This window comes from Populus euphratica, unplaced genomic scaffold (genome assembly GCF_000495115.2).
Source record: "Populus euphratica unplaced genomic scaffold, PopEup_1.0 scaffold46.1, whole genome shotgun sequence".
NCBI lineage: Eukaryota > Viridiplantae > Streptophyta > Magnoliopsida > Malpighiales > Salicaceae > Populus > Populus euphratica.
The window spans coordinates 3,281,061-3,352,923 of record NW_011499852.1 but is presented as its reverse complement, the minus strand read 5'-3'; the positions used below and the strand labels follow the sequence as shown (position 1 = coordinate 3,352,923).

Genomic DNA, 71,863 nt, shown 5'->3' with positions numbered 1-71,863 from the left:
AATCCGTTGTCATGCGCGTGGATAGTTTGTGCCATCACTTTCTTTTGGTCGTTTCAGCCTCTTTGGTCCGTTTCCAACCTATTCAAAAAACTTGAAAAGATCAATTTTAATCTCATATATAATGTATTTGTGGTTTCAATAATTTTTGCGATTTGTTTTGTTAAATTTCGAAGCACAGACTATGTTGACATGTATAATGTTTTGAACAAATTTAGTGCGTTCATGATTTTCTTTCTTTTTATGTTTGATCATGATTGTTTATATTAGCTGAGTTTGGTGAAACATTTATTGTTATTTATAATGCACATTCTTAGGGTAATAATTAATTTATGCGGGACAATATAAAATGAATAATTAAAATAAACAATTCAAAACTTGAGTCTCCTTTAATTATTTATTTGAATCTTGTTTCCATTAAAAAACTAAAAGAGGAATAAGCTTCATTATCAGGGCAAAATCTCTAACCACTGTCTTAAATTTTTTTACTTATAATAAATATATGTATTTAGTTTAGATGAAATATTAGCATATATTTATAATAGATCTTTTATCATAAAACTAAATAATAATGAAATTTATTTTAGATAAGATGTTTTAAGATGATTTTTATCTTTCATTTAATATAAACATTTCTTTACATAAAAACATTTGAAAATCAGTTAAGATTCCTAATAATCATAAAACTGGATAACAACTTCTTTTTTTATTTTTATCCCTTTTACATAATTAGATCGCTAAGATGTCCCCTGTGATAAGGATTAGCGCATGGAAAAACAATACAAGAATAGTTTCAACCAACCCGTTGTTGAAATATAAAATTTAAAAAAAGTTAATTTAAAAAAAAACAATGAAAAATACATGTCAATTCGAGTTAACTCATCAAATTTACAACATGAGTAATAAAACTAATATAAATTTATAAAAAAACTATATATTTTTTTAGAAAAAACTAAGCAATAAAAAAAATTATCCAACCATATTCTAAAAAAAGTTATTAGTGTAGGATTTTTTTTAAATCTTTTACTTTATTTAAATGAAGTTCAAAAAAATAAAGAGGATTTTTCCAAGAATTTGGTCTTAATGAACCAATTTCTAGACCTAAAAGCAAGGATAGGCTCGTGTGCATGCACATTTTAACTTTTTTTTTGCTTGACAAGTTGGATAACACGTTGTTCGCCCAATCAATTTTATTTTCTTGGAAACTAAGTAAACAATCCAAAAACACATACATAATAATTTAGAGATTTACATAAAAATTTTATGTCTTCAAACAATCCAAAAATCGATTTAAAAATAAACATAAAATTCAAAATCTTATTGAGATTAAATTTACCTAAATGTTGTCATTTAAAAAGAAAAACCAAAGTAGATTTTTCACCCTCTCTCTATTTTGTTTTTTATTTTGATTCTCTATCTTTCAATTTTATTTTCAATTCAAGAAAAAAAAATTTGATACCTAAATTCAAAAAAAAAAAATTGTCGCAATGTACAGTGAATTATGTGGGTGTGAAGTGTAGGTTATACTAATTTGCCCAAGCTTTTTAATGTTAATTAATGATCAGCTCACGGCAACTTTGTGAGCACATTAACTAGTTCTAATTAAAGAGAATATAAAATGTGATTCCAAATATTTTCATAATAATACTCGTCAAAAAAGATAGACACAAAAAAAAAATGAAATTCATGACCCACTAAAATTATAAAAATATCTCTACCTAGAATTTTTTTAATTATATTTATTTTTTATAAAAATAAATAATAAAACATTACTAATTACTTAGTTATAAAATTTCTCAATAAAATTTAATTCTGTTCCCATAGCCAAAAATGAAAAGAATTAATGATGGAGACTAGAGAAAAAAAACACTAGCTTATATATTAAAACAAAAAAGCCCACTGAGTTAATCAAAAGAGCGAAAAGCCCATTATTCTTCTATGATCAGGATGACCAGGGGCGTCAGGTTCTTTAAGAACTTCCAGCATTAAATGTTCAATTAATTAAGATTTGAAATTATTCACTTTATTCCGATCCAATAACCTAAAAGCCCAAAGGAAGTATCCAGAAGGATAAAAAAATCCCATGATGAACATTCAGAGGACTTAAAAGACATTGCCACGAATGATGAAGAAGTAGAAGGCCATCGAAGGTTGTAGATGAAGCATGGCACATCCAGACCTCATTCATATCATTCAAGGGAGACGCGCCCAGAAACTTCAAAGTCCCCACAACCCTCCCTATTTATATGACCATCCCCTTCTTTGGATATCCATCATCGGTAAAACAAAAGGAGTTGGCTTCTCACTTGCAAACCACATTTTATCAAATACTCAAAACAAAAACAAGCTTTCATCATGTCTCTGATTCGATCATTGCTTAGCAACCCACTTTCCACTGACATCTGGTCACCACTTGGTTCAAGTACTAATGAGATATCAAGTTTCGCTAGCGCGCACGTTGATTGGAAGGAGACCCCAGAAGCTCATGTATTCAAGGCTGATCTTCCTGGGCTGAAGAAAGAGGAAGTGAAAGTTGAGATTGAAGAAGGAAGGGTTCTACAGATAAGTGGAGAAAGAAGTGTTGAAAAGGAGGATAAAAACGATAAGTGGCATCGTGTTGAGAGAGGTCGTGGCAAATTCCTTAGGAGGTTCTGGTTGCCTGAGAATGCTAGAGTTGATGAAGTGAAGGCATCAATGGAGAATGGGGTTTTGACTGTTACGATTCCGAAGGCCGAGGAGAAGAAGCCTGAGGTCAAGTCCATTGAGATCAGCGGCTGAGTAAATGTCTCTGTCTTGTCATCCATCGTTTTGTGATTCTGCAAAGTTAATTTTATCAATGTTTGTGATGTTATATTTCTGCGTTTGATCTTTGGTATGTATCCCTTGTCTCTCTCGGAAAATGCATGTTTGTGTAAACGAGATATATTGTGGTAATAAAATCTGTTCTTAATTACACTTAAATTCTTGGTTTGGATTGAATTAAGATCAACAGAGAAATTAAAGCATGCATTCGAACAGAACTATATTATTATATCTTTTATGAGAGAAAAATATTTTCACATTTTGGAAACAATGAGCAAAACTCGATGATATTCCTTTTTTTGATAATGATGATCCCATAATTAACAAAACACCGAGCCGTACGCACTACGAAAATATTTTTAATGTGCCAAGCCAAAAAACCAATAAAGAAAAAAATATCAAAAGGCCTGATCCAGCTTGCTTGGGCACACTGTCGGACAGAGTCCATGAATATCTATATAAGTATTTTCTTATATATATATATATATATAAAAGTATTTTCTCATATATTTTTATTGGAAAAGAAACCTGATGATTGTTCTTTAAACCAACCAAAGTTTGTCATGAATTTTTTTTTTTTGTAATTTTAGAAAAGCACAACCATGACTATCATCTTGGAAAAGATGAGCCTCAAAATTCTCTATAAGAAATAATGTCAAAGATATGTGAGATGGAAGCCATGGCTCAATATCTTAAGATCCACCTGAAAATTTCTTTTATGATTTTTACTTGTTTATTCTTAAATCAACAAACACTCGTGACTGATTTAAAAATCAAAGTGTTCGTTATTACAAGATAAATTTATTTTGTAGGATCAACAAAAATCTAAAGCTCATCAACTGAGAAAATTCATTTCTGTTCGAATTTTCCCATAACATCATCAATTTTCATAAAAGAATATATATAAACAGAGAGCACAATTAATGCGTCAAAAACTTAGTAACATTTTTCTTTCTGCTAAACCATCTTTACCATCTTTATTTTTTTTTTATCAGAATGTAAGTACATAGAAAGATTAAAGCATCCAAACTGGAGGACCAACGTATCCAAATACATGTATAGAACAGACAGAAGACAGAGGGAACAAACCCCCTAGGAAAACAAAACTGGATATAGTAAAGCCATATCAAAAAAGGCAGACTGCCCAGCAAAGCATAATTAAGAATGTACATCTAGACAAGATCAACAAAGGGCATAGGCTCCCTGCAAAAAGGGTTCATGCAAGACCGAAAATGACAAATAGGAACACAGTTTAAGAAAGAAACCAATCCACAATTGATGGTGTCTAAGCTAACCCGTCAGCATCGTTACTATTAGGAGCCGTGGTGGTGATTTTTGGCTCAAGTAGCAAAGAAACAGACGAAACTCCCAGCAAGTTGCGCTGTGAATTTATCACCGTAGGCTTTACGATAGAAATCATATACATCGAAAACCACAAGCTGGACACCTGCGTAGAATGATAACCCTCGACAGAAAAAGACATATGATTATAGGAAAGAGGGGCGCTGATCCTTAAGGGAAAACAAACTCTCCTTTGCAACTGCATATTTTGTCCATTTCACTAGAAAAAGGAACCTGTTTTCGCAATTAATTCACTGTGCGAGGAAACCTCACATTTAGCTTCTTTATCAAAGTCGAGATCGATCAGATCGGCCACAAAACAAAATGTCTTGCAATAAAGGGATGGAAAATGAAAGCATGCATGCCAAGATTGGTATACGACAAGCTTGAAGGCGGTGGGGATTAGATAAGGAAGGAAAAATGGGCACAAGATTCCCCGCAATCAAATATTTCATGTGGGGTTTTTAGCATGATCTTGTTTATTCAAAGGAGGCCACTGCTTTCCTTTGTAGACTGCCTCTTTTTCAAACTAGGATGATCTAATTTACAATGAACATGGAAAATGCTATGACTTTGCTAGCTACCAGCAAATATATATACATAATTTAGTGGCTAATTGACTAGTTAAGTCTTCGTAATTATCTCTACAGCAAGATCAGTAAATAACTTTAATAACTATCTTCCTATAACTGGACAAATCCTAATATGCTGCTACATTTTTTATTGTTATGTTTATTATATCCTTGCAAAATATTCAGCTCTACAATATCTATTCTAGTCAAGGTAATTTATTTAAATTGTCGTAATTATAATGTTTATTCTGAAACACACTGAGATATTTTTTTGTTTAAAGAAGAAAGCTCGAAGAGATTATTACTATTGTGCCATGCAAGATGTAAAAGCAGCTTCTCTACCCTTTTCCATTCTCTGTACGGGGAAAAAAAAGCGTTTTTAACTCGTATTTATAATGTTTTATTGCACTAATTGAAGAGGAAAGTTGTTCAAAATTATACTCAGGGCAACCCCTGAAACTGCCGATAAAACGTAAGTACAGTAAATATATATTTTTATTAAAAAAAAATTAAATAATCACTATAATAATATTAATAACTTTTATATAATTATTTTCCTTCACCTGTTAAAAATCTGAAACGTCTAGAAGCAGAGTTATTATTAGTAGTAAAACAAATAATTAAACACCAACCCCCCCCCAATTAACCTTTGGCTGATCCTTAAACCTCCCCCCAGAGAAACACTAATCCCAAAATGAAAGGAAACAAAAGCGCGGGGGTGTGGCGCTAACGTCACCTCAAGTGTCCCCACAGTTGAGCTTCGGGATTCGCTACAAGGAAAGAAGTCATGCTCGTGGGACCCTACCTCGCCTAAGCCCTGTAGTCTAGTCTAGTGTATTGCCCTATTCTACTCTCTCTGCTTTCCCTCTTTGCTTTTATGCGTCTGACCATTGATAACGAAGCAAAACGCCACTCTGTGTCTCCAAGTCTCCATTCACTGACCACCTCGCTGTTCTCTCTGTCTCCCTCCTTGTTTCTTTACCGTTTCGAATGAATACGAAAAATACCCTCGTCTTGGAGGACTAGAAAAGAAGGAAGACTTCTTATTTTGTTTGTTGATTTCTGCCGGAGGAGTAATTCTTTTCTTTGCATATAATCTACGTTACGCTTGTTTGTTATCAAGGAAGATAAATAATGATAATGATTCCAGTGCCCCATCAGGGCTGAGAGACGACTGCCTGCTTTTTTACGTATCGGATCTTTTTCGGGGCTCGCGATTCTTCTTCTTTTCCGTTTCTTGAACCTGCATTTCCTCCTTTTTTTTGTTTTCTGGTATGTTTTCTAGTCCCGTTTTCATTTTTACTCTTAGCTCTGTTCGGTTTCTGAGAAACTGGAGGGAAATACTGGATGTTGAAATATTCATGTTTCTTTTTGTGATATAATAATTAATCTGTCTTTTCCGCCAAATGATGATTAATGGCAAGACTGGCTTCCATTGTTAGTGGAAAACGCATGATTTTCAGGGTTCTTCCTTTTCTATTAGATTTCTCTGTCGCCAAATTATTGAATGAACCTGCATTTTGTTTAGATCTGTTACTTTTCTGACTTGATTCTAAACATGGAGATCAACAAGAAAGTATGAAAATTGCATCAGTTTAGTGACGAAGATCAACAAGGAGATACCTGACCGCCCATTCTGATTTAATTTCCTTGTTTTTTTCCCCTGATACATGTTCTTTTAATTAACTGTGATATTGATTTTAGCTTGATTAAAATTATTGGAAGTTGAAAATCGATTGTTTTGTTGAAAGATGATTTGGATTTCCCATGTCAAACAGCCAAATAGTATAGATACTATTTCTTTCTGGTTTTTAAACTGAAATGAACTGCCATTGACGAAAACAGTGGATTCTTGAAATGGGATGGGCGATTTGTTGGGATACTATCTGAAGGGATCTCTATTACTTTATCTGAAATTTAGAATAAGGGTTAGTGTTAGGATTCCACGACTGGTGAAGAAACAGTCCCAACAACCAGGAACCTAATTCCATAAATCCCAGTAGCTGTTTCCCCCCTTAGGATTTATCTCTGTTCTTGCTTACGGGCTATTGTCTTTCTAGCAACTTCTCAATTTTTCCATGTTTTACTTGCTTCCATTCTGCTTCGTGAAAAAAACATATGTATGCATATTCTCTTGCAGGCATCAGGTTGAGTTAATTTCAGCTTCCTAACTTGTGAACTTATGAATTATGAGAAACTGAAGTTGCTGGAGAGTGAATCAGAACCCTTTTTGCTTGTGCTTTTGCAGGTAAAATGAGTCAGTGAAGAATGGAAGGGTCCAAAATGTCATCTGATGTGAAATCAAGTCGTACATACTCAGAACCTTCCAGTGAAAGGGGATTCGGTTTGGAGCTCAAGAAGAGTTCTAGATGGCAGCAACATTGGGATACTGCTCTTCCAACCCAAGCAATGCAGAGTCTAAAACATCAAGACAAGTTGAAAGCAAAATATTATGGTAGTCAGCGATGTGTTGATATGCCTCGTGAACTGAAACTTCATGCAAATGATAGGATCTTGGTCCAACCAAAAACTTCAGGGAACAGCCATCAGCTGCACTCTGTCAAGAGAAATTCAATAAAGGATGACGAGCTTGTAAAATATATGTCAGATTTGCCAGGTTTTCTCCAGCGCATGGAGAGAAGTGAAAGTATACAGGATAAGGCGTTGAATGTTGGAGTTTTGGACTGGTCACGTCTAGAGAACTGGAGGATTGCAGCAAGTTATAGCAATAGTACATCATTGACTAGCAGCAATTTGCCAAGTAAAATTACTATGAAGTCTGCTGCCTTTCCAAATGCGGTTCACAATAACACTCTTGCTCACCGAAGCAAGCAGCATCCTTCTCTTTCTTCCAGTCTGAACTCTTCTCACAAAGACCATGTTTCTCGAGCTTCCAAACCTCCTATCCAGAATGCTTTGTGCTTTCAAGATTTTGAAACTTCTTCCAAGAGCAGTGTGAACGGGCAGAAAAAAGTACGAAGGACCAACAAGTCTGTTGGCAGAAATAATTCTGATGTCATTCTTGAACAGGGGAAAAGAAAAGATGTAAATCAGAAGATCACTTCTAAAGTTAGAAGTCGGTCTTCAAACTCAAGATACGACAGTATCTCAATCAGGTCCAAGGTGAATATGAGTGCTTGTGACAGTGCGGCCGAGAAGAGAGCTGGGGAGAAGGAAGGACTGGAAGTAAAGAGAAAACCATTGGATCAGACAATTTCTTCAAGGATCAGAACTCCATCATCACAGATGAGAAGCCATGATGTTTCGCCCAGTTCTAAGGCAAAGAATGTTGCTGATGGTAAAACTAAGAAGGGAATAGAGGAGTTGCAAGAATCTTCTATTGATCTTTCTCCTCAACACCAATCCATGGAGAACAACATAGTTCTCCTTGTACCAAAGAAGTTATCCACAAATTGCTCCCCTCAGGAACCAAGGACACTGCTGGATAAGGATTTGAATGAAACACACCGACGGAGCTTGTCAGATGTCTTTTCTCATGTGGAAGTTCAATCTTCTGAAATTCTGCACTCATGCTCGCTGATTTCTAGAAAGGAAACTGACACAGAACCCCACAAATTGCTGCACGCTGCAATGGTTATGCGGGGTGCAGAGACGTCAGCTGATGCATCCTGCGCATCTGCATGTTCACGTAAGATGCCAATTAGACTGTCTGAGGATAAATTTGCAGGAGAGAGCAGTGGTAGGGCTGCAAAAGGAAGTGTTATTGAAACTTCAAATACTTTGGATCAAGAAACAATGGAAGTGATGGCAAGAAAAGGCAGGCATCCTTCACCAAATCACCGGTTTAGCTTCAGCTTAAGCCGAATGAGTAGGAGTTTCAGCTTCAAGGAGAGTTCAGCTGTCCCACAGTTGAGCTCCACCTACATTTCCACGAAGTCTGGCCCCGTGATATCCGGAGGTTCTGCTTGTTTGGATAATTCAAACAGAGAGAAGGCAAGTGGTCATAACAGAGCTAGATCCAGCCCGTTGAGAAGGATGCTAGATCCTCTGCTGAAGTCCAGGAGCTCGAGGACACTTATTTCAGCTGAAAATGACTCTTTAAAAGATAGCTTGAATTCCTTCAACTTGAAGCGATTTGATGCTACTGAACCACTTAAGGATGAAAAGCATGAGCCACCAAGAATAAAAGCTCACCTGCAGCTTTCAATGAGGAACGGAGTTCCTTTGTTCAGATTTGCGGTTGGCAACAATAGCAACTTTCTTGCAGCCAACATGAACAAGTTATCATCACCTCAGAAGAATGATTCGGGCTGCGACTATACATTCTATACAGTTGATGAAATCAAGAGAAAGAGTGGTAGCTGGATAAATCAAGGTAGTAAAGAGAAGAGCTGTGGCTATATCTACAATGTGATTGGCTGCATGAGGGTTAATAATAGCTCTTCTATCTCTGCTTTGACTGGACCAAGCTCTATTTGCCAGATTAAGGTGAAAGAGTCTGTTTTGTTTATTAGGGACCCAAGTCAGGCAGATCAGGCATCGCCAAGGTTCATGGAAAATACGGAGCTTGCAGCAGTTGTTGTCAAAATGCTTAATGAAATCCCAAGCCTCGACCTGCAGCAGACTGATCAAAATGAAAACTTGGGAAAAACTGAACACTCAAATAGTGTTACTACTGTCATACTTCCCGGTGGTAATCATAGCTTGCCAAACGAGGGAGTTCCTTCTCCATTGATACATCGGTGGAGATCTGGTGGATCATGTGACTGTGGAGGTTGGGATGTTGGTTGTAAACTACGCATACTCTCCAATGGAAGCCAGTGTAGTGAGGTTCCAAGGACATCCAAAAGTTGCCTTATGCCAGATTGTCTTGAACTTTTCAATGAGGTACTGCGTTTGTGTTTTAGCTGAGAATTTATGTTCACCGCTCTCGTGGTGTCACTATATAGGCAGGCATCTTATTTTGTATATCCACTCATGCAGGGAGCAAACCAACAAGATCAGCCTCTCTTCAGTTTGGCACAAGTGGAAAAGGGAATGTATTCGATTGAATTCAGTTCATCAATTTCTTCATTACAGGCATTCTTCATTGGTGTCACGGTTATAAGCTGTCAAAAATCAACTGATCTTCTGGATGTCAGCAATGCTTCCGGTGAAAAGTTTCAACAGGAACCAAGGAACTCCAGTGATGTAACAAAGAAGATCCACACCATGCCCCCAGGGAAGACACATGTGAAATACACTCTAAGCCCCCCTCTTTCCCCTTTTGAAAGGGTGTAGTGGGTTCGTGCCAGGAGACTGTTTGCTGTTGGTGTATAGTTGCTAAAGTTCTTGAAATGGCAAAGAGGGATTAGAGAATGGCGTTCATGATTGATCGCATTGTTTTTCATTGACTTGGGTCGGAATGATTTTTCGTCAGCTGTAATCACCACTAATATCACCCTTGTGTTGAGTGTGAAGAAAACAATGCTATGAAATATACAGCTCTGAAATTCAGAGAGTACAGAGTTTTTAGAAGGCAAAAATTTACGTTATCATCACAGAACAGCGACTATATAGTGCCTTGTGCAAAATTTCTTTTGAAACAGGAAAGGCTGGCGTTCATGTTAAGCTTTACATTTTAGAATGAAATGTTAAATCTGTAGATTGATGTGGTAAATTATGAGGGCTTAAAGTAACGGTGCTTTCCTAAATCATCATGATATTGTTGCTAGTATTCGAAAATCTAATTTCGTACGACACTGAATGAAGGCGGTGTGGCTAGAAAGGGGAAGAACTAGGGATGATCAAGAAAGAAGCTGTATCATCGTACTTAATAGTGGCTGTTTTTAACCAGAAATGTGCCGGTGCTGAGTATATGCTCTACAAAAAGAAAACGTCAACCATATGATTTTGCTCATCTTAGTTTTCACAATATTAGTAGGATATCAAAGCCCATTCTTGACAATGTTACTATGAAATCATAGCAGCTGTTTGAATGTTTGATCCAATCTCCGGAATTGCATCTTGAGCTCAAATAAGTGGATGCCAATTGCCCAGGCTCTGTCAAGAACACCACGCCAAATAAACCATATCCTGCAATCCAATGCCTGGTAAATGATCCTCTTTGTTTAAGAGATACTTTGGGCAAATACCCAAACATAACAGTACCCTTTTAACATACACGATACGCTATAGTTTTAAGATCTAAGCTGATTATAAATGCAATTTTCAGAAACATTTCTCACAATCTACTTTATAGGTAATAGATTTAAGGTGTTAAGATCACTGAGAGGGTTGCTGAAACTTTGTATGCCATGCTGTGCAGTTGTTAAACCAACATTTATTACCAGGACTGAACTGTGATGCAAGTGAATCTACATAATTAAAATAGGGGCAATCATCTTTTGCATGTATTGTGATGTAATTGTGAGGAGCTTACAAGTCAACAGGTGAGGCATGGTGAATGGAGATGAACCACCGACCATCGATCTTCTCAAAAACATTTGTTACAAATTGTGCCCCCCAACTGCGACCTTTTGTTCTCACAAATTCTACACATGTAACATAACCTAAATCTCCCCTGAAATGCACTCTAATATTTTTCAACTCAATATCTAGTGGGAAATCATAGTTCATCCATACAAGCTCCCAGCTTTCCATGACATCATCATAACCTAGAACCCCACTAGCACCTGGGTGCACGCAACATACATTATCTGATTTTTCCCAAAGGGATTGCATGGCAGCCAGATCCCCCTTCCTGAAAGCATTATAAAACCGAGCATTTGTTGCCAGTACTGAAGCCTTGCTATCTTCCTGGAGTACCTTAAGCCTGTCCCTGATTTTTGCAGCTTGGGTATAGTTCTCTTCTTCAATAGCAACCTGAAGCTCACGCATTAAGGTCTGCTGATCCAATACAATGCTTTCACCACTTGATACTTCCTCTGAATCTTCACTTCTTACTTGACATGCTCTTAATGACAATAAGCGGGCAGGCTGTGCAAAGGGTTCTGTGCTATATACAAATATAAAATTAGAGACCTGCTCCAACCTAGCACTAATTTAGACAGGAGGAAAGACAACCGAGAAACGAAAAAAAGGAAGAAATGCAGACCCGCCATAAACAGTGTTCAACTATGGGCGCTTCCGCTTGCTTGCGAGGAGTAAATCATAAGCCAATTAGTTATCTCGCTAGTCTTGGATTTTTTTTTTTTCCTTTTTTTTTCATGGTTAGAAGGGAGGTGACTCCTAGAACCTACTAACCTCATTGACTATGAAATAAAAATGTCTAATCAATCCATCTGAGAATATGTCTAAACGTTTGCCTCCGCAACAATAGACGAGGACAATGCAAGTTGGAACATCAATATGGAAGAGACACTGAAGTGACATAAATATATTCAATCAGATATCATCAAAAACTAAAAAAATAGCAGCTTTAGACTTGCTGTCGTCTGTAAGTGCTGTGGTTCACTTGCCCAATAACAAGGTCAGACTATAAAGAAGAAAAAAGAGATGGAAAAGCAAAGAAACTTACGGATTCCTCCTCCGATGTGCAACTTTTTAAGACAATGATGTCCTTCAGACAAAAATATGTTTGGTTTCAGGGAAGGTGAAGAGAAACTATGGATTCTCATGAAACTATTGATCCATGAACATTGCTGTCTCTTAAACTCTCTTATATCAATAAAATTTACCTACAACAACGTGCAAGCTAATGATCATTAGAATAATCTTACATGAACCTCAATTTAACATAATGAAATTTCAGGATATGCTGGTTCATTAAAATGAACATTCAATTTCATATCTTTTGAAGATAAAAATCAAAAAAGAAATGAAATTTAAAGGGTGGTGATGGACAGATTAACAAGCAGAGTCAGATAACAATACGAGAAAAAAAAGAGTAATAATGAGAATTAAAACTCACCTTGTAGCAAGAGCTAGATCCATGTAGAGCCATGACTCGGGTGGGTTTTTGACAAAACCTAAAATAGTGACAAGAGTTAAGGTAGGGTTTTGAATGTTCAGGTAGAAGGGAATGGAAACAGAGGAGGGGCAAGGTTGTCCTGCACCGTTTAAGGCCATTCTGAGAAAGATGATAGATCTCGACTTTCATATGGGCTTAGCCTTGAAAATCATAGAATGGGCTCATCTGTTTTGTATTCTGATTTCTGCTTAAAAAGCTAACAAAACAATCCTTCATGGGCTGTAGGAGATCGTTTAGAACCACAAGAGAGAAATTACAGGATATTTGCAGTCTTCTTTAAACGTAGAACCCGTGTATTTATATAATTTTTACTTTTTATTTGAATTTAGTTTATGTTTAATGATGTATTTAGACTGTGTTTAGAAGTTTTTTTAAAAAAATATTTTGAATAAAAAAACTAAATTAATTTTGTTAACTATTTTTTATAGTTTTGATATAGGATATCAAAACCATGAAGAAACATTTGGGAATGCATTAGATTTTATATATTCTTGATTCAAACTCACTTTAACCAAAAAAAAAAACATACATCTCATTAGTGAACACATGCTAGATAAATAGTAGTGCAGAAGAGAGCATGTTGCCATCAATCAAGGTGCTTTATAGTTTGAATAACGAAACACCCTTTTTACTTGTAGATCAAGAACATGCGGGGAATTTATGTAGATAAACCATTTGTCAAGAAACTTCTTAGATGGTCCCCAATTAAGTTTTTCTCTATTATTGAAATTGATACTTGTAAAATTAATTTAAAATCTTAGGATCAAATTGAGTTAAAAAAAAATAAAAAATAAACAATTAATATGACTCGATTAACCTGATAAATTAACCTGGTAATAAGGTTAATTTAATAAGACTCGATCAAAAATCTAATTATAATCCATTAAATTTTAATTTTTTAATTAAAACAATGTCGTTTTAATTTAAAAAAATTGACCTGAATGACCCGATCAAAACTCGGAATCCAAGCCTTAAATCAGGCCGGATCTAAAAATTATGGATGAGCGGGGAATTTATGTAGATAAACCATTTGTCTTCTTTACAAGAAACTTCTTAGATGGTCCCCAATTAAGTTTTTCTCTATTATTGAAATTGATACTTGTAAAATTAATTTAAAATCTTACGATTAAATTGAGTTAAAATAAAAATAAAAATAAATAATCAATATGACTCGATTAACTTGATAAATTAACCTGGTAATAAGGTTAATTTGATAAGACTTGATCAAAAATTCAATTATAATCCATTAATTTTTAATTTTTTAATTAAAATGACGTCGTTTTGGTTTAAAAAAATTAACCTGAATGACCCGGTCAAAACTCGGAATCCAGGCCTTAAATCAGGCCGAATCTAAAAATTATAGATGAAATACATCCTATTTATTTTTACATTTTAAAAGTGTTTTTTTAAAAATAATTTTAGTTTTAGTTTATTTTTATTTTAAATTAATTATTTTTTATGTTTTTTGTATTGTTTTAATATAGTGGTATAAAATAGATTTTTAAAAATAAAAAAATATTCTTTTAATTTATTTTTAATTAAAAAAAAATTAAAAATTAATTATCATCACAGACACAGAAACAAAAAATTTAGCTACAATCCATTTCATTGTGCATGCCAACAAGCCAATGACCCCAAATGCCTTGTGAAATTTCCTCTGTACAGTAGCTGTGAAACTTTCAGCTGCAAAATACTTGCAATTTGGTGCCTTTGCTGAGAAGATTTAAAAAAAAATTGCCAGATCACGTGGCCCCTCTAGAAAACGACGGTTGGTGTGGGGCCGGCTTTGAAGTCAAGTCAATATTGTTTTGCAATATTTGACCATATTATGGGCACCAACTGCCAAGTGGTCAGAGGAAAAACTTGGTCAGAAAGTTGTATTCTTATTTCTTACAGACTCCATCTTCTCGAGAGAGAAGAATCACTTGCTTAACCCACGAGCTAACTGACAGCTCCAATGGTGTAATGAAAATTATTATTTTTTCAAAGATTGATAGCAGAGAGAGGGATTTTTTCTTTTTTTTAGATCTAAAGGGAGAACGAGCAATTAACTGTTAACTAATGAGTAGAAAAGCATTCATGTTTTCAATAAATGGATCGATCCCACATAATTAAAAGATTGTTTTCTACCATCAAAACATGTGAGAGGACTTGTTTACGTGAGCAGACGGGTAGTCGAGTACGAGATTTTTCAAAAGCGTGTTAAAGGTTTTTATAGAAAGTATTTTTTATTTAAAAATATATTAAAAAATACTTTTTTATGTAAAAAATGAAAACTGAGGAACCCTAGACGCTGTTTGGGGAATTGAATTGACTAAGAATATCATTCTAAGAGATTGATTTTTTTGTTGTTGTGAAGAATCCGAGTGAAAGCAGTAGCTGCTCATGGCTTCAAATTGGCCGCAGTTGAAACCCAGTCGGAGCACAAATTATGAGACCAACTGGAGTTCTACGTTGTGCACAAAATGTCTTCTTTTCAGAGCATATATGCTAATGCATTTTGAAAGCTATAAATAACAATCTTTTTCAGGAATCCAACACCGTCCCCCTTCTAAAAAGAAAGAAGAGAAACCCAACACTATCCAAGAAAAAAGCGGTGGGGATGGTACAATATTCTTCGTTGATCGAGCTGTGTGTTCTATGGACCACGAGCGTGGGGACCTTCCAATCTGGAGAACTTCTATATGCAGAAAAGGCAGATTTTCTTGAGTCTAAGGGCATCGGGATTTTAAAGTTTAAATTGACTATTCATGGTGCCACCAAGTTGTTTCCTTATTTTGATGGCATCTTGTGGTTCTAAGCCAATAACAAAGATCGTGAAGCTAAGATGCTGCCATTTACGCAAAAACAAAGGTGCTGGCTGGCTCCTCATCGCTCCTCTTTGCCACTGCCGAAAGGGAGCTGATGCAACAAACAAATAGCCAGCAGAGAAAGTCAGGGACCTGAGCTGTGAATTGGGGGGCGGGAGGCGGCTAATGAAGAAGTAAGAAAGGGGAGATGAATTATCCACTGTTTTTTTTTTTTTTTTTGCTTTGATCTTTCCCTTACTTGTATCTTTTTTAAAATGTTTATATTTTATATTATTTAAAATAAATATAAGGGTTACTTGTAGAAAAAAATATTTTTTAAATTAAAAGTAAAATAATTAAAATTTTAAATTCAATTTATTTTGACATGTGTTTTGAATAATATAATTAAATTTAATTATGTGATCGATTTGGTGTTTTATTTAAAATTAATAATTATAATAGATTATGGATTGAATTCAAATTAATTTATAAATTGTTTCCAAATCCAGCATGTTAGTTATAAAGTTCATATAATATATCCAAATCAAAAATTAAAATACCCTAATTAGTACAACAAAAGTAGTAGCAGAGTCGTCGTGCAGGAGTAAGAGAGCCAACCCCTCCTCTAAAATCAAAGAGGCAACCCCTCCTCTAAAATCAAATTCCTTTCTCTTTTTTGTTTTTAATATAGGTTTTTGGGTCAAGAATTCTATGCATGGTTGAGATATATATGGGTATGGAATGAGGTAGCTGATGGGTTTTTAAAAAAAATTGGCTTGTCTAATTGTCATATTTTTTATACTTGACCTGTTAGAGACTTCATCTTTTCCTGTTAGGTCAGCTAGATATGAAAGCTCTAAAAATATTAGGTTTGTATTTTTAAAAATTAGTTATTTAAAATATTAGGATTTATAATAATTTTATAGATTTATTAAATTAATATATATATATAAGTAATATTATATGAGTGAATATAAAATGAAATAAAAATTTTGATGAATTAATAAGTATTTTGTTATAAATTTCATATGAAAAATAATAATAATAAAATTACTAATAATTAAAAATAAAACACAGAACAACTAAAAAAATTAGAGATATAATAAATAAATTAAAAATATTTAATATTTATGTTTTATCCACTTATACAAAAAAACAAGTCAGCAAGAACAATATTAATTTATGATAATTTTTTTAAGTTATGATTTTAGATGTTATGTATTATATATCAGTACAAAATTATTGTTAAGAACTTCCTCGGTTCTTAAAAGATTTAAAAATAAATAAATAAAAATTTGCTATATTAAGAAATATATTTTTAATGAGATTAAAAATCAAATTATTATGAAACAGTTTTAAAATATAAAATTTTAAAAAAAATAATTATAACATAAATTTTTTTATTTTAGGGCTTTGGTTTGTTTTTTTTTTTTTTTTTTAAGGTGGACTCAAAGGCAATTTAGTATTTTGATTACCCTATATATATATATATATATAAAAGTGTCACTAAGAAGTACAACTCAGTTATCATTATTTCAATTCGTCTAAGTGGTGTCCATCTCTTTCGATGGTGCGTGCATAGTTTTTAAACCCGGTTCAGTGGCTGACCCGGTTTAAGGTCTGGGTTCTGGGTTTTGACCGGGTCATTGGGTTTTGATCGAGTCGGCCGGGTCAATTTCTATTTTAAAAAAAATTCAAAACAACGTCGTTTTAATAAAAAAAAATGTCAATGGTTTACCACCGGGTTTTTGACCGGGTTTTGTCGGGTCGTTCGGGTTTCCGGGTCAACCCGCCGGATTGACTGGGTCACGCCGGGTCATGGCTTATCTTATTTTTTTATCAACCCGGCCCGGTTCCAGCCCCGGGTCGGCTAGATCCCGGGTCAACCCGCCGAGCCGGACCGGATTTTAAAACTATGATTTAGTAATTGTTTTTTTTATTGCAATGTTTTTTTTATCTAAATAAATTACTTTAATTTGAAAACTGTTTTTAAATTTATCATCCTTCAATTTTTTTTATATTTCAAACATGGTTCATATTGTTTCGATTGTTGTTTTTTAATTGTTATTATTTTTAAAAATATTTTTTTTACAATCCTCATTTCTTTTTTTTACTATTTTTTAAATTTTGAAATTTTTTTTGATTGATTGACTATTCTAATTTTATTTTTTAACATTAATTTTGTTAGAAATTAGGTTTCTTGATGGAGCAAAAGTTTAGAATTTTATAAATTATAAATTTGGATGATTCGTTTAGATTTAATAGAATCATCTTGGTTTATTTTATTTTTTATATTATTAAATTAAAATTATTTTTTAATATTTTTAAATTTCAAACTTATTATACCCAGTTGACTTAATTGCCGGGGGTCTTAATTTTGTTTTTGCTTGCTTGGAACTCTAGCGTCATTTTAACTTCTTATATTCAAAAAAATTTATCCTAGCCTATTTGAGTTATTTTTATTGAATTTTTTTAAACTGACTTTTTTTCTTTTAACTTTTAATATTTGGTTCAAGTTTTCTAATTTATTTTAATATGAATTCCATGAAATTATCACCGTCTTCAATTTCAAGTTAGAAAAGTGAACCATTACTGATCCTGAATTATAAAAAAAATTATCCGACATGTGGCTCAGCATGAGTGAAAAAAAACCAGTAAGCTCTAATACTTCTTGTTATGAAAAATTGAGATATGGAGAATCGGCGAGTGGTGATGAACCAAACACACCAAGGCCAATAATTTCCTCTCCGATTAAAAAGGAAAAAAAATACTCGAAATATGATTAAATATTATATATAAAAAAAGAAATTGAATTCTTCTACTTATTTATTCCAATTTCGCGGTATCCATTTACGGCAATGGAGTATATAGGAGACTCAGATAAGAGAGAGCGTGGCGACAAATACATGGGGATGCACTGCATGAGCACACGTATACTTGGGGTTAGGTTTGTAATAGTGCAGGACAAACACGTGAATAGTTTGACTGTAAGGCTGCTTGACACGTCTTGATCACGTTTACCGAGCCGCCCATCCCGTTTTCATGCTCCAACATCACCTGTGTATCCATTAATTAACCTTTTCCATCTCATGACTCGGACCTGGCTCGATGGCTCCAAGCCTCCACCCCTGACTGCTAAAAGTCCAAGTTGCGCTGCTTGCTTATTTGGAATTTTTATTTATAATCACGCAATACAATCTCTTCTCCCTTTTTTCTTTTTTATTTTTTTGCTCGCTTGGAGTTGTTTATCATTCTACTCTCAACCGAAGCAAATACTCTTATTTAAAACTTCTATTTTGCATTGGATTCTAAACCGTGTTGGCTAAATTTAAAAAAAGAAATTAAATTAAATTTTTTATATTTTTGAACTGTTTTGGTGCTTTAATATTCAAAATATTTAAAAATATATACTAAAGTTAAATTATCACTTGGTGTTTTAATATTCACTTGGTGTTTTGCTCACATATATATATATATATATATATATATATATTCGTAGAGTTAAAATATCTCATTGCTTGGAAAAAAATAATTCAAAACAGGAATAAAAAAGTACCAATTACAGTGCAATTTGTTGTGTACTTTAATGTTCTGTAGACTTCCAAGAAACAAGAACTAATGATATATTCCAAAAGGTTGCGATGGCTGCTTGTATTTATGGAGTTGCTCGATAACAATAAAATTGAAGAGAAGTATTTTTAATCTTTTTCACAATAATTGTTATATATATAGATTCAATCTTATGTGAATATTTTAATCGTTGCGGTAAATGTTATTATTATAATTGATTGATTTAAATAACATGATTGACTACTGCCTACAGGAGAAATTCCACAAACTCGTATCTGTCGTGACACTCTCTGAGATTATCTACAGAGTGATCATATCACTTAATTAAATTAAAAAAAATATAAAAAATATTATTTTAAATAAATAATTAAGTAAACAGACCCTGAGTTCTTCGGGCACTGCAATTGCTCACTCCATGAGCGGGAGGGGCCGGTAAAGATTAAAGTTCCGATAGCCCTTTCAAATAAACCCGGTGCATTTCATGCCTCCCCAAAAGTCAAGAGAATAATAATAATAATAATAATAGAAGACAAGTTGCTCTTCTGTTTAGTTGCAATTTAGTCAAAAATCTAGACGAATATCACTATGGCCACGGTTGACAATTAAATATTCCATGTCATCAAGAGGGTTAATCAACCGCCAAAATAATGTGTGATGTGATATAAGCTATATAAAAGCTATGAATTGAAATATAAAGACACAAAAACTACACGTCTGTAGCATTATTTTTTAAAATATTTAAAATTAATTTAAAACAGCAAAAAAATTTAATTTTTTTTAAATATATCTATAAAACACAAAAATAAACCGATTCTAAAAGGCTAGGCTGTGATGCTGGCGTGTGCGATCAATCAATCTCTGGTGGAAGCAGTGAGTTAATGTTTGTTGAACGGTTGGGATTGGTGGCTCTAAGAAGATCTCAACCAACATGAGGTTGAGTTACCCAACTTAAAATATGCAAAAGGAGAGGAAGTAGTTTGGGGAATAACCGTCTAAACAGATGGGAGCACGCAGTGATCAGGTGATGACAAGTGGTGGGCGCTTACGTGTCCTCGTTGATTACGAGATAGAGAGCATGAACCTGATTGTACCGGTGAGGAGCAAGCTTTTTCAAATTTTGAAAACAAGGACGTCTCTGTCTCCCTCGTCGGCCGAGCCATGATGCCCGTGACTGGAGCCCCATCAACCTTTTTTTAATTAAACAGTCTCGTTGATCCATCACTCCATCTCATACAGTTCCAACCAGAACTAACCAAAGTAACAAGATGTTGCAGGCAGGCCATAGCCGGAATGGACCAGGGTTTTTAACCCCTCCCCTCCCCCTCGCAGCAGGTAAAACAAAAACATGTAGTTATTATTTATTTTTGTTTTTAAAAAATGTTTAAAAAAATTAATTTTTTATTTTTATTTAAAATTAATTTTTTTATACTTTTAGAACAATTTTTTAATATACTCGTATAAAAAATAATTTAAAAATAAAAATATTATTTTAATATACTTTTAAATATAAAATATTTTTAAAAATAATAACAATTCCAACTAGTGTTGCATTTTTTATAGGAAGAGAGTATCTGTCGTTTTTGTTTTCACAGTTTTATTTTTGCAGCCTTTGGGTAGTTGAGTGGGCCCATCTTATTATTATTGTTCTGTAAAGTTTTGTCTCTTTTTTACTGTAGATAATCTATTTAAAATACCTGTCGTTTGGGTCGAAGATGTGGAAAAAAAACGGGTTGAGAATTATTTTATTAGCCTGGTTTTAGAGAAACTAACAAACAAGTCACCTTATTAAGTAAAGTACTAAACCCGTTCTTTTTTGATGCCCCATCTATAATAAAATAAATGTCAAAGGTTACAATGAAATTACTCATTCACAGGTCATCTTTTAATTTTTAAAGATTTATTTGAAGGGTATGATAGTCCTGGTACACATCTAATTTGGTCTTTTTTTTATTTGTTTGAGGGTAACACTGTGTTTTTATTTTTTTTAATAATAATGCAGTTATCATATTACTCTTGAAAAATAAACAATTAAATTTTTTTTATCCACAATCATATGGTAATTTTAATTTTATCATAAGCTAAATTATAAATATTTTTACTATACAAAATTATTACTTATGATTTTAAGGGTTTAATTGTCATTTTTTAATGGGTTTTTGTTATTGTTGTTTTGTGCTAAAAGTATTTTTATAATTTTATTAGCCGTTTAATTACTTTATTACACTTGCCCATTAAAATTTTTAGCATTGGATTCAAGGGCTTGTTATAATCTTGTAAGATTTTTATTATTACTTAGTCGTATATTACTGACATGTGTCTAATGTGTGACATCAATTTTATAAGTTTCAAAGAACTTATATAATAAACAACAATAATAAAAATTAAGTTTTCACCATATCACTTAATTTATCAATATTGTGGGTGTATGCTGGTAAAATATGATTTGAAGCCAATTAATTTCTTTTTCTCTTCTCTTTTTTATTTAAGTTGCTTGCTAATCATTCAAAAATTTTATCCAAACTCTTTAATTTTTTTTCTTTTGATTCAATCATTTTTTTCTGAATTGTAATTATTTTATTTACATCAATCATTTCAAATTGGATTTTATTTTCAATTTTATATTTAGTCATTTAATTTTATTAGTTTTTTATATCAAATTTCTTCATTGTTCCTTTATTGCTATTTTTTTCTTTTCAAACATTTTCTTGATTTATTTGTTTTCCTTCAATTCCATCTTTTTAAGTTTTTTTTCGTTCAATTTTCATGTTGTTTAGTGCCAATTCTTTTAATTATTATATTTTTAATTATTTTTTATTGATTTGTTTTGTTTAATTTCATTCCTAGACATTTAAATTTTTCCTTAACATTTAACTTCAATTGATCTTTATGTTGAATTTAGTTATAATTTTTTTAATTATTATTTGTTTTGTTTTGTATTATTTTTGTATTGATTTTTTTCCCTAAATTTTATCAATGAATATTTGTTTGATTAATAATTTTACTTTTTTTATTTTTTTAGATTTTCCTCCAATTGAATCATGTTGATCTCATAACCTACATGAATAATATCATAGTTTTTTCATTCATACACATATATCATTTAAACATTTATCGAGGATGAACAGATTTTTTGTATTTTATTTAACAATAAAATTAGTAAAATAAGATTTCAGATAAAAAATAAAACATTTTTTACGGGGCTCTGCTGTCATTTTTCTTTTTAAATGATTAATAAAAAGATTTAAATACCCCTGATATCAGATCATTATAAAACTTCCTTGTAGGTGCATTTTCATCTTACTAATTCCAGCTAGGCTTTAACCTAAATCGTTTGTTTTATTTTTTATTTTTTAAAAAGTGCTTCCAGCACCAAGATTATCATTTTATTATTTTTTATTATAATTCTACTTTTTATTTTTATTGATACATTCTTTTAATACACATTTTTAAATATATTTTTTTATTCATGCTTCAAGTAATATTTCTTCTCTATTATTTTTTATTTAACTTTTTTAATAAAGGTTTTTATTTAATATTTTACAACATTTATTTTGATTTATTTATTATTATTTTTAAGTTTTATATAGATAATTTTAAAAAATAAAAAAAATATTTTTGTATATAATATTTATAACACATGTAGACTTATACAATGCCCTTTTCTTTTTATTTTATCCAGTCTATTTTTTATTTTATGTATGCTTGTTTGCATTATTTTGATTAAATTAAAAATTAATCTTATTAAATATAACTAGATAAATAATTTATGTTGTGAGATTAAATATTTTGATATGTATATATATATATATATATCTTAATTTTTTTAATTTTATTTTTAATTATCATCAATAACTTATTTATTTATTTACACAAATGATTCTCAATTTATTTATTAAAATATAAAACTTTTCAATCAATATTAAAGATTTTTTTATGCAACAAAACACTCAAAAAGCCTATATATTTATTTTTTTTATTGAAAAAAATATCTAACAAGTTGTAGAAAACACTTCAAACAGCTACTATCTATGTATTTGCCCAAGCAATAATACCAGATTCTATGAAATAAATATAGTATTAAAATAAATTCAATGATTTGATTTTTGATAACAAAAAAATAATGTTTTTAATTAATTAATTAATTGTGTTTTGAGCACGAAATTAGAGGAAATTATTAAGGCTTGAATAAATACACGTGGTAAGCAATGATTGGAGTGGGTTTTAATGAATCTTCTTCTGTCTCTCTAACATGTACATGTCTGTCGAAAATCTCTCTCATTTCCTAGTAAGATCGCATCGCACATAAAAAAGGGCCCCTCTCTCCCCCTCTTGTTAACTAAAAAGCAGTGGCTTCCAATTTTTATTAACCTTGAAAGTTGAAAATAGTAGAGTATAAATCCCTCCCTTTTCTCCTGTTTCTTTCTCGTCAATCTGTCTCTCCGTGTACACCTCGCGTTCTCTCTCTCTCTCTCTACTTGCCACCATTAAAAGGAAAGGAAAGGAAAGGAAAGGAAAGGAAAGGAAAGGAAAGGAAAGGAAAGGAAAGGAAAGGAAAGGAAAGGAAAGGAAAGGAAAGGAAAGGAAAGGAAAGGAAAGGAAAGGAAAGGAAAGGAAAGGAAAGGAAAGGAAAGGAAAGGAAAACATCCATCCAAAGGCACAGGGCTTTTTACTTTTATTTTCCTCCTCTTATAAACTCGTCATTTGATTTTTTCACTCTTTCAGTGGAGATCTCGATCGGTGAAGAACCGAAGAGGTTTCGAATTTCAAGTTGAAAAGTGTAGAGGTTTTTGATTATGTTTGGATTTTGAGGAGAATGATAATGATGATGATGATGATGTTGACCTTAACAGCTTTGTTCTGAGGTATTATGGAACTGGTGCTTAAAACCCAACATACACAAACCCAATAACAGCAAGATGAGTCTTTACATTGGTCGCGAGGCTTCCAAGGTTTTTATTTTCTGAATTATTTATGTTTTTAATCTTCCTATGATACGTGAATTTGATTTTCGATTAAATGGTTTTGTTTTGGTTTGTGAAGTTATGGAAGAGAATATGTGCAGAGACGACAACAGAGATCAATTTACTTGCAGATAATTGGAAATACATTCTTGGAGGTTTAATTTTTCAGGTCTCAATTCAATTCACTTTCTCTCTTATTATTATTATTATTATTATTATCATTATTGTTGTTGTTTGCTATCCCTTTACCTAACTCTCTTGTTTTTCTTCTTCAATGACTTCAATGTTTGAATTCTTTGGTCAATTTGTTAGTTCGATTTTTAGGACTGTGAAAAAGGGTGAAGGATCTGGTAAAGGTTTATTGTCGTCATTTGCCCCACCTTGAGAGAAAACTTATACTTTTAGCATAAGCGCATGCTAAATTCAATAAAGAATAATAAACACCACAAGCATAAGTTAAATTCCCCATCTGTTTTCCCATATTAACAATTTTTTTGGGATTTCACTAATAGAGTGTGTGCTTCTTTGAGTTGCTGAATTGCATATTCTGGCATGTGTTACTAGTGCGTTCGATGGTCATCTTAATCAACTTGTGATGTGATTTTACTTATTAGGATATCTTAAATTGTATGCACTGTCCCATCAGATTTTTAGGTTGAGTTTTTGTGTTTTTGCACTGCCCCATCTTATTTTTTTGGCCTTCTGATTCTAGTTTGATGTTTATCTCCTAACATCTGTAATGCATGGTTTTTGTCCACAGTACATTCATGGTTTGGCTGCCCGAGGAGTTCATTATCTACATCGCCCAGGGCCAATATTGCAGGATGTTGGGTTCTTTCTTCTTCCGGTTGGTGCTAGCATTCCATTTCTCTCCCTTTTCTGGTATGCCCGTTTTCCCATTGTCTAACCATGTTTGATAATTCAGGAGCTTGGGCAAGATAAAGCATACATTAGTGAGACGCTGTTCACCACTGTCTTTCTATCCTTTGTTGTGGTAAGGTTACAGTATAGTTTCCCTTACACTTTTGATCCCACTGCCACTTCTTGTTTAATTTTCTGACCTCGTTTTCCCTGTCCACCTTTCCTACTTGACAACTTCTTTTCAATAGGTTATATTCCTGCCTCCTTTGTGATCAGGATTTCTGGATTTAATATATCCCTATATTATAAAATCAAATGCACATGGAGTTCAAATGTGCTTTGCCATTTCTTGAATCATAAGAATCATCAGGATAGTAACACTGTTTATTAGAGGTGAAGCCTTAAATAGTTTAATCATGGGATCTTTATTGTTTATTATTGGGAGTCGAACTACACTTAACTCGCGCATATGCCTAGAATTCTGTAATAGTGTTGTCATTGTTGTACTCTTGAAAAAGCTTTTGCGTTGATTGGTGGGGAAGTAGTTCTTATCAATAAAGTATATTCAAATCACATGCTCATGGTGAAGAAATCCTTCGTTTAGAGTCTGGTTATACTTCTGAGTATCTTCCACCTTACATATCTGATGATTTTATGGATAGGAAAATGATTTTTAAAATCTCCTCTGGTTCTGATAATCTTTCACTCATTGTGGGGCTGTTTCCTATCTAAGTTGAATTTAAGTTCAACAAGCTCGCTGAAGCCATATCTTATTCAATGTCATGCCCATGCAGCTTTTATTAAATGGTTGCACTTGCTAGGAACCTTGATAAACATTTTTGGTTATTTACATTATAGGTGAAACGATGCTTGAGAAAAAATAGTTGTGAAGTTACCCATTGTTTTGTTTATCTATTTATTCATATTTATATTTTTTTTCCCATTTTTGTGGTGCTTATTCTTTAATTTCCAGCTTTGCTTGAGTGACTTCAAAGCTAAATTTTTTTATTCTTTTACCTTAATTGGGAATATGTTCTGTTGCAGTGGACTTTCCATCCTTTCATCCTCAAGAGCAAAAAGATCTACACAGTTCTAGTTTGGTGCAGGGTTCTTGCATTTCTAGTTGTAAGTGCCAATCTATTTCTAAGTTCCTTTTCTTTTGTCGAGAAACTTCTATGCCCTGAAATGATATACAAACAAATTCCATGCCCGGAAAATTACTGAGATAGCTATTTGGAACCTGTAAGCTAGCACTAAAAACACTTTGGTTTGCAGATTGTTTTAGGAGAATATGCAATTCCCCTATGCCTTCTGACAGTTTATCTGACTTATTTTTCTTCTCTAGGCTTCTCAATTTCTCCGGATCATCACATTCTATTCCACCCAGCTTCCAGGTCCAAATTATCATTGTCGTGAGGTAGAATGTCTAATATGTCTATTTCCTCCTCCTCCTCCTATTTTAAAGAAATGAAAAAGACTACATGAATGGAACACATCAATCTAGTTGCTCTTTTAGTTTGAACATTTCCTTTTCATTCATTTGAATTAAAAATTGGAGCTTCAAATCAAGATATATAACTGGGTAGCTCTTCTGAATCGCAGGGATCAAAACTTGCCAGGTTGCCACATCCACAAAGTCTATTTGAAGTACTCTTAATTAATTGTCAGTAACCATTGTTTTAATTTGATCTTTTTTATGTTATTTTCCATGATCTTTTGAGCTAATTTGGTTTGTTGACCATGCAGTTCCTCGGGGCATCACACATGGTTGCGGTGATTTGATTTTCTCATCACACATGATATTTACTCTAGTCTTTGTTCTCACATATCAGAAGTACGGCACAAAAAGGTATAATATGGCTTCTCAAATTTTCTCACAGATGGAAAAAGAGACTTTTCTAGTTGGCTTGCCCCCCCCACCTTCTATTTTAAAATTTGGTCTTGGTCGATAACAGGGAATCAACTTATGATTTTTGATTATGTGATAGCAGTCTGGTTAGAGAATAGTGCAAGAAGTGGTCTGGTTTTCTCAAGTCTGCACCATCCCTTCCCTTTTGTTTCACATTGCACACAATTCTAGCCAATCAAATGCCCTTACTAGCCCACCTAATTTCAGATTGTCTTGGAGCATTTTTGTAGGTGTATAAAGCAGTTAGGTTGGCTGATTGCTGTAGTTCTGAGCTTTTTGATTATAGCATCACGCAAGCATTACACTGTTGATGTTGTTGTAGCATGGTATGTATGATCTTTTTGATTCTGCAGTTGTTATTTCTATTAGAAAAAACAAATGTTATGTCACTCTGATTTTTATTTTGGCTCTGAAATTGATGCTTTCCAGGTACACTGTTAATTTGGTGGTATTCTTTCTAGACAAGAAATTACCAGGTAAGGCTGTCCTTTAATTTTTTGTTCTAATTTTTCTTTACACCTTTTCCTTGGGGCATCATTGAGTGATGATACTAACTTTTGAGTTGTTGAATGCAGAGCTACCTGATCGGACTGGTGGTGCTTCTCTCCTATTGCCATTAAGTAACAAAGACAGGGATAGCAAGACCAGAGAAGAGAACCACAAGCTCTTGAATGGGAACTCAGTAGACCCTGCAGATAGGGTATGGTCAATAATCTATTAATTCTTCTTCTTTTCATGAAACTGCGCGGTACTGAAATGTGATATAAATTGGTACTTAATAGTGATGCTTTTTATCCTTTCCAGAGGCAGAGAACCCAAGTCAATGGCAAGATTCTGGACGACGCCAATTTAGTCCATGCTGATGCTACTTCAATGAATGGTGCATAGATGAAGGAGGCTGCTATCATAGCAGCCAGCTATAATGCTGCAGGAACTGCTGCTCGTATCTTGATGACCATGGATGGAAAAATTTGGTAGCTGTTGGGGTCAGCTTCTATTCCCACGACTGCTAGTACATTTGATTTGTATTCTAGAGAGAATGAAACACGGGTTGTGCATTGATACTGGTGGCAGTCCTCCTCCTTTTCACGGTTAAAACAAATCCCTCACTAGCATCAGTATGTATCATGGTAGTAATCTTCCTGGTTCCTATGATAGCATCCCGCATCTTGTGTTGCCCTTGAAACTCACCTGCACTGTGCTTATGCATGTAACTATGTGAATATAATTGTTTGCAAAGCCGAAGGCTATTCTCGTTTAGAATTTAACTGCGAATGTGAATGAACTAAAGGAATGAGCCTTGTATTTCTTGATCCGTTCCTTTGTCACTTAATCAAATAGGCGAAATTATTGCCATTACTGAGAATAGAATATTGCTATCTGATTTGGTATAGAATTCTGGAAACGCTCAGATTAGAGCTGAAATTCCAACTCCAATATAAAGAGATTTAAACAGGGGCGAAGAAAGTTCCCTATGTGGAGATATCAATATCTAGGATAGATTGATGTAAATAGTGGCGTCTTAGATGTGGGTTTAGAGCCCTCCTGGTGTTTTATTGGCTGTGGTGACGCCCATAGCATTTAAAAAAATTGTATACAAGCAAATCAATGGAGTGATCTACCCTGTGAAGTGTGAAGAACACATGACGGTGCTTTTGTTTATTTTTATTTGAATTTGTTTTTTAAAGTGGTTTTTTGTTTGAAAAAAAATTAAAATAATATTTTTTATTTTTTAATATTTATTTTTAATATCAATAAATCAATTTAAAACAAAAAAAATAGTTTTGATAAAAAAACATGTGCATGCCCGTTGTCTCTGCATTTTAATAATATTTGATGTGTGTGTAGGATTGGTTTTGTTAAAGCATTTTTATCTTGAAAAATATTAATTTTTTTAGTATTTTATTATGATTCTAATGTGTTAATATTCAAAAAATTAACCAAGTTATTTTAATATATTTTAAAATAAAAAATATTTTAAAAGAAAATATACATTAAAAAAAAATCATAATTTTGACTGGCCAAGGTGTCCATCTAAAATGTAAACAGCACGTTACATCACATGCTTGTTTTTTGTCGGGACTCGGAACATGCCGGACCTTTCCCCTTGTTTGTACTAGGCGACAGAATCTTCCATGCTCAAACCAGTTTCCCGTTCCTTACCATCGACGGTTTCTTGGTTGAGATAAGCACTGTGCAGCCACGTGGTATTGCAGTTTGAGTGTCGGTTACTGAATCATCAATTTAGTTGTGGTTTTTTGGTTTTTACTATCTAGTAATACTTTAAAAATTATTATTACAGGTGTTATTTTTAAAAGTTATAATTTATAATTTTTTAAAATCGTAATCTCAGCTACAGCCACCGCTTCTCCAGCCAAATCCTAATTCAAAAATAAAAATATATTAAATTAATGATTTTTTATATCATCAAACAAAAATCAATTCCAAGTATATAATCAAAGATGCACGGAATAATATTAGAATTGATCGCTATTTAATGTATTATTCATGGCTTTCTAGAAAATGTAAGCAGATCCTTGCTGCCAAAAGAAAAAACACACACACACACACCTAGTTGATGCTTTTCATGCGCCTGCATCAACAACCTACCTATGCAGATGCGGAAAACGTTTTATGATTTTCTTGGGGATTAAACTAAATTCATTATAAATACAGATTTTTACTGTTGTTGATTGATAGCTTGATTAGGAAGTAATATAATATTTTTTTTATGTTCTATTAATTATTATTAAATTGATGAAGGGTAAATTAATTTTTTATATAGTAAAATAACTTAGTTATTTTTTTTAAAAAATAATATAAAAACTACCCTATATGAGCTTTTTAGTATTTTTATTATTCTAAGACAACAACAAAAAAATTTAATTACTTGTTAAATCACAAAATTATTAAATCAATAAAGGTGTTTTTTTCATCCTTTTCTTTTCTTTTCTTTTTTTTGTTAAAATACAAAAGGTAATTTAATATTTTAATAAATATAAAATACTATTTTAAAAAAGATAATTAGTGCATGTAAGGCATGCTTGCATATGTCAACAGGTGAGAGTCGTTTATGCTCTTTAGCCAACGCGAGCAATATTTTCTAATGGCCAAAAACTTCTAATTGTAATGTCATTTAAAAGGATCGAGCAGTGGTGCATTCAATAAAATAACACGTGTGATGTTAAAACTATGGTTCAACGCTGACGTAAATTTTTCTTCTTCCCCTTTCTTTTCTCTTATCTTTTTAGGATTCACATCGGTCCAACCAAAATAAATAGTTGTCCTCTCATTTTTTTTAAATTTTAATTGTAGTTTTTATTCTTTTTACTGCTATTTAATTGTTTTGAATCTTTTTTTTTTAATTGTTTTTTTCTTTTCAATTTCATCCCTTCTCTTAATTGATTTTTTTTTAAAACATTTACCCTTCATCATTTTATTCTTATGTCAAATTTGATCTCTATATTTTTTTAAAAAAATATTTTTTTAAATTTTATTCTTCAATATTGTTTTGATTGAGAATTGAGTTTTGTATTTTTTTTCTCCAGTGTGGTGATCTTGATTTCATGACTTGGGTCACAAGTATAAAATGTTAACTCGGATTAATATTGGTTTTTTAATCTTTTTTTGCATTAATTGTTTTTTTAATTTCATCATTCAATGTATCGATATTATTGAAGATTCAACTTCTTGTTTTTTTTTCCTCAAATTTTCTTTCCATGTGGATAGCCAGCCTCATGACTCGTGTCATGAATTTTCATGTTAACTTGAATTGTCTCAGACCTTTTACATCATTTTATTTTTATGTCAAATATGGTCCTCATTATTTTAATTCCCTTTTGCTTTGGATTTGTTTTTTAAAAATTAATTTTTGTATTTTGAATCTCATTATTCAACATTAGATTGTTGAGGATTGGGGTCTATAATTTTTTTGGTCTCATAATCTAGGTTAAAGGTACAAAATGTTAACCATAATTGACATCAATTTTTTTAATATTTTTTACATTGATTTTCATTTATGATTTTATCATTCAACATTGATTTTATTAAAAATTAATTTTTATTATTTAATTATTTGTTTTTTTTAAGGATGACCCTGTTTTATGATCCGAGATGCGAGTTTGCCATGCTTAACTTAGATTGACTCAATATGTTTTTTGTTATTTTTTAATTTTATCCTTTAACATTAAATTGTTTTGGAATTCAACTTCATAATTTTTTTTATAGCAATATTTTTTTTATTTTTTTGGTCATCATCATCACTTTTTTTTTAGATTCAATACATTTATTTTTCATTGTTTTTTGTCAAATAATTAAATTAGACAATCTTATTAGACCCATATGATTTATGACTCAATCAAAAAATCTCTTTTATACTTCAAAACATGCTAGCAATGTTTCAATATTTATTTTTAAGTTAAAAAAATTGAATTAGTCAGCAATCAGCGGCAAAGTGCAGTAAGTGAAAAGTTGTTATTGTTGTTGTGGTTTTAAAAAAGTTATTTTATAAAAAGTACTTTTACTTGAAGTTGGTTTGGAAAAATATATATTCAGTTAAAACTATGATTGAAATTGAGGTTGAACAAAAAGTTGTTTAATGTGTTTGGTTAAAAAAATATTTTTCAAATTGAGGTTATAAAATAATTAAAAATATTTTTAATTTAAATATTATAGATTTAACTACTATTATTATATCATGAAATAAATAATATTGATATCAAATATTTTTTATTATTCCATTAAACTATATGTAATGTCATCACATATGAAATCTATCCAACAATGACTATAATTTTTCATGGTTTCTTGAGCACGCAACAATAAAAACTGAATTTTTATTACATCATCAAGTTATCTTCTTCTAATTTTTTGAATAAAACACAATTAAAATAAAAAAACTGAATTTTTTTAATTGGATCAGACCCGTTAGACCCGGCAAGAACATAATTGGAATTGCGATCAAATTCTACAAATGTTACGTCATCATGCGATATCCTTTTAATTTATGTGGTGTTATTAAATAATATTAAATACTAGTTTTTCAAGTAAAACTCATTTTTTTTAAAAAATTTATAATTTCATTATATACAAAATTCATTCGATAAGAAGTACAGATTCATGATTTTTTAAGCGTGCAATAATATTAAGTAAAATATTATCAGTAATAAAATTGAGATTACAGTACGAGTAAATTTAATTCACTTTAAACTAATTTTTTTAAAAAAATATTGTTCATATTCACGTGAATAATACCAATAAAATCACTTAACTGTATTGGTTTTCAGAAAAAAAATACACTTTTTATATGAACAATAAGAATAAATAAAACACAATTAAAATAAAAAAACTGATTTTTTTAAATTGGATTAGACCCGACAAGAACATAATTAGAATTGCGATCAAATTCTACAAATGTTACGTCATCATGCGATATCCTTTTAATTTATGTGATGTTATTAAATAATATTAAATACTAATTTTTCAAGTAAAACTCATTTTTTTAAAATTTTTTTTAATTTCATTACATATAAAATTCATTCGATAAGAAGTACAGATTCATGCTTTTTTAAGCGTGCAATAATATTAAGTAAAATATTATCAGTAATAAAATTGAGATTACAGTACGAGTAAATTTAATTCACTTTAAACTAATTTTTTTTAAAAAATATTGTTCATGTTCACGTGAATAATACTAATGAAATCACTTAACTGTATTGGTTTTCGAAAAAAAAAAAAACTTTTTATATGAACAGTAAAAGTGAATTAATTCACTCGCACTGGTTTTGTAAAGAAAAAAACTGATTTAAGATTAGTGAACAATGCTAGTGAATTAAAATTCACTTATACTATACAATAGAACATGACTCCACTAGACAGCTTCTTATCCCACGAGAAACAGCCAAATACTGATTTTTCAAAATCTACAATCTCATCTTGAATTTTAATGATTTTTATTAGTGAAGAATATTTTTTTTTATCAAATAATATTATATATGATTATGGGTGAATCTCACCTACAGTCACATTACCAAACAAACAACATAAAAAAAATAAAAATGAATTTTAAAGTAAATAATATTATATATGATTATGGGTGAATCTCACTTACAGCCACATTACCAAACAAACAACATAAGTCTGTGTAAGACAAATAAGCAGACTTAGGTCATATTTGTCAACCACGTTTCTAAATATGTTCTTGTGTTGAGGTTATAGCTTTCATGACGCCTCTTGTGGACGTGAAAGGAGCCACGGAGATAAGCAAATTCATGAATTCGAGGTTCGCCCATCTTGTTCCTTGATGCATTCTTAATGATTCAAGGACATGGGCTGTAGCGCAATTTGATCTTGTTGCCCATGTGGGCTCTTTCAAGTGTGTTTTTGTTGCTCTTGACAGCAAATGAGCTTGGCCCCATGCTTACTCACCTTATAATATGGTAGTATGATAGGCACTCATTGCCCCACCACTATCTATGCCCAGAACGTGATGCCGGCGCAAATTAAGCTTTGGAAACTTAGTCAATAAAGAGGGAGAGAGACCAATGGTCCGTCTAGCTATGTAAGGCGAGTGATGCGCCATCATCACTGAGGCATGTCTGTATGAACCACTCTCTCTCTTTACATGCTCTTTCTTTTCCTTGTAAAAAAGAAGGGGGGAGGGGTCCTCTTGAGCCCTAAATGGGTGGTGCAAATAATAACTCCAACTGTCAGACAAAAGGATTGCTTTGCTCTTCTCTTTTCCTGTTGTTATCCTTATTGAATGATGATCAGTGTGTGATCAAAAGCTAGCATGCTTCAGATCCAGTAGAGAATGCAAGTGCAAAGGGAGAACAAGGCTCGAGTTTAAAGATTTCTAGCCCGCATTAAAAAATATGCAGCGAGGAAACACGGCATAGCTTGTTTTTTGACCTGTGATGGATTGTTCTGTTTTGATCCTTGAAGCTTAAATCATCTTCAATTTTCAGGCTGGTTGTAATGCCGCCGAAGAAGGGAAAAAAGAGGTTAATCTTCTCAGGCTGGACGGATGGAAATGCAGGCCATTTTTTAGAATCTCTATAACATAAAACAAAAGGCCAATCCTTCAATACGTAAGAAAATAAGGGAAAGCCATGAGGGATGGAATAAATTTGGTCAATGGCTAGAAATGGCATGCTGAGGTTCTCTGTTCATGGCGTTGTTACTAATCCACTGTACTTTTTTGTCGGTGATTGTTTTTTTGGCTGTAATTTTGAAAAAAATAATTTAATTTATTTTAAATTTATTTTTTAATTTTTTGTAATCATTTTTATATACCACCTTCTAAAGTTATACACCACTATTCTTCCAGGTGTTGCTAGAATAAAGAATAGATGATGATTAAAATCCTGTTGTTTAAAAGTTGATTTATTTATTTAAAAATATTATTTTTAGTATTTTTAAATTATTTTAAAGTGTTGATATTAAAAATAAATCTTTAAAAATAAAAAAATATTATTTTAATATATTTCTAAACACAAAATTATTTTAAAAAATGTCCGCCGCTAAAATATTAAATATACTCTAATATAAAGTGTAGTTAATAATTAAATGTATTCTTCTATATTAATTTCTTACGAGTGTAACAGTTAAGTATAAATGACTTATTTAAAATATAATTTTAAAATAATTTAATTCTGTTGCACAAAATCCAAAAAAATAAAAACCCTACTCAGTAGCTAATGATTCAGACACTACTTGATAACTAAGTTATCATCGATGGAGAAGAGTGCAAAATAAATAATTTTAAAAAGTCAGCAACCTTTTCCCATTGATCAAGTTTTTTCTTGGATAAGCACCCATGGAACATAAACCCTACCGTGGTAATCTATCAAACGGCAACGGATTAAAGGAACACTTGCTTTTTACGTATAAGATTTTCCTTCATTTTCAGGCGATCACATGGCTTTTCCATTCCCTCCGTTCAAAGGAATGAACCTTTGACATCACTCACCATATTCAAATTCATTATTTAATAAACAAATATTATTATAATTAACTTAATCACAATATTACAACACTATTTGGTATTGTAGTAGTAGTTTATCATAATGTTTTTTTCTTAAAATAATATTTTTTAAGAATATATTTTTAACATTAGTACACATAAATTTTTTGTTAATTTAAGATAACGAAAAAATAATAATTTTCAATTCTTTTTTGAAATGAAAAAGTAAACGTGTTCTAATTAAACTAACAATACGCGGATGAGATTTGACTACAGGTTTGTCGACCCCCAAATGAAACTAGGGATTAATATGAATAATTCCCAGTTTGAACTTGTCAAAACGCAAACAAACAATTTACTATTACTAATCATTCGAATAAAAAAAGAGACTATATTTTGAAGAATAATAAGTTAGCCTATGAAGAACAAGAAGATGGGCTCTCTAGAAAAATATAACGGATCTGCAAGATTCAATTCAACAAAAAACAGAGAGAGACAGAGTCCTTGTCAATTAAGGTTCCTCAATAAGACACAACGACAGGGACCAAACACAACAGCTAATCTCAAATTAATTAACACATAAATTCCCTGTCAAATACCAGGTCTCATCAAGCTAAATTATAATTCCATGCGCACAATTAGATTTCAACGACGTCGACCCGTAATTTCAATCGGATCAGCCTGCCACCTCAACCTTCTAGTTTCCAGAAAGCTCCCAATTACCCTCAACTTGGATTTGGTTTTCAGGTTCTCTCATTTTCTTTAAATCTTTAAGTTGAGAAACTACAGCATAACATATATGGGTATTTGAGAGGAAAAAGAGAGAAAAACAAGAAAAAATAACTTTACAAAAATTAGAAGGACAAAATTGAGAAATGAAGATTGTGGGAGTAGAAGTAGAACATTGCTGAATCTATAAAGGCAAAAATACACTTTACTCTGAAAAATGCTAGTTTTTAAGCTTTGAGCAATCATATAGAAATAAATAACGGCTAGCATGTTTTTTTTGTGTTTTAATTTTGTTTTGAAGAAAATTATTACATTTTTATTTTTTTAGATTATTTGTTTAATATGTTGATATTTAGAATATTTTTTAAAAATCATAAAAATATTATTTTGATAAATTTATAAATTAAAAATATTTTAAAAAATAACCTTTACTATATTTTTTAATTTTTTATTAATTAATTAATTAAAGCACAAAAACCCAAAACACCCCTTCAAACACCGTCCAAAGTTTTTACCACAAAAAAACAGAAAATTTGAAAACGAGAGAGAGCGAGGAATGGGGAGACAGAGGTTGCTGAAAAAGGCAGAAGCTGAAACCTGAAAGGCCCTTAGCAATTTATTGCCCAAAATACACACAACACAAGTAGCTAAAGCCTAAAGCTTGCTGGCTTCAATAAAAACTTGGGATCCTCAACAACCCGCTTTCTCCCCCTTCTGTGAAGTAGCATTCGACCACTTCCAGTAACTTGTAGACAAGGATCAGCACCAGAAGTGATGCAAACCGTTTGATTCACTTTCTCTCGTCACCGTCTGATCATTTTCATTTCTTTTTTGTTCCCCTCGCTCTAATCAATGGGAGCCCGCTGCTCGAAATTCTCTCTCTGCTGGTTCCAGTCTCACCTTAAGGCTTCAGTCCTCGAATCCTCCGATCTCGGTAATTCAAGCCCCGTCTCTTCTCCGTCTGTGTTTTTTATTTTTTTTGTAAATGGGGGGTAATGGTTGGGGTAATATTGTCATTCGGTGCAGAAAACGGGGGCAAAAGTGACAGAAATGCATTCCCGAGTTTCACCGAGTTCAGTTTCGAACAGCTGAAAGCAGCCACGTCTGGGTTCTCTTCGGACAACATAGTATCGGAACATGGTGAAAAAGCTCCGAACGTTGTTTACAAAGGGAAACTAGACAATGACCGTTGGATCGCTGTTAAACGATTTAACCGACTCGCCTGGCCTGATTCTCGCCAATTCCTCGTACGTTCATTTTAACATTTTTTTTTTAAATGATTTCTTTATGTTTTGTTGAAATTGTGAGAAGTCATTAATATACTCTTAAGTTGAAAATGGATTTGGTAAAAATGTAATTTAGGAGGAAGCGAGAACAGTGGGGAGTTTAAGGAGTGAGAGATTGGCGAATTTGATAGGATGTTGCTGTGAAGGAGAGGAGAGGCTGCTAGTTGCTGAGTTCATGCATCATGAAACCCTTGCTAAGCATCTTTTTCACTGTGAGCACTTCTTTTCTTTTGAATTTTAATGTATTTGTTTTGGCTGTTGAAATTCTTTCCTTTCATCTCTTATTGTTTGTTTATTGCTAGGAGACCCTTTTTGCCTTTTCCTGATGTTAGCCAAAAATTCCCAACATTGAAAATTAGTTGATCAGATTTGATCAGGGAATATAATGGTATTTAGGGTTAGAGTTGATGAACTTTAACTGGTTTCGTCCTCGTATTCTTTGTTTGAATTCTTGATAATTGGGTCATTACAGGGGAGAGCCAGCCCATGAAATGGGCAATGAGGTTGAGGGTAGCTCTGTACTTGGCGCAAGCTCTGGAATACTGTGGGAGCAGAGGAAGGGCGTTGTATCATGATCTCAATGCCTACAGGATCTTATTTGATACGGTAAGTGTGGTTGTCTGCGATGTAGAATCTTCTCTGTGCTTGGTTCATCCACTGCATTGTGTCGGTCCTAATTTTGGTCCAGCTGTTGACAGGATGGTAATCCTAGGCTATCTTGCTTTGGCCTCATGAAGAATAGTCGTGATGGCAAAAGTTACAGTACAAATTTGGCTTTCACCCCGCCAGAGTACCTGAGAACTGGTAAAGACTGTTCGTGTCTGCATCTGAACTCATGATCACTATAAACTGATATGACCTTTGCGTACATAAATGGACCAGTTACCTCTCAATCTGATTAGTTTTGGGTACCAAGGGCTAGGGAAAAGGTTGAAAATGATTAAATTATTAGAAATGGTTGATGATAAAAATTGTTCCGTTATCCTGGCAGGTAGAGTGACACCTGAAAGTGTAGTTTACAGCTTTGGAACCTTGTTGTTGGATCTTCTGAGTGGCAAACATATTCCTCCAAGTCATGTAAGTTATTTGCTTTTCTTATGCTGTAATAACCCATCTTATTGGTGTCTTGGTCCCTTGTAGTACAGATGAACTATTGTTATTCGCATTGTGATTGATGGTCATTTAAGCATAAAAAACTTGAGGATTTCCTCCACTGCCTGTCTTCTTTTTAGGCACTTGACCTGATTCGTGGCAAAAATTTCCTGATGTTGATGGATTCTGCTCTAGAAGGCCATTTTTCAAAAGATGATGGAACAGAGTTGGTTAGATTAGCTTCGCGTTGTTTGCAGTATGAAGCTCGTGAAAGGCCAAATGCTAAATCCCTTGTCACTGCACTCATGTCACTTCAAAAAGAAACAGAGGTATATAAAATAGTTGGCTTTGCTGTATGTCTTCTCGGAGAAAGGCAGGCATAGTTTTCTTAAAATTAGGCCTGCTTCTGCTGGGTTGAAAAGTTTGTAAATACGCCTTTTTTCTTATCAAATATTGTTTTAGCAGGTCCCGTCATATGTTTTAATGGGCATCCGACCAGAAACTGCATCATCAACTCAGCCATTGTCATTGACTCCTTTTGGTGAGGCATGCTTGAGAACAGATCTCACTGCTATACATGAAATACTGGAAAAGATTGGATACAAGGACGATGAGGGGATTGCCAATGAGGTTTGCCATCTCTTGTTTGTAATTGATGTTTTATTTTTGTTACTTAAAAATGTAACCATATTGACGCCCAAATCAATAAAATAGCAACATTAGCAGTCCGTGTCACATGCATATCAAGAGTGAGCGAGCTGAAGGAAAAGGAAATTTGAGTAGTTTCCGCATTTCATTGCAATAAAAATAAAACAAATAGATAAATGAATTGTTTTTGTTTTGAGTCATGCCACTTTGCCTTGTAATAGTCATAACTATGCCCTTTAAGGCCAGAACAAAGTCCTATTATCTCATGGTCTAACTGTTAGTTTTTCCATACTCAAAAAATGAAAAAAACGTTAGTTTGTCTACCTGTCAATTAAAAACCATGTCTACTGCTCTTAAACCTTTTTTTATTTTGTGTCTGGATCTAAAAATTTCATCCTAGGAACTAGATACCAGGGCCCTTTGGGGAGGAAGTCTTATTATGTTGCTCTGGCCCCATGAATTAACCTGTTTTTTAAATGTTTGCTTAGCTCTTAATTGTCTTCCTCTTTCCTTGCAGCTTTCTTTCCAAATGTGGACTAATCAAATGCAAGAGACCCTGAATTCTAAGAAGCATGGAGATACTGCTTTTCGAGCAAAGGATTTTGCGACTGCCATTGATTGCTACACTCAAGTGAGTTTCCCTTGTTATGTCGAATCTGAAATCTGTGGTTTGGGATGGTTTATTTTCTTATATAGTTACAATCAACCCAACACGATAAATTAGTTCATATTCTGTAGCTATAAATTAGATAAGACTACCCATAGAAACTGACACTATATATCACCGTTATAATTCGTCATTGATAAGTTAGTGTCATTTTGTCTATAGTTAGAGAAGAAAATTTTCTATTGGATTGCTTACAGACATGAAGAACTATATTTTATGAACAAAGAACAAGAGATAAATCTTATCCCTTGATAAAATTTTAATAGTGCGTACATCAAGTTAGGGAAATAAATTGTTCTTGCCAAAGCTCTTAATACCTTGTACAGTTTGCTGCTAGCAGGATAGCACCACTAAATCGAGCCTCTTCCACAGATTTATTGTTAGCATTGAATCTTCTTCTTATAAAATATGGGTTTGAGCTTATCCTCTGCATCCTGATGGCAATAGAACTTTATGTTGGCTTGTGAAAGGAGAGTAAGTTTTCCTCTGTCTTTTGCAGTTCATCGATGGCGGAACCATGGTGTCACCAACTGTATATGCTAGGCGTTGCTTATCTTACTTAATGAGTGACATGCCACAAGAAGCTCTAGGTGATGCTATGCAAGCCCAAGTGGTGTCTCCTGAGTGGTCCACTGCCTCGTACCTTCAAGCAGCTTGCCTTTTCAGCCTTGGAATGGAGACTGATGCACAGGAAACACTCAAAGATGGCACAAACTTGGAAGCCAAAAGAAACAAAAACTGAAGTGTATAGGTCTTTTTTTATTCACTATTTTGATAATTTTGTGTAGGCTCATGTATGTATTCTTGCTTCTCATTTTCTACATCCATATTTTGACCTTGTGTCAAAATTACAGTATTCTTCAATTATTTTTGTTTGAGTGGATAAATTATGCTTCTGCAGTTCAGTTCTTTAATCATGTGTTCAATAGTTGATTAGTGCAATGCGAGATTCATCGGGAACACATCACTGCGATTTTCCTCAAGGCAGGCCCATTTAACACGTCAGTCTTGGAATCCGATCATTCTTGAACCCTATTCATGACCATTTTGGGGGAACATAAAAAGAATAACTGTGGCCAAGACTTGAATTAAAATAAGAGAGACAAACATTTTCGTGGTTGCTGGATCTTCAAAATGCTGTAAGCGGGAAATCTGATCAAAATTTCCTAACAAAATCAAAATGGGATTTGGGAATGTCTGTCATGGACATAACTATATCTCCATAGTACGAGGCATTAAAAAGAAAAACTTAACCATAAAAATAACAGCATAGTACGAGGCATTATAAAGAAAAACTTGACCATAAAAATAACAACCTCCAAACACCTATAAATATTTTTCAAGGCAGAGCTATGAATCGACCCAGCATCAGGACACCTACGAATAATTTTCAAGGCTGTCAAAGCTCTGGAAAATATCATTGTAAGTATATAGATCAACATAACTCCTACGCGTATTAAAGGAAAATGTTATGATTGCCTATAAAACCACATGAAGCACTGAAGTCTTCCTCACTCATCACACAACAATCTCTGCAAACTCTTCTAGATTACTTCGGCTTTCCTCTAAAGTTATTTCCTTTTCCTATTCTCTCAACCCTCTTCTACAGAAGTTTACGAGGATGGCACATTGAAGTGAAAGAGCCATGACAGTACAAAAGCAAATACTACACAAGCAAGCAAGAAATTCAGGAAGCGGTGGCCTTGCCAAAAGCTTCTAGTTTCTGCAGTGGGAATTGATGCTGAGACTGCTGTTGTAGCGGTATCCATGCCATTGTTTGTCTCATTCAAATGCTCGATTGATTCTATGTCAATTGCTAAAACAACATTGCGTGCAATCGAATGACAAATCTCACAGGTCCTGGTACATACCAAGTGAACTAAATAAATAAAGGTGAGAGATAAATACCAGAACATATACGAGACTAATTTTCATGACAAAAGGAACTAATTAGACAAGCCATGATAGTTGCCACAGATTAGGGATTTGAAATGAAAGTTACATGCAAATAAATACTGCTAATTGATCATGTAATATGGATTACGGCAAGCCCTAAAAGGAATATAGCTCATGTAGTTCATCTGTTCAGCGAGTACAACAGCAGAAGGCTTAGAACAACTGGCAACAAATAGATGCCTGGTCCAGATAAAAGGAGGCTAGCTGGCTAACTGCAAACTAGAATACCAGGTAAAAGAGACACCAGAAATGAAAGAGAGAGATTTCAAAATCATATGTCGACAGAACAGTGATTTTTGAAATTTTACCCAGGAACACATTTACAGTTAAAGCCTCAAATTCAAAGCATAAAGAATACCTATTGCGATTGACAAACAAAGAATTTGGTGATAGATTAAGGACTAGAGATACCACTGTATTACTATCAAATAATGGATAATTTATATTGAACCTCCACAATTGCCAGATCCCGTCACTTGTTCCTGCACACAGGTTTTTTTTACACCATTTAACAGTATTCCAGCAAGGAGAAGTAAGATCAACAGAAGATCCTTGCAACCACTAAATGCATGCATCAACAATCACATGTTGGTGCTTGAATTAACAGTTTCGAATGTTCAGTTTTACCAGGTTGTTCTAAGTTCTAGCCAGAAATTTAAGCAATGTTAAATCCACGAGCACACCAATCAACTGTCCACGTCTAATATGTTTAGACATAAATGTGTTAAAGCGGAAACCAAGATAATCCAATTGACCATGTTTTCGGGGTATGGTATCGACCAATTTGCCTGATATAGACACGAGTGACAGATAAACACTGACTGTGAAATGCAACCGTGAGTTTTAAGATTCACAGATATCAGGGGATTTCTACCGTCATTCAGAATACTATGATGCATAAATATTATCTTGTGACGTCAATTATCATTTGTTGCTAACCACATCAGACGAAGAGGAAAGGAAGGAATCTGCATTAGCGATTATACAAATACAAATACTAAGTAGCGCACCCACAAGTAATTATCTTTAATCTAGGTATCAACAAGAGGAGGAGATTCAGAAAGGAGCATTATTTAGATTCCTAGACTTCAAAAAAGTAAAGATTGGCAAGAAATTGTCGGTGTAGCTAGACATTTCATTGGGACTGGTGTCTTAAAGCTGTACTCTTTCAACTTGTAAATAAACAGAATCTCCTTCCACTTTCCCTTTCATTCATCATAATTCTTAACTTCCACATTATGCTTCGTATCCCATAAACTAAGCAGGCAGCAATCTAATATCCAAAATCCTCAACCACTGAACCCCTTGTCCTCTTTGGTGAAAAATAGTTACTATTATCCCTTCACGAAATCCCGCTTTAGTGCATCATTTACACTTTACAGAACTCATCAGGCAACTTTGATAATACTACTAAGAAGCACAAAGTCGATATTTACCATTTCTCACAAACAAAGAAAATTAAACATAATCCAAAATTTTAGCCATCGTACCAACACCGCGAATAAATATTCAAAAAACAAAACAAAACAAAACGGCAAAGTATAATTAACCATATAAAACAAAAACCAGAATTCAACCTTGTACTTACTTGTTTCCCCTAATCCTGAACCAAGCTTCTGCACACTGTTTATGAGCAGCAGCTAAATCATTCTTACAAGAGCAACCCAATTCAATAGGAACGCCCGATTCATGACTGTTACTCTCCAAACCCAGATGGCAAATCCTACAATCTCTCTCCACTTTACTCAAATGCACCTTTATTTCAGGTACCTTATTCTCAATCTCCACCTCCACTGAACAATCAGACACTGAAGACACCCTCCTAGAATCCAAAACCACACCGTCTATGCCCTCAAGTTCAGAGACACAGGCAAAACTGTAATCATCATAAGACCCAGCAGTGGTTGAATAGAACTGAGAGTAGCAAGACCCATTTTCTGCATCAGAAAAAGAACTGATATCACTTCCAGCAACGGAGCGCTGGTGTGTCCCTTGCTCTAAATCCAGGTGGGACATTTCATGAACTGACATTTTAAAGATTGAGACACAGAAACAGTCAAAAGATGGAGTATAAATTTGGCAACTTTTTGGATGGTTTTTAAGGAGTTCGACATAAATTCAAAGGATTCGATGAAGTGGGTATTCTTGGATTAGGTGACAACAACAGCTGCAACTCATTAACGTCACCAAAATCAATAATTTGCAAGAAAAGAAATAAAGCCAGCAATTACAGAGGTAGGAGACTTATTTATGTTGATTATCATTATCAGAGGATGTAATAATAAGACAGAAGGTTGTCCTTTTAAGCTCACAGAGACGAAACACTGGTGTGCTTTTGTTCGTACAGAACTTGTGGTTTGGACCTCAGACAAACTGCAAAGCTACTACAGAGACAAGGGACGTGAAGTGGGTGTGCAGAGAATTTGCAAGGAGATTTATTATTTTCGTTTTATGATAATTAAGTGGCGCTACGCGACTCGAATAAAAGGGAAAAATTTAAATTAGCACTCCAACCATTAATAGATTCTCATTCTAGTCCCCCAACTACTGATCTTATCGATGGTATCTCCCATCTATTGACGGGGTCCTGCCGTTACCAGCTTATATATGTCGTTAAACGTTATCATTAGCCACTACCGAACCCCTTAAACGTTATCAAGCATCTTTTATCTACAGCATTATAATGGATTTACTTATTTTTTTAATTGTGATAATGATTGTTTTTTAAAGAATTTATTAATTTAAAAAATATATAAAAATAATTTGAAGTAAAGAAAAAAATTAAAAAATTGAATTTTTTTTTAAATATTTTGAAACACAAAAATTAACAGCCTCTTAAATCTTTAATTAGTGGAGGTAATTGTTAAGGTTTTGTACTCTATCTCTGTCGAAAAAAGCATATTCTTATAATCTTTCATAGTCATATCGAATAAAAAATCTAAATAATCATGAAAGTGGGTATAGAGGGGTGTGATACTAGCATTTTCTATGTGCATGTATTTCAGCTGCATAAGCTGACATCGCTTAGTGGTAGGGTCCAATTAAGGAAATATCTGCGATGGGTCCGATTGATAAATTTACTAGTTAGGGGATTATATTGAAAATATATTTATAGTTGTTGAACCGATTCAGGTTTATTTAAAATTCATGTCGGAAGATTTGGCGTAACGGAATCTAGGTCCACTATGTATTTGGTACGGTTTGATGGAATCAAGTTACTGTGATGTGCAAGATCAACCTGTCATGTATCGGATGCACGTACCGTTTTCTTCTAACATGAGCACCTTCACTTTTTTTCTTTATTATTATTATTATTATTATTATTGAAGCAAGATTCTAATATTAGAAAATGCTTGTTGTTCTCTAAATTTTTGGCTGTTTTAAATAATTATAATGTTCTTAATCAAGTACACAATTTATTCTCATAATAAAAAATGCACAAATTATTCTCAAAAGTATACAAATTATCCCTTTTAAAGGTGAGTCTCAAAGCCATAGATATTTTATAAATAAGAAAAAAAAACCTTCAAGATTTATGCAATAATTTATGCTATATTTATTGTTAGCTAATGTATGTTAGGTCATATTAATCTTATTGTAAGCAAATAACATAGTGGCACATCTATTATTTTAGATGGATTTTATAACTTATTTTTATAATATAATCAAGTATAAAAAACAACTTTATAAATTTATTTCTCAAAAAGCAATTTATTTTTCCGCAACATAGCCTTAAGTTTAAGACCACCATCACCTTATTTCTAAAGAGTAGTATATTAGATAAGTGGGTCTTGTTGGGGTGTTTGGAACATGTTTTTTGCTTTTTATTTTTATTTTTATTTTTATTTTTATTTTTAAAAAAAGGAGAAGAAGCAAGCGGTTATTAAAGGGTTGATTAAGTGCGTCCTTGTAATTAAACACTAATTATTTAAATTTCAGTTTGATCAATACGCTAATCATTCTCTACGCTTAAGACTGAAATGGGAGTCCTTTTCATGTCACCATTCATTAAAGAAATTGAAAAAGGAGTCCTCGAAGGTCTTTGTTTAACCAATACGCTCCTCAGTTGTATTATTTGCCGTGCAATTCTTTTTGTTTTTTAATGAATAAGAAAAGCAGTGAGTCAGGCAAGGCAGTCTTGAATCGGGCTAAGCTTATATTATATATCATGTCATGTCATTGGATCCATAATCTGCACTGCAAATGTCCCTTTCATTTAGCGGTGGATATGGTGGCGTGCTTCAAGAGAGACGTGAGGCCTTACATGTGATTCGTTTCGCCTGGGACACGAAGCAAGCAGTTGAACAGCACTCGGACGGTGCGGCGCAACTATTTATATAAAAAATATATTATAGATAAAAATAATAAAATTTAAAATTTTCACGGTTTAGTTATTAAAATTATGATATTATAGATAAATTATTTTAATTTAATAATTTAAATTTTTAAATAAATTTTTAATATAAAATTTATTTTATTTTTTAATATAAATAAAAAATATATTTGAATAATGGCTTTGCGTGATCAAATAAAAAGGACAGTAGGAGGAGTAGGAGTCTGGAAGATGAAATATAATTTGGGGGGACGACAGAAACCTAAAGGAGCAAAATTCGAAAGCCGAAGGGTTCGAAAGAGTTAAAGAAAAAGAAAAGAAAAACGGAGACATTAAGATATATAGATAAAGATAGAGCTCGAGGTGGTCTCATCGACGAGGATTTTGTAACGTGCGGCAAACAATGATCGGGCATCCTGGTAGGTGGGTCCGGTCACTACTTGAATCCTCCCACTTCAATATATTTCCTCCCCTAATTTGCTTGCCGCAGGAACATTTTTGGCAAGTGGGAGCAAAATCGCACGCTGGTGCCCTCTTCTGGGCTTGCTCTGTCCAGCCACTGTGGCCAATAGAGGATGCTACTTGATCAACAGAGATATTCATCACCAAGGATTTGGACTCATCCAATAAAATTTCAAAGCAACAAATTATCACCCTTGACACCCACCATGGGAAACTGATGTGTACCCAGATAAATTACTGCTATTTTTATTTTTTAAAAACAACACCCAGATAAATTAATGCTTGTATGTGTACCCAGATAAATTACTGCTATTTTTTTTTAAAAACAACACCCAAATAAATTAATGCTTGTTAAATGGATTAACCTAATCTTTTGTCTGATCTTTTTCAGTGGTCACTTATGCCTTCTCTGGATTAGGTTACCTGACAAAGAGAAGAAGGTTTTGCCAACTTCATCGTGCACTTATACTGACTACAATATATAGATACAAGGTAACTAGATAAGAAATTTAATACATCACTTGAAAGTTGTCAAAATGTTGTCGGAAAGGATTTATACAACTGAGCTAATATTAAGTATTTGTAGGAGAAGAAATAACTTGTGGTGAAGGTTGAGTAACTAGAATCCTAACAGGATCACTAATACCCCCTTGCAAATTAATAAGGGGATTGAACACCTTTAATTTGGACCTCAAGAAAGGAAAACATAGTGCGGTTTATTCCTGGGTGAAAGCATCATATAACTGGTTTTTTGCTGAAATATGACAAGCTGAAATGTCCTTGTTGATGACTTTTTCTCGGATGAAATGGTAATCAGTTTCAACATGATTAATGGGTGCATGAAAGATTGGATCTGAAGCAAGGGCAATTGCACCAACATTGTCACACCATAGAATGGAAGGAGAAGGTATTAAAATACCAAGTTCACGAAACAACATTATAATCCAGTACAATTATGCTGTTTCTAAGGCCATAGAACGATATCATGCTCAGTGCTAGATTTGAATACCGCAGACTGCTTCTTTTCACTCCATGAGATGAGATTTTGACCAATGAAAACACCATAATCACTAGTGGATTTGTGATCATCCAGGTTTCCTGCCTAGCCAGAGTCATAAAAGGCATTTAAAGCAATGAAAGATGGAGTGTAAAGTAAGCCATAGTCAATGGAACCTTTCAAGTAACAGAGAACTCATTTGGAAGCAATCCAATGAGGCTCACGAGGGCTATGCATGAACTGACATAATTGATTAACAGCATTACTGATGTCTAGACAGGTAAGAGTGCAATATTGTAAGGCATCCACTACTCGTCTGTATTTAGTGGCATCTGTTAGCAATGCCCTTTTATAACCAAAGCGATAGTAGAAGAAGCTAGAAGAAGAGCACCAATCATTCTTGTGTTTAATCATTCTTGTGTTTTCAAGTAAATCAAAAATGTATTTAGACCGGGGAAGATGTAGTCTAATATGACTTTGTGCAGCTTGAATGCCCAGAAAGTATGAAAGTTTGCCAAGATCTCTGATACTACAAGAGCAACTCAAGTTGGAGATGAATTCATCAATAATTGTTGTGCTCGCCCATGACAATGATGTCATCAACATAGATTTAAACAAATAGTTTGAAGGTAGGAGTCTGTAAGGTGAATAGACTGTAATAAACAGTAGATTTTGTAAAACCAGCATCAAGTAGATGCTGTGATTGTCTGAAACCAAGCCCTGAGTGCTGGTTTGAAGCCACGCAATGACTTATAGAGTCTGCATACATAATATGGTTTAAAGGCATCAACATAACCATGTGGTTGTTCCATGAATACTTCTTCATCCAAGAAGCCATGCAAAAATGCATTAGAAACATCTAATTGTTTTATTTACCAATTAAAATTGACAACTAATGAGAGAACAATACAAATTATAGATGGTTTGATAACGAGGGAGAAGGTTTCATGATAGTCTAAACCATACTCTTGATCAAAACCTCTGGCCACCAACCGTGCTTTGTAACGACCAACTTTTCCATCCGGAGTTCTCTTAATTTTAAACACTCATTTGTCTATGATAATGTGTTTGTCTAAAGGTCTAGGACAAAGAGTCCATTTACCATTAGATATCGTAGCGTCAAATTCTTTACTCCTTTATACTATCCAGGTTGGTTGAGAAATGGCTGCACTATATATAAAAGGAAGGTTCCTGCTCATTAAAAAGACTGAAAAACTTCTTGAGAGGATGATGTGTGGTATATAACACCTTGTAATCTGGAAAATTTTTAGGCTTGGAATGACTAATTTTGGATCGCGTAACACCAGATGAGGTGTTGGTGCAGAAGACAGTACAAGTTTACATTGGTTACGAAAATTAGAAGATAGGTACTTAGCAACAAAAGATGATGATATTGGTAAAGTTGTAGGCTCTAAAGATAGTGTAGGAAGCAGATTGACGGAAGATTGTGCGTGAATATAATCAGAAGATCGTCTCATATCAGGCAGGATATGTAGGATCAAACTTTGTAGATAAAACATTAGGAAACAAAGCATTTGAAACAATTGAATGAGATAACGTGAAGAAATTACCAGCAGATGGAAGTACTATTTTGAGCGTTGGAGAATGAATCATTATTCCTCGCTGGAAATATGTTTTTATAAAAAATAACATGACGTGTATATATATATATATATTGCAATTCTAGACAATGATATCCCTTTTGGTTATTGGAAGAGCAACCAAAAGTTCATAATATGGAATAATTTGGAGATTTATCATGTAGAATATTAATGATAACAGTAATTATAAATTCAAAATTCAACTTTTTTATTTAAAATTATTTTATAATCCAATAAACTAATTATTATTTTTACACAAATAAATTCAATGTTGTGCTAAAATGGAAATTAAATAATCATATTAACAACAAATAATTAATGTCCAACTAATTATCTATTATTTATTTAATTCAAACTTATTTAATCTAAATCAATATCTTTTAATTATTATCAATTCTAAAAAAATTCAATTTTCTCTAAATCTTTAACTTAACAATAAAATAGATAAAATATGATTGATACTAATTAAATAACACATTATTTCTTTTATTATAACACACCACACCAACAATAAAATAGATAAAATATGATTGATATTAATTAAATAACACATAATTTCTTCTATTATAACACACATGTATTATAAAATAAAACTAGATTTCATCAAATTATAAATAATTCAATTTTTCTTAAATCTCAAATAAACCTTAATGTACATACAAATCATACAACAAAATTCTCTAGAGATAAATTGTAAAACACTTAAATATACAAGCAAACTATAAATAATATAAAATAATTTCAATAAATTAATCTAAAAAATAAATAGGTAACGTAAAAATTAAATAGATTTGTTTATTTGAGGTAATGAATCTTTAAAAAAAATTTAAATAAGATAGGAATGCTGACAACACTGAGTGTTGATTGGATTTGTGTGTATTGGATCAGAAAAGGAGAGAGGTTAACGTGAATTATAACACTTTTAAAATTACCTATATAATTTCTAATGAAAAATGACATAGAATATCCTTACAGGTATTTCTACCGGAATATAATATTGTTTTATATTGTCAACACAATATTTATTTTTATTCCATCTATAATTCTATTAATAATTACTAACAGAACAACTTTCATCGCCGACTTCCATTAAACATTACTGATGAAACATTTTCAATCATAATTCCGTAGTTATTCATAAAATTTATGCTAGAGGAAATATAAAAGAGAGTTGTTGTATAACATAATTCACAAATGTTGTCTCCTTTCATTATCCCAGCATCAGCATCTTCATGATGCTCTGTTATCTTAAAGCAGCACAAAGGAAGAACAGTCTCTGTCATGTCTTTTGAACTAAAAACTAAAACGTCAAACCTCCGAAAAGTGCAGACCAACAGCTGGAGATGTTCAAACTTTAAACTTGTACCCTTTCAGTGCTTAAGAAGGCAACGCGCTCAGATTATTGTATATACCTCAATACTGTTGACATTTTCTGGTAAGCAATAGCGGTATTCTTCCATTAGTTTACAGCCCAGGGCTATAATTATGAAATCATTTTCTTTTCTATATCAAGATATGTATTTTCAAGTACGCAAAATTAATTAGCACTTTATGCATATCATTAACAATCCCAAATCACATGGATGGGTTTAATGATAATGATAATGATAATAAAAGAAATAAAAATAAAATAGAAAGAATAAATAATTAAGAAATAAATAAGAAAGAGAGAGACATCAACCCTCTCGATATCAGTCCTTTTCTTCTATACCTGTTAACAGCTGAACTAGACATTTTTTGGTAATCTTATTCTTTCCTCCTCACGAAACTTCCTTACAACTTATTTAATACGTGCATTTATACATGCTAACATTAAAGTAATTGTGTCACAGCTACATCGTTACTATGGATTAATTGCTTTTCGCCTTTTCTGGTTTGTCTCGATGAACAAATATATATTAGGATATATAGAGTACCAATTGCTTAATAGTTTAGCACAAACAAGTCAAATTTTGACGCTTAAATACCAAATTTCAAACTTCATATATATATATATGATAATGACCAAGTACCAAACCTGCACGTTGTGCTCTTGCCGATCTCCTAATTAAGACGCTAAACGAGTGAAGAATTTAATTATTTAGTAACTTATTTTTTAAAATTTTTATTTAGAAATGTATTAAAATAATATATATTTTTATTTTTTTAAAATTATTTTTAATATTAGCGTATTGAAATAATCTAAATATAAAAAAATATTAATTTAAAGTAAAAAAATAAAAAAATTCTTTCAAAAATATTTTAAAATACAAAAATAATTAGTCATTTACGTTTGTTAATTTTTAGATTGTCCCAATCTTCTAGTCCATGTTTTGCTTCTTACGTAATCTGTAATGTTGCTATCACCCAAAAAAAAGATTCCATAAATGAGAAGTAATTAACATTAAAAAAACTAAAATAGATTATGATTTTTCAACGGTTACACTCAGTTGCAACGTATACTTCATTTTTCATGAACAACAATTTTATATGTTAATTTGTAAATAGATTTCTGTAATTTATAAAATTTTTATTTTGATCAACAAACTTTATTTCTATTATATTTCAATTAATAAAAATTGAAAGAGAAGGGAGGGGCCAGGAAAACAGAGAGGAGAAAGAACTTTTACCGATCATATTATTAAAAAAAAGAATTTTGAAATGAACTCTAGCGATATGAGTCTTTTCGATCATCACCAGAATATCAACGGAGAAAATTAAAAAAATGAGGTCTCGTCTGCTTTTTCAAACGATTCATCGTTTAGGGGCTCTTATATATTTTTTAAATTGTTCAGGGGCATCTCTAGCCTGGTAGTGTGTGGGCTTTGGCAACCCACCAGCTTGCCCACCCCCACTCCCATTTATTTTTTGTTTTCCCCCCTTTAAGTTCTTATTTTATTTTTGTTTTGGATTTTATTTTTTTGTTAACACCCTATATTTTCCTTTAGTTTATAAAAAAATTATTATAATATATTTTCATATCTTTAAATTTCTGCATAAATGAAATTAAGTTAAACTTTTATCCTAAAAATCTTAATACAATGTTTGCTAACAAAAAATTATAACCATGCATATTCAAGTTTCATTTGATTCGATGTGATTGATTTAACAAATAAAAAAATAAAAAAATGTATTTTTATGTGAATCGAGAGTTTTTATAATAATTTTGTATTTTTGTGTTTATTTTTTTTAATGTGAGGTGATGTGTTCATAGAAGGTTCCAAAATTAAAAAAATTAATTACATAATGTTGAGGTATTTCAACAATTCACATGGTATTGCTTTGTATTAAAATTTAATGGATTTAAAATTTCTTATTTCAAAATTAATTGAAATTAATTTCACTCCTTGATTTCAAATTACTCAATATATAGGGAATGGGCGCTTTAAATTTAAGGAAACTTGTGTTTTGTTAAATCTCATATTTAAAGGATAAAAAAACTAAGTAATTAATCTATTTTATAATATTTGTTTTAAACAATCACAATATTAATTTATCTTAGACAATGCCCCCACAGCTAAATGAGGAAACATCTTCTAGAAAGAAATCGCTTTGAAGAATCAAAGAAAAAAACACTCTCAAAGATGACCAATTTTTACTTTTCATTTCATTATTCATTTAATGGTATTTTAGAAATTTCTGATTGGTTTTGGAGGATTACATTTTTTTAGTATTTTGGAAGTTATTTTGGAAATTTTATTTTTTTTCGTTTTGCATTCTTGATTTAAGTCTTTAATTAATAGAGACTTTCTAGAAGCATTGGATGCCAAACACAAGTGCTCCATGATGATATAGATGCGAAATATTATAATTTAAGATACTCATCCGACTTTTCAGAGAAATTCTTATTTTTTCTGTCGTTATCGAATTCGTGAACTTGATTGGTCCTTTAAGTTGTAGAGTAGTTTTATCAGGCTAAACTATTAACTCATTATGGAGCACAAAATACAAACAATATGCATCATATAGTACAAGGAATTGATTTTTATAAACTTAGATGTGATATTATGGATAAGTTGATAAAAAATATGTACTTACTTATTTTATTCTTAAAAAATAATTATATATTGAATATGAAATGAACTTTTTTTATTACAAGTATCTAAATAATATTAGATATAAGTTAATTACACCCTATAATAATAGTATATAGCATATACGAGTAGTAAAAATGTAGAATTTTTAATGATAGTGAATATTATTAAAGAACTGGATGATTGAACTTTGCTAGTATAAGTAGTGTTTGATATTGTGGTTGGAAAATGTAAGTAGTGTTTGATATTGTGGTTGGAAAAAGATTTTAAAATTTTTTTTTTATTATTTTAAATTAATATTTTTTGATGTTTTTACGTTATTTTAATATGTTGATATAAAAAATAATTTAAAAAATATTATTTTAATATTTTTGAAATGATAAACACTTTAAAAAACAATCACTACCACTCTCTCAAATACCTTATAAGTTTTGTGTGTTATAGTAATGGATAATATGACTTAACAACTAACCATTCATCACGTATTTTATCTCAAATTTAATACTTTAGGCTCTATGCTCCATATAAAAATCTGACTTGAAACTAGGAAAGTAAAACGATTTTAAAGCAATAGAATAGGACTGAATTTCATATGATTGAAGTACATTAGAAATTAAAAAAGAAGATAATATTCCATGTTATATTAACCATTGGTACCTTGGTTCTGATCGATATAAAAAACATGGAGGAAGAAGAATATATAATTTCAAATAAAGTATTGTTTTGCTCCGTTTTTCTCTCTTCGACATGACTTCCTTTCCTTACTTTGGCTAGTCACAATGCAACATTTTTTTTTCAATAATAACTTTTGCTTATTAAGGTGTTGGAATAAAAAAGAGTATTGCTTTAATGATTTTATCTTTATAGTTGTGCTCATGCTCATGCTTCGTCACTGTCAATGAAAAGAGAAAATGATTTTATCTTTATAGTTGTGCTCAAGCTCATGCAAAAATAATGGCTACTCTCTCAATTGTATATGCTTAAAGTTGAAGATAATTTTTGCATGAACTTTTCCATACAACTTTTTCTTAGAGCTATTAGAGATTTTTTTAAATTTTTTTTTCAATTCAAATGTTAATATGTTTGAAATATCTCAACAAACTACACAATTTTTATAGAGTTTGAATCTCTATTTTTTAATTTTTTATTGTGACTAAATGTTTATGATGAATAATTATATGATATATTTACAATCATGCTATCTTTAAAGCTAAAGAGATAATAAAACGTTATATATTTGCAAATTATTTGATAACTAATACTTTAGACATTACCATAAAATTATAAAATACTAATAAAATATTTCATCAGTATTTAGTGAAGATTCTATTTGCATGAAAAAAATATTAATGAAAAGCCATCATCGAAAAACATGTTGTTAAGCTTTTTATTTCATCAATGCATTCAGTCGGTAACTCTATCACTATTTAATCTCCTCGTATAAATGTCGGTCGGTGATTTCATTGATTAGTTGCTAATTTTTATGTGGAAATATCAAGGAATCATCAATGAATAGTTTTGTTTCGTTAGAGATTGCAATTTTTATTTTTATTTTTGTATATAGTGATCACCGACCTAACAATAATTTGCACAATAAACCACAACAAAAACAAATCTCCAAAACACAATTTACTAATATAAATTTCACAATTCATTTAAATAATTCTTAAAAATAAGATAAACAATATTTCATACACAAATATTTTTTAAACAAATGTAAATAGATATGAACAACACATTAAAATTTTTATAAAGGTGGAGGGGGAGAGAGGAAAATATCCTAAACTTAAAGGTTCAAGAAGAGAAGAAAAATGTATATACATCACTTAATTAAGCTAAATACAACATATTTTTTATCTCTTATTTTTTGTCTCGTACTTTATATTTTAATAAATAGTTGTTCTTGAACCCTTTTCAAAACAATCTCATTAAAGCCCCCTTGATACATAGTTTGAGCCAAAATATTATGTGGCCTATATTTGAAACGGTGCGGCCCATCCTCAATTCTTAAGCTTATGCATAAGCATACCGTAAATTTGATTCCTATTAAGTTTATCATTGGCAATAACCTCCAACCATACTTAAGGATCACAAGAAAGTTGAGTGGAAGTGTCTTTATCTAATTTTACAACCATGCAAGCGTTATACGTTTTCTATAAAAGAAAGTTAAATTTTTAAATTAGATAAGGAAATTTTAGATTATTGATACAAACAAACAATCTTAAACCAATGATAACTATTAAAAAAAACTTAAAATGAACACTTTTGCTCTTTTATCGATAATTTTTTTCTCCTATGTCCTTATATCACCCTTCTTTATATGAGTTTACTTGTAGCTTCCAAGGTGCTTGTTTATTTATGAGCATCCAAATAGATTGTTTTTATTGTAAAATAAATAGACTGTTCAAAGTCATACAAATAAATATGTGATTAGAACCAGTGGCAGAGTCGAGATTTTTTAAATTAGAGGGTAAATTACTAATAAATATTTGATATTATATGCTATATAGACATGTGTTATATAAAAAAATTAATTTGAAATACACACACACACACACACAACTCAACTCAAGTAAAATTAATTTAAGGATACTTTTAAAATAAAAAACTTACATTATAATTGTTCTCTTTGAGATTTTATATTTTTAAAACTGCTTCTTAATGATTTTATTTTTAATCTTATTAAAAATATCTTTCTCAATATATAAAACAAATTTTCATTTATCTATTTCTAAATATTCTAAAAATTAGAAAAGTTCTTGGCAATAATTTTATGCTGACATATGGTACATAATATCTAAAATCATAGCCTAAAAGGATTGTCATAAATTGATGTTATTCTTGTTGACTTGTTGTTTTGTAGAAGTGGATTAAACATAAGTATTAAATGTTTTCCTTTTAATTTATCTATCATGTCCCTAATTTTTTTTTGTTTTGTACTTCATTTTTAATCAATAGTAAATTCATCACCATTATTTTTCATATAAAATTCATAACAAAATAAATATCAATTCATCAAAACTCATTTTAATTTATATCAATTAGCATATAATATTACCACTCGTATATTAATTTAACAAACCTATAAATTAGTATAAACCACAACATTTTCAATAACTAATTATAAAAAAAACAAAACTAAAATTAGATAATGAAACAAATAAAAAAGATGAAGAAAATTTCCCTAAAACATAAAACATAAGAGTTTACTTGCTTAACTAATTAATAGCTTAGGACTTGAAGATATATTTTGTAGAAAAGAGAGAGGTGGGGACAATAGTGAAAAAAAAAAAGAGTTTGGATCAATTAGTAGCTAGCAAAGAAAATTAACCACGTAAAACTATTATATTAATATTTTAATATAAAAAATACTTAAAAAAAAAAGATTAAGAGGCAATTGTCCTTCTTGATTCATTGTAGCTTTGCCTTTGATTAGAACTTCAAAAAAAAAATATATATATATAATAATAAGCTCTCACTAGGTGCTTTGCTTGATTAATAAATGAAATCTCTCCTCCAATATATTTGCTCATTGAATCATGTGTTTTTTTTTATTATTTTATGTACCACATCGTAAGTTTTTGTAAAGTTTTTTAAAGCCAAAATTTTTTGATACAATGCCCAATTATTTTTTGTGACATATCTTGGTTTATAGCTTTTTCACATCTCTACATCATCTTAGTCGACCTTTCTAATTACTTGTTTATAAGCATCATATAAAAAAACATGCAAGCTAGTATAAAAAATATTAAATAAAAAAATAAAAAAATAAGTTTACAATAATATAATATTAGTTAATTTAAGCTTATCTATATGCACTGTAGTTTTCCTATACTTTCCTAAGTTTTCCTATACTTTCCTAACAAGCGCTCCATTGCTCTCATCTCACCAAAACTTTTTTTTAATTAATTTTATATATTTATTGGTTTTTAAAATTTAAAAAATTAATAACTCTAATTATAAACTATTTATTTAACCTTAAACTTTCTCCACCAAGCACATCTTATACTTTCCCAACAAGCGCTCCATTGCTCTCATCTCACCAAAACTTTTTTTTAATTAATTTTATACATTTATTGGTTTTTAAAATTTAAAAAATTAATAACTCTAATTATAAACTATTTATTTAACCTTAAACTTTCTCCACCAAGCACATATGTTATACATTTGTTCAGGATGAACATGAAATTGACTATATTAAAACAATGATTCTTTAATTGATCATATTTTTATAGAATTGATGGAACAAGTAACTTTAATATTAGTAAATATGAAAATTAATTTTAAAAAGTTATTTTCATGTAACTGCAAAACTTAAAATAAAGCAATACAAATAAATAAATCTTCTGCTATAATTTTGCATGTAATGAGGTTTATCAAATAAATGATGTTTTTTTTATTATTTTTATTTGTTGAGTCTTGGTTGATAACTTATATAATAAGTATCTTTTTATAATCATCACTCGCATTTGCAACCACTTGCACTACTACATGATGAAGCAATAACATTTTTGTTGGATTTTGATCTATTTCTTTTTAAACATATGATGGAAACAATAAATATAATGACAACAAATAAAAAAAAAACACATGCTTTTAAACATTCATAGGATCAAAATTTCTATAAACCCAATCCAGTAGTGTATACGTTTATGAGAAATTATAAGAAGAGTAAAGTTAATGTATGGTTTATCGGCTCACTTTGGTGAACTAAAACACAATCATTTAAGAAATCCTATTGAGTTGTCTCAAATGAAATATCTTAATAGTTGTTCAAGAAAGTTTTTAATTTATCTATTCTAAGAACAATTATTTTGCTAAAAATATTTATTTTTCAAAATAGTAAAAACAAAATCAGGATGCATATTAATAAAAGATAAAAATCTAATGATAGGAACATAAACCTAATCCATTGATGCAAGATAAGGTAGGGTTGAAAGTCCATTTAACTTTCACAACTTTTTTGTACCATCATAATTCTACTTTCAATGCTTTTATATTAATTTTGAAAGTTATAAATTTTATATAATTAACATTCCGAAAGTCCCACAGTACAAACCAATTTCAATTGACAACCGGTTTGATAAATTGCCTCCTCTTTCAAGCAAATGCCACACGGGAAAACGATATTATAAAGTGTATAGAATTTATGAGATTGTAAAGTGATGGTATTATAAAATTTATAGAATTAGCTAAAGAAAACTAATTACTCATTTGGCTATTTTTACCTTTCATGATGCAAATTCATTGGTGTCATAAACTAATTTCTTGCTTGGCACATAAATAATTGCCCTATACACGAATACGACTAAAATATATTTTCTCAAGATTCTTGTCTGTACAATTGAATGTCACAAAAGCCAATTACCATAGCATAATTTTTAATTTTTGGCACCATTCTTATTGCTTGTTGAGATGCCCAATCGAATAATTTGTCGTCAATGTAAATTAGAATATACATTTATTTAAAAATATTCCATTATATTTATGTTACATTCAATATTTAAATATCTTTATAAATGTAGTTAATGAGATATAAATGTATCACTTAAATAATAAATTAAGAGCCACACCTCAAATTAAATAGATAGATTTACTCTTTATCATCTCAACTAATCCATGTATTAGAGTCAAGAACGTAACTTTATATATTCTCCCATGGTTATATTTTTTTAAGTCCTGGGTGAAAAAGAGAAATAGATTAAGGCTTGCTATTCATTCTTTTGAAGCTAAATTTTAAATTTATTTGAAACAAAAAAAGAATTGGTATTTGTTTATCATTCAGAGCTCATATATATCATAGGACGATTTGTATGATTCACATCTTGCCAAAGCAGAAGAGAATGTTCAAATGAATAACTTGAAAATCAATTTGAAAAAGACATAGCAACAATAAAATCAAAACTAACAACAACAAAAAATAGACAGAGACAAACAAAATTAGAGAGAAGCAAATAAAAAAAAAGGGTAGTTAGCGAGGACATGAATCGCACCAAAACTAAAGAAAAATTGCTTGTCCTGGGATGATTATTGTTTGAAGGTTTGGCTAGAATTGTTTATAAGGTAATCTTGAGAAGACATTTTTTAATGCACAGTGTACTTGAATCCTAATTCTATGGACACCACAGGATCTCCTCTTGTCAATAAATTGATCTTCTCGGTCAGATTTTAAGGAAATATGAGCAAGTCATAGTTTTTTATATTTTGCGAGGAACTTATTGATTGCCATAATCGATGAATTAAATATGACTTGAACATGAGACAAAAACAAAGAAGTGCTAGGTAACAATATATACTAATTTGTTCAAGATAGTAAATGCTTATGTGAATAAAGTTGAGTTTTATTAGCATCTTTATGATTATTCTTTTGTATATTATTGGATCGCACCAATGAAATTATCGATATATATTTATTGTTTATCTGAATCATTTTTTAAAATTTGTATTATGCATTTAAGTCTTGGCTCAAAACATTAATGTATGATCATTTTATTAATTTTTGAAGCATCTATTATTATTTCTTTCCATTTGCAAGCTTTGCATGTTTTAATATTTAATGGGATAAATTTCTCTTATTAGTGTGAACAATTCTAATTTCACCAAAGTGTTTTGAATTTTAATTTAATACTTCAAGTAGAGAAATTTTCTACTATTAAAGACAAGTCTTTCTATAAAGCTTAGGAAAAGATCAAATAGATTAAGCTTAATATTTATGCAAATGAGTATTGCTAATAATATCAAGTTTACTCTTTCTAAAATTAAAAATGCTAAGAAATTTATGGAAGAATGTTCCTAAATTACTAATAAGTCACTTGTTGGAATAGTAATAAGTACCGTTACCATCATGAAATTTGATAGTTCTTGTACCATACATGGGCATGTTATTAAATGATAAATATTGTTGTAACACTGAAGTTGTTGGGAATGAATATAAATGAGAATTTCCTTGTATAGTTTATCATTAACTTATTCTAAGCATGATCCTTATTAAATGAATGGTAATATTATGAAGGATAAATAAAATGCACATGAACTACACAGTTTGTTTGTTTATGAGATAATAAAACTTAAGAATCAAGGAAGTCATTCCACTTATTTTATAAGTATCAAAGAGTATGGAAAAGGTAATAATAAACCATTTAAAATAAATGAATTTTCTATCCAAGTTTGCAAGAAGAAGCATAAGAATGATGAGTATAATTTATATTGAAAACTTGAACGCTTTTAGAAAGATTGTCTGAAACATAAGGCATGGTTTGAAAAAAGGGTAAGCCTAGTGCATTATATATCTTGAATCAAATTTAAGGTAAGCGTAGTGACACGACTAAAAGGTTGATGTCTTAGATGTTCTAATGGGTTGATTCATGTTACAACATTTTAAAATCATACACACTGATATATATGAACCTTTTAATTTTACTTTTTTAGTAAAAGAATATTTTATCATCTTATTGATGACTATTTATATTACAAATATGTATATTTAATGTATGAAAAATATCAAGAAGTAAATGCTTGAGGTTAAAAGGTGAATATATAGAAAATTAAAAGTTTTTAAGTAAGATAAAAGTGGTGAATATTAGAAAGATATAATAAAATTGAGTAATATCGAGATTCATTTATTAAATTCCTGGAGAAATGTGACATGTATTCTCAGTACACAATATTAGATATGCTAAAATGAAATGATATAGAAGAAAAACATAAACGTACTTTATTGAAAATGATTAGAAGTATGTTAAGTCATTCGTCAATACAAATATTATTGTAAATGTATGCATTTAAAAACACCATATGTTGTTAAACAAGATTCATAATAAGGTAGTTTTAAAACCAACTTATAAATTATAAACTAGTAGAAAACCTAGTTTAAAGTACCTATATATTTAAGGTCGCTCAACAAAAGTAAAAATTTATAATTTATATGAAATAAAACTAGATTCAAGAACAACTAATGATTTCTTCACTGGTTATTGTTCTAAGTATGGTAAAAGAATTATTGAAACTAAAAATGTTGGGTTCATTGTAAATGATAAAGTTAGTGGGAATAAAATGTCATGCAATGTGGAAATTCAAGTTATGGTACAAGTTTTTTGTACCTTCTACTACTTTTAAAGTTATTTTTCTTTTAATCATTAAATAATTTAAAAATCATTAATAACAATAAATAAGTGATTATATACCCAACGACAAAAACATTATTTCCTTTGGATTTAAGAAAAACACAATTAGTTAGTATATATATATATCTGAAAGTCAACAAGAACAAGTTTATATATATGATTTTATATATTGAAGTTATTTTGCTTGCAACTAATGATTCTGGTTTACTATATGAAACTAAGAAAATCCTTTCTAATAATTTTGAGATAAAAGATATGATAGAGACAACTTATTTAATTGGAATATAAATATTCCAATATAAATCATAAGAATTGTTAGGGTTATCTCATAATAAATATATCAATACTCAATAAATGTTATTCTAGTTCAGAAAAAATAACAAATTTAGTCTCATTTAACGCCTAAAGTATGAATTGAAATGTAAATAAATGAAATGATTTTTTATGCATTAATTATTGAAAGTTTGATGTATATTAGACTTATACTATATTAAACATCAACCAGCTATGATGTTGGAATGCTAGACAAGTATTATAGTAATCTAAATTTGGATCATAGAAAAACTATAAAGAATGTATTGAGATATTTGTAAGCAATAAAAGATTACATATTCACTTATAAAAAAATCAATTGAACTTGAGATATTTCATATTCAGATTCAAATTTTGTTAGATGTGTAAATATCATAAAAATCCACGTTGTGATATTTATTTCTTTTAAATTGAGGAGCAATCTTATGAAAGAATGTTGAATAATCTATTATTATTGCATTCATTATAAAAGCTAAATTTATAGTATGCTTTGAAGTCATAATTTAGGTAAATTGATTAATGAACTTTATTTCAAGATTTGGAATAGTTAACAAATATGCCAAGTTGTTGAAAATTCATTGTGATAATTCCACAGTTATCTTCTTTTCTAAAAATAACAAGTATTGGAATCATGTAAAATATATGGAATTGAAATCATTTGTTATTAAATAAAAAATGCAGAATAGAAAGTGTGAATTGAACATATTAGAACCAATCTAATAATTTCTGATATATTAATAAAAGACTCATTATCAAAAACATTTATCAATTATGTTGAAGGAATGGGTATTATTAGATAATATTATTGATATTATCATAACTTTATAATAATTATGTATTTGATATTCTAAGCTCGCTTATGAAAATGTTTATGATGTTTCTTGTTTACCATTTATTATACATAATTGAATTAATATGATGATAATATGAATTGTTTTTGACAAAGACATATTGTTGGACCAACTACATGCTTTTCATTTACAAATTATGTTAAGTAAATACTAATACTGTAGAATATGGAAAAGATTATGTTGAATCAATGATGTTCAAACTTCATAATATTTATTAGTTCTTATTTAATTATGATATATAATGCAACCAATGTGTGTAAAGTTTTATGTAAATTATGTTAGAAATTTATTAAATCATGAATGAAGAAATATGATGTCATGTAAGTCAAGTGAGAGAGTGTAAGATGTGGCCCACATGAATGAGATAATATAATGAACTCTAAAGTGATTTGATAAATATTAATACAAAAAACCTTATTAGTCAATTTAAAGAACTGGTTTAGTTTTCAATAATTGCATTTTTGATGGATGTATAAAAATAATGAGTCTATCTAGAAAAACTGGTCCTGTCTATACCCATAATTTTAGGTTTTATTCCATCAAAACTTATATAAAGAACTCAAAGGGTTACATGAGAAACACAATTTTCTTTATCCAATTTTCTTCATCAATTCATATGTGAGATTTCAATCTCTCAAAGGTTTACTATGGATTTGAGTATATTTTTTTTTAAGCTTTCTTTAATATTTATTTAAATGTGAAAATCATGAAGTTATGAGATCATAAACATTAATATTTTAATTGATTGTTTATGTTTATAATTAGAGAATTGCTTACAGTAATAGCAAAATAAAACAATTTGAAGGACCGAAATAAAATAAGACCACAAAAGAGGAACGTAAAAGCAACTGCTGCATAGTGGATGAACAGTGCAGTCCCTGTTGCAGCTAGGTGCAGGTGAATAGTGGCAAAACACCTACCTCGTTTAATCTTTAACTTTTAGTTTTAATTTTTAATAATCATTTGATGTTGATAGCTATTGCATGCCCAATTGTTTGCCAAGGAACCAACATTTCTATTGGCAATGATCATGCCCGAACCTCTTTGTTCTAAAAAGTGAAGTCACTAATTATGGCTTAATTAAATGATAATTTCTTATATTAAAATTTTAATAACAACATCTTAGGATGTAAATCCACCTAGAATCTAGACCAATATCTCAAGAAAAGGAGCTATTGTACATGTAATTTAAGGCCTAATGATCCACTCAAATGAGTTTGGGTAATATTTTAGAATAGAAGCAAGAAATATATATATAAAAAAACAAAAATATATTTAGTTCAAGAGATACATAAAATAATTTTACTTCTAATATAATTTTGGAATAGATTTTTATACTTTCAAATTTTTTTTAAAAAAGGAGCAAATTAAGACATTTCTCTTTTATTCTTACTGTTTTCTCAAAATTTTAAAAAAAAGAGTAAATCAAGACATTTCTCTTTTATTCTTACTGTTTTTATGTTTTCTATCCCAAAATAATAATTAAACATTAACTATAAAAAGATTTACTTATGAATCAAAGGATGAGGTGAGCTGTCATTTACTATTTTTCCATAAAAATATTTGTTAGGTGTATACTCTCACTCAAGGCTTAAGGGAAGTGGCCAGATTCCATAGTCAGCGGACTACCTTGCACAAGAACAAGAACTATTACTAAACGTGTCGTCTTACAATTCCTATTATTTATTTATTTGTTTGTTTGTTTGTTTTATTAAACGATAATCAATGAAATAGATTAGAAGCTTATGAAGAAAAAAGATAACGACTTGATGAGACGGAGCACTTCAATTAATTATTGGTAATCATTAAAACAACACGTAGACTTGCTTGATCTCCAGTTGTATCCACCACTGGTAAGAAGTACCTTACGTATACACCATGCTTTCGATTGCTTGTTTTTAAACGGTCAAAGCCAAATCTGATTCTGTTATAAGAAAACAAGCTTCCATGGTAGAGTGTATATATATATATAAAATAATGGATAATTAGGATAACTGTGACTTTATTTCTTTAAGGATATTTAGGATAACTGTGACTTTATTTCTTTAATTTATCTAGGATTTGAAGAGATGGAGAGAAACCTTGTATAATCAAAGTAGAGCAAGCTGGTGAGCAAAAAATAAAAATAAAACATAAAACATTAAAACTTCCCAACACTTTCTTATGCATTGCATCCCAAGTTTTTAGGATGAGGCCACGTGTCGACTATGTTAATGATGATTTTCCCTTCTTTCATAGAAGTGTTATTTTGAAAATCGGTCGGACATCCCAATCAAGTCATACCTCAAGTTCGGATGTGTAGTTGAACTGAGTCTTAGCTCAGGTTTGGTTTGGTCTTGGCCCGACCACGTTTCACAAGGCAAGCTTTGTTAAAAAAATATAATTGGGGGCGGGGGCTTGGTAAACAAAATATAATTTTCTTAAGAAAAAATTATTCTCCACGATAAACGCTTTTATTTTATTTTTATTAAAATCAGATTTAGCTTGACTTAATTCAAGAATGAAATAATTTTTTAAAAAATATTATGTACTCTGATTCTTAAATAAAATAATTATTGACCAAATACTAAGTTAAAAAATCAACTGCACAAACATACCATACAGGCAATTCTTCCAATGGAGCAGGAAATTCTTTTTATACCTTTAATATATTGTTTTCCAAAGGTGTCCTCATTTTAACCCATGAAAATATAATGAGATCACCATTAATTAATTAGGAGCTGATAATCCTGTTGCATGTTTTTATTCCGTTTATTTAATGGGATGACAAATTTGTCCTTCTTTGTTCTTTTGTATTTTGGAAATTTTTATTTTGTCTCTTGAGTGTGTTATCTCAATTTCATTCATTTTTTTATTTTTTTTAAATTTTGTCCTCTATTAATTTATTTAAAGAATAGTAATGGAAATTGTGTGCAAATTTCAGTTTTATCCTTCAAGTTTATGAAATATCTCAATATCACTCATAAATTAAAGAATAATAAAAATAGAGTTAGTTTAACATGAAAGAATTAAATATTATAGATGATATACTAAGAATATAAATTGCTCTGATCTACCATATATGAATTGTAAACAAAAAAAATATTGCATAATTTAATTTTATACAAAGAAAAATGTAAAACAATGCAAGATTCACCTGAAACAAGATAAGCAATATAACTACAAATATAGAACGATTTTTGTATGGGCTAAGAAATTAAGACAATGTCAAATTAAATCAAAGTTATAAAATTTATTTAATCTTTATAATGGATTCACCATTTCAATTTTATTAGTTTTCATACCTTAAATATAAACTATAAAGTTTATAAAAAAAAAATTATTAGCTAAAATAAAATATTATTTTTATTTTGTAAATTTTTTGAAATAAATTACAATAACAATAAAATAATAAAAAAATTTATTACATATTTATATTAATTATGGTCTTTTTTTTCATAAAATAGAAATCATCAAATATTATATTTATTGAGAATCTTTCAGTAAATTCTTTTCTATATAAACAATTAAATAATCTTTAAAAAAATCATCTTTCATCTGATTGCAAAGTTTTATTTTAACAATCTTCATTGTTGAAAAAGTTTGTTCAATTACTGTCACAAAAAAAAATTAAAATAAGTCAAATTAATATATCAAGTAGTAGATAAATTACTATTTTTCTAGTTTTTACCAATCTTTGTTATAAATCATCAATGGATGATAAATTTTTTAACTCTGGATGATTAGGTCTACCAAGCTTGCTTATAATTTTATTACTGGAATCTTAATTAATTTTTTTCTTGGTAAGAAAAATATTTAGAATAAAACTTATAACAAGCTTGCATATATATTTTAACATTAAATAATGTGTTGGTTTTTTTCTATTCAAAGTTTTGTTCAACATAAAAAGCCTAGTTTTCTGCTCACTAAATCTATTATTTAGCTCTGCAATTATTGATCAATGATAGCTGTAAATATATCAACTTGATAGTGATTTTTAATTGTTACTAATTTTTTTACGGTGAGATCGTCCCATATTAAAAAAAAACAATCATCTATATTAAGAACTTTAATGTCTTTATGCTTACAAAATATTCTCACAAGGGTTATTTGCTTTCTTTTAAATTCATATCGAGTTTCATCAATAATCAAACAAAATTTTATGTTATCATTCTCATGGTGAATTGAAAATTGAATATTTATAGCAAAGACATGGAAAATTTTATTTTGAATTTGTTGTGATATGTGTTTATTATTTTATGAAGCATTATAAAAAATAAAAGCTCCTACCTATTCATTGTATGATTTTAAAAGTTTCATCATTTCAAGAAAATTAATTTGATTTTTTTTATTATGCTCGTTCATCATGTCCTCTAAATACACATGCTTGAAATGTGAGCTAACAAACAATATCTATTAAGAATTTAATATGCAATCAATTATTTATAATCTCTTAAGAAGTTATTCTCCTAACCACCTTCTCAAGATGACATAACTAATTTTTTAAATTATTCAAGCATCCAACAACAAATATATAAGCTGAATGTGGATATTTTTTCATACGAGTCAAAAAAACACATTATTCCTCATCATTAACTTTCTTTTAATAATTGAATTCATTAACAATAAATGTATGTGTTCTTTTCAGTTGGTTTACTTGTAAATAAATAGTAAGGGGACAGACAGCATTTTCTCCTAATATCCATGTTAGGAAAAACTTTAATTTTAAATCAGTAAAACTGAAATAGATGAGAATATATGTTACCTGTCAGCAGAAATTAAAACATCAAAGGTTTGATATGGCTCTAAATTAATGTAAGCCCTTTGAATTTCATCTTATTAATTAGCTATGTATTTCTAAATTTGAGGTCAATTACTTGGATCTCAAATTAAATAAACAATATTAATATTTTTGTTTAGTATATACAATTCTAGTAGGAGGCTGCTCGATAATCAATATAGGTTCTTTAAAAACTAAGGTAGGTTAGGATTATTTAACCACTAATTCAACATTAAACATTGAAATTGGTTCACTAAACTGAGAGTCATAAAAAGATTTCTTTAAAAAAGAGAGAATTAATTTTTCTTATTATATTCATGATTCAACTTGAAATCAAAACAAAAACTTAAAATCAAAACAGATGAAATAAAAAAATCTTAATTAAGAGAATCCAAAAGTAAAAACAATAATAAAGATCAAGATCATAAATTGATGAAATAGGTATCTTTAATTCCACTCAAATTCACAAAAACTCAATCAAATTAAAAATTAATGATAACCCATCCAAATATAAAGACAAAACAGAATACCAATAAATCAATACAAAATCATCAACAAAAGACGATGAAAAGAAGAAAAAATAATGTATAGTTTTTGAGTTTTGGATTACCTTCTTAATTTTGATGAAAGAGAGGGAGGGGCAAATAATTTTTGGCATGGAGCGCGTAAAGAGAGAGATTTGGGTGACTATGTTTTTTATTTTATTTTTATTTTTTATCAATTATTTGTTTCACTAACACGTATTTTTAAGCTAGGTTATAAAAAAAAAAAATCAACTGGGGGCCCCTCGTTCATAGCATAATTATTGCACAGTCTCCCTTTGGCATCCAAATGTGGATTAACGAAAGGTTCGAATAATCTGTGATTAAAATTGGAATTCATGAGTTGTTTTCCCCCTCAGTTTACTCGATTCATTGGTTTACTACTTAATTTGTTTGATAATAGAGACACTTAGTCACTAGATTGGTTATCAAGGAAGTAAAATTCCAACCTAGCCTCTGCTCATTTTCTTTGAATATTATTTTCTCTTGCAGCTCCATCACGCCTTCATTTTTTTAATTCGATTTTTATAAAACAGACGTAATTGAAAATGGAAAAGGTCTCCCTTGAGCGCCTGTTTGACACTCGAGATGACAGATTGCCAACTCTAGGTGTCATTTGACTACCGGGTTCTTTTTAACTATATTCATAGTCCTTGGAAAACACTTATTCTATAATCGTTATGTTTTGGCAAGGGAATATATAGAATTAGGAAATTGTTTTTAGAAAAAAAAAAATTCGCGACCACAGCACAAATGCCGAAAATGTTTGTTTGCTTGAGCAGTCCAGATTCTAAACACTTGCACTTTCTTTATGTGTATTTAGATGGCCTAACTTAAGCTATTAGAAAACGAAGTTTTTGCTAACCCATGGAGTTTTTCTACTTCAAGTCACTTGAAAAACTCCATAGAAGAAATTAAGTACCTAAGCACGCAATCATGTGGAGGCTAGCTATGACCATCTAAACTATTATATTTCTTCTATAAATATGTGTGTGTTGAGATATCGAAATTGCAACGACAAACATTTGCTAAAGCCACTTTTTTTATAAATTAGAGGGCTTCTCTCCATTCATTCATAGCACTCTTCTCTCTTCAAACATGTTACGTCTTCTGTTTTGGTTAACATGCGCTCTGGTTTTTCTAGCTTCTTCAGTGGCTTCTGCTGCAATTGTGGAACACTCATTCCATGTAATTCTTTGACTTTAAGCTCATCTCTCTTGTATTAGTACTCACCCTTTTTGTGGAATGGTCCTTATAGGTTCTCGTCTTGATAAATTATGCCATGCAAAGGTTGCATTAGGGTTTTGGGTCATTATAACTTTATAAGAAATATCAGGGGTAAGAATAGGATGGTAAGCGGGTTTATTATATCCTCCTAGGAAGTTAGCTTAGAGTTTTGACATAGGAAAGAAATTCATCAAATTAACCATACGATTTTGTTTCATCTTGGGCTCCTAAGATCAAAATCATGTTCACGCTTTGAATGAAAAGGATCAAAATTATGCCTACTGACTTGGAAGGAAACATGGGTGTCGGCTACTCAATACACTTCCAACACAGTTCTGCCCATAATTTAAATAATCTAGTGGGAAAAGTTTTTCATCTCTTCTGGACTGACCAAGTTTGCATATTCTAGCTAGTACATGAGTCTGCTATATATATAGGCAAGACGATTTTCTACTTTTCTTAAACCTTAATTGCAGGCTGATGGGTTTTGTTGTGAATGTTTTAGGTGAAAAACCTTACAGTTCGTCGGCTGTGCACTGAGCAAGTGGTGACTGCAGTGAATGGAAGCCTACCAGGCCCAACACTTCGCGTTCATGAGGGCGACACCCTTAAAGTCCACGTTTTTAACAAGTCACCCTACAACATGACACTTCACTGGTAAATCCATGGTTTTTTGGTAATAGTAAATCCTTGGTTAATTACATATGAAGCTAGAAGTGAGTGGATCAGAAAATAAACACATTGATTTCCTGTCAGAAATCGTACCCAGCTAGGAATTTTCCCAAGAAATTAATCGGCAATTTAATAATTCTGGCATGACTTATCATAATGTATAGAATAATTTTTTTTAATTATTATTATAAAGAAAGGCTCGAATACAAGATCTTCTGGGGAGAACAACCCTGCGTGCTCATTGGCTGTATAAAATAACGTTACCTCTTGTTAAAATGATCTCTCTATCAGCCACTCTTTGCTTTGTTTTAAACTCTTCTGAGATGTCATTCTTTTCTTTAGATAACGATACTATGAGGACCAAATATCAAATTGAGAACTTGAGAAAGTTATTCCTCAACTACCGTGCAGGCTAATATATATAATCATGATTAAAAAAGTTATTAAAAGATTGGGTTCTATAAATATCATTATTATCTCTTTTAAATTTATCATTATTCGATAAATTATTAGTGGCTAATTATTGAACTTTTTTTGTTTTTATGCAGGCATGGAGTATTTCAATTACTTAGTGCCTGGGCGGATGGACCTGATATGGTAACTCAATGTCCAATACAGCCTGGAGGTAAATATACCTACCAATTTAAAATCCTCAAGCAAGAAGGTACTCTATGGTGGCATGCTCATGTCAGTTGGCTCCGAGCAACAGTTTATGGGGCACTCATTATCCGTCCAAGATCCGGCCATCCTTACCCTTTCCCAAAACCCGACAAAGAAGTTCCCATTTTATTTGGTAACCCTTGATTTTTTATTTAAAGTCACATGGTTAATGCTCGAACTATTATGAATTTAAGATTAATGAAAATGCGTGGTAATTAAAATATGTTCATATTATTGCAGGAGAGTGGTGGAATGCTAATGTTGTTGATGTCGAAAACCAGGCTCTAGCCAGTGGTGCAGCGCCTAACATTTCGGATGCCTTCACCATAAATGGACTCCCCGGGGATCTCTACCCTTGCTCTCAAAACAGTAAGTAATAATATTATGCCATCATCATCCTCGATCAGTCATCATCGGTATTCATGGTATAAATATTACTGGTCCGTCTATATAGAAGATGAAATGTCCAAGCATATTAATGGTGACACATCTATTTTCATTTTAAACCGTCTTGCTCTTATTGTGTTTGTGGTTTATTTTGCCCGTGCAATCCCAGGAATATTCACGCTTAAGGTACAGAAAGGAAAGACTTATCTCCTCCGAATAATCAACGCCGCACTCAATAATGAGCTCTTTTTCAAGATAGCCAATCATAATATGACAGTTGTTGCTGTTGATGCCGGGTACACGGTGCCCTACGTCACTGGCGTTGTTGTTATCGGCACCGGCCAGACCGTGGACGTTCTCCTCGCAGCAGACCAGGAAGTGGGATCTTATTACATGGCTGCAAACGCATATGCTAGTGCTGCTGGTACGCTATTTGATAACACGACGACTAGAGGAATTGTTGTCTACGAAGGTGCACCCTCATCAGCAACTCCCATAATGCCTCTAATGCCTGCCTTCAATGACACCCCAACTGCCCATAAGTTTTTCACCAACATTACTGGCCTGGCTGGTGGGCCTCATTGGGTCCCAGTCCCACGTCAGATTGATGAGCACATGTTTGTGACAGTGGGCTTAGGGCTCTCAATTTGCCCAACGTGTTCAAATGGGACGCAAGTCTCTGCTAGCATGAACAATTTCTCATTTGTGAGTCCTACAACTTTGTCCATGCTGCAGGCCTTCTTTTTCAATGTAAGTGGAATCTACACTCCTGATTTCCCCGATACTCCTCCGATCAAATTTGACTACACCAATGCCAGCATCAACACCCTAAATCCATCCCTGTTAATTACACCGAAATCAACAAGCGTGAAGGTGTTGAAGTATAATTCCACGGTGGAGATGGTGTTACAGAACACAGCTATTCTTGGCGTGGAGAATCACCCCATGCATCTTCACGGTTTCAATTTCCATGTGTTGGCTCAAGGGTTTGGAAACTATGATCCCGTTAAAGACCCTAAGAAGTTCAATCTCGTCAATCCACAATCACTTAACACCATTGGTGTTCCAGTGGGAGGATGGGCAGTCATAAGATTCATAGCCAATAATCCAGGTGTTTGGTTCATGCACTGTCATCTAGATGTGCACTTGCCCTGGGGATTAGCTACAGCTTTCGTCGTTGAGAATGGACCGACGGAAGACTCTACTCTGCCACCACCTCCAGCTGATCTGCCTCAATGTTAGTAGCTGTTCAACATTCTTACAACTCATTTTCGTCTCTTTCACTGCAGCGAAGAAAGTTGATGCTCTGTTATTACAAGCATGCGTGTGACACCGAGTTCCAATTCTTTAATTGAATGTCATAATTATATTTTTATTTTTCAAAATTTGTTTGATGTTTGTGCAAGATTTGTTTATCATGAACAAATACTTATAGTGATTTAACAGTTATATTTTTTTATTGTTCAAGAGTTGTACACGCATATATTGATAACTTGAAAAATTTATGATTCTTATCATTGAATAATGTCGGAGACCTCTCGTAGGTTTTTAGTTCAACTTTAGATACACTTCGTTTTACTGTGTTAGTTATTATTGTTTTAAAATATTTTTTATTTAAAAATATATTAAAATAATATTATTTTTATTTTTAAAAATTTATTTTTAATGTCAACACATCAAAATAATTTAAAAACATTTAAAAATATTAATTTAAAATATAAAAAAATTAAAAAAACTTGAAACAAAAAAAACACAAGTTATATTAATCCTTTTCGATAAAGCTTAATGATTAGTAAAGCCAATGATTAGAACAGTTTTAATTGTCCTTGAAATGGCTTGAATTGTGCT

At 31.3% G+C, this 71,863-nt stretch overlaps 7 protein-coding genes across 8 annotated transcripts; 5 read left to right on the top strand and 2 right to left on the bottom strand.

Moving 5' to 3' along the window:
- Positions 1-2,174: 2,174 nt before the first annotated feature.
- On the top strand, positions 2,175-2,952 carry LOC105121996 (class I heat shock protein-like). The gene has a single exon (XM_011020890.1). It carries the CDS (start codon positions 2,353-2,355, stop codon positions 2,773-2,775), a length of 423 nt encoding a protein of 140 aa, XP_011019192.1. The 5' UTR covers positions 2,175-2,352; the 3' UTR covers positions 2,776-2,952.
- A 2,614-nt stretch (positions 2,953-5,566) lies between these two features.
- LOC105121995 (uncharacterized) lies at positions 5,567-10,178 on the top strand. The gene is made up of 3 exons (XM_011020889.1): positions 5,567-5,984; positions 6,961-9,560; positions 9,657-10,178. The coding sequence occupies exons 2-3, from the start codon at positions 6,981-6,983 to the stop codon at positions 9,951-9,953; spliced, it is 2,877 nt and encodes a 958-aa protein (XP_011019191.1). The 5' UTR covers positions 5,567-5,984; positions 6,961-6,980; the 3' UTR covers positions 9,954-10,178.
- Positions 10,179-11,004: 826 nt separating this feature from the next.
- LOC105121993 (uncharacterized) lies at positions 11,005-12,765 on the bottom strand. 2 transcript variants are annotated; one of them, XM_011020887.1, is made up of 3 exons: positions 12,586-12,668; positions 12,193-12,352; positions 11,005-11,665 (listed from the first exon to the last, which is right to left on the bottom strand). In XM_011020887.1, exons 1-3 carry the CDS (start codon positions 12,616-12,618, stop codon positions 11,091-11,093), a joined length of 768 nt encoding a protein of 255 aa, XP_011019189.1. In that variant the 5' UTR covers positions 12,619-12,668; the 3' UTR covers positions 11,005-11,090. The 2 variants fall into 2 exon arrangements, with proteins under 2 accessions (XP_011019189.1, XP_011019190.1); XM_011020888.1 differs by lacking the exon at positions 12,193-12,352 and having other exon boundaries at positions 11,005-11,670; positions 12,586-12,765.
- A 10,564-nt stretch (positions 12,766-23,329) lies between these two features.
- On the top strand, positions 23,330-28,051 carry LOC105121992 (phosphatidylinositol:ceramide inositolphosphotransferase 1-like). Its single transcript, XM_011020886.1, has 13 exons — positions 23,330-23,495; positions 23,616-23,953; positions 24,045-24,134; positions 24,726-24,812; positions 24,891-24,959; positions 25,871-25,951; positions 26,172-26,243; positions 26,429-26,489; positions 26,573-26,675; positions 26,966-27,061; positions 27,165-27,211; positions 27,311-27,435; positions 27,540-28,051. The coding sequence occupies exons 2-13, from the start codon at positions 23,921-23,923 to the stop codon at positions 27,621-27,623; spliced, it is 948 nt and encodes a 315-aa protein (XP_011019188.1). The 5' UTR covers positions 23,330-23,495; positions 23,616-23,920; the 3' UTR covers positions 27,624-28,051.
- A 7,887-nt stretch (positions 28,052-35,938) lies between these two features.
- LOC105121991 (probable serine/threonine-protein kinase At5g41260) lies at positions 35,939-40,034 on the top strand. Its single transcript, XM_011020885.1, has 10 exons — positions 35,939-36,361; positions 36,454-36,674; positions 36,790-36,925; positions 37,186-37,319; positions 37,412-37,517; positions 37,705-37,790; positions 37,946-38,134; positions 38,271-38,435; positions 38,971-39,084; positions 39,620-40,034. Exons 1-10 carry the CDS (start codon positions 36,280-36,282, stop codon positions 39,860-39,862), a joined length of 1,476 nt encoding a protein of 491 aa, XP_011019187.1. The 5' UTR covers positions 35,939-36,279; the 3' UTR covers positions 39,863-40,034.
- Positions 40,035-40,432: 398 nt separating this feature from the next.
- Positions 40,433-43,516, bottom strand: LOC105121990 (uncharacterized). Its single transcript, XM_011020884.1, has 2 exons — positions 42,665-43,516; positions 40,433-40,980 (listed from the first exon to the last, which is right to left on the bottom strand). Exons 1-2 carry the CDS (start codon positions 43,105-43,107, stop codon positions 40,734-40,736), a joined length of 690 nt encoding a protein of 229 aa, XP_011019186.1. The 5' UTR covers positions 43,108-43,516; the 3' UTR covers positions 40,433-40,733.
- Positions 43,517-68,069: 24,553 nt separating this feature from the next.
- Positions 68,070-71,581, top strand: LAC7 (laccase 7). Its single transcript, XM_011020883.1, has 5 exons — positions 68,070-68,257; positions 68,802-68,953; positions 69,517-69,761; positions 69,869-69,997; positions 70,185-71,581. Exons 1-5 carry the CDS (start codon positions 68,168-68,170, stop codon positions 71,255-71,257), a joined length of 1,689 nt encoding a protein of 562 aa, XP_011019185.1. The 5' UTR covers positions 68,070-68,167; the 3' UTR covers positions 71,258-71,581.
- Positions 71,582-71,863: the final 282 nt, after the last annotated feature.

Excerpts from the sequence above, each read along its gene's own strand:
- LOC105121993 (XM_011020887.1), bottom strand. The coding sequence starts at position 12,618 with ATGGCTCTACATGGATCTAGCTCTTGCTACAAG. Across the intron at positions 12,353-12,585 it reads GATCTAGCTCTTGCTACAAG|GTAAATTTTATTGATATAAG; the intron begins GTGAGTTTTAAT and ends ACGTTGTTGTAG. Across the intron at positions 11,666-12,192 it reads GCACATCGGAGGAGGAATCC|AACCCTTTGCACAGCCTGCC; the intron begins GTAAGTTTCTTT and ends TATATAGCACAG.
- LAC7 (XM_011020883.1), top strand. The coding sequence starts at position 68,168 with ATGTTACGTCTTCTGTTTTGGTTAACATGCGCTCTGGTTTTTCTAGCT. Across the intron at positions 68,258-68,801 it reads TTGTGGAACACTCATTCCAT|GTGAAAAACCTTACAGTTCG; the intron begins GTAATTCTTTGA and ends TGAATGTTTTAG. Across the intron at positions 68,954-69,516 it reads TACAACATGACACTTCACTG|GCATGGAGTATTTCAATTAC; the intron begins GTAAATCCATGG and ends GTTTTTATGCAG.
- LOC105121996 (XM_011020890.1), top strand. The coding sequence starts at position 2,353 with ATGTCTCTGATTCGATCATTGCTTAGCAACCCACTTTCCACTGACATC.
- LOC105121995 (XM_011020889.1), top strand. The coding sequence starts at position 6,981 with ATGGAAGGGTCCAAAATGTCATCTGATGTGAAATCAAGTCGTACATAC. Across the intron at positions 9,561-9,656 it reads GTCTTGAACTTTTCAATGAG|GGAGCAAACCAACAAGATCA; the intron begins GTACTGCGTTTG and ends CCACTCATGCAG.
- LOC105121990 (XM_011020884.1), bottom strand. The coding sequence starts at position 43,107 with ATGTCAGTTCATGAAATGTCCCACCTGGATTTAGAGCAAGGGACACAC. Across the intron at positions 40,981-42,664 it reads TTCAGGATTAGGGGAAACAA|GACCTGTGAGATTTGTCATT; the intron begins GTAAGTACAAGG and ends GGTATGTACCAG.
- LOC105121992 (XM_011020886.1), top strand. The coding sequence starts at position 23,921 with ATGAGTCTTTACATTGGTCGCGAGGCTTCCAAG. Across the intron at positions 24,135-24,725 it reads TTGGAGGTTTAATTTTTCAG|TACATTCATGGTTTGGCTGC; the intron begins GTCTCAATTCAA and ends TTTTGTCCACAG. Across the intron at positions 26,490-26,572 it reads TGAAGTACTCTTAATTAATT|TTCCTCGGGGCATCACACAT; the intron begins GTCAGTAACCAT and ends TTGACCATGCAG.
- LOC105121991 (XM_011020885.1), top strand. The coding sequence starts at position 36,280 with ATGGGAGCCCGCTGCTCGAAATTCTCTCTCTGCTGGTTCCAGTCTCAC. Across the intron at positions 36,675-36,789 it reads CTGATTCTCGCCAATTCCTC|GAGGAAGCGAGAACAGTGGG; the intron begins GTACGTTCATTT and ends AATGTAATTTAG. Across the intron at positions 37,518-37,704 it reads GCCAGAGTACCTGAGAACTG|GTAGAGTGACACCTGAAAGT; the intron begins GTAAAGACTGTT and ends TTATCCTGGCAG.